Here is a 72,089-nt window from a genome sequence, read left to right as displayed (position 1 = left end):
TCCAGTGAATAGAGCACTAGCCTATGACTTGAGAGATCTGGGTTCAATTTCCTACTCCACTCTAGGCTTCCTGTTTGACCTTGGGCAACTCAGTTAGCTTCCTTGTGCCTCAGTGTCCCCATCTGTAATAACAGGGATCATAATGCCTATCTCACATGGGATATTGTGGGGCTAAATACATTAAGCGCTTTAAGATCTGCTGACAAAAAGCTAGAAGTTATTATCATGTGATCTGGGATACTTTATATCCAGAATAGTTTTCTATCAAGAACATCCTCCATAAAGAAAAACAGCAGGCTTGTATTATGTAGCTCTTACTTTTTCATAGAGGGAAAATGGATATTGAGGAGTAAGTATCTATTTCAGCAGGTACCCTAGCAAAAGTATCAGGACAAAAGAACAGCTGGAAGATATTTAGGGCCTTGCTCAAGAACATACTTGGGTCAGTGTCATTGGCCTGCTCTGTCCCCTTTGCAAAACTCCTGTGGTATAAAAGGTACAGAACCTGGCTTTAATCCCTACTGGGGATCCCCTTGGTGGGTTGGAATCCCCCGTGGGAGCAGAACTGACACAGCTTCTTTCACTTGTACCAAGTGTGAACTGAGTGCGGCAGAGAATCTGGCCCATTCCTATCCATCAAAGCTTCCAGTATTTTTAACACTTATACTCTTTCCTTCATTGCTATCCTCAGACGTGGGGTGTCTCCTCCACGTACTCCCCAAGAGACTCACCTGGTATGAACTCTTCTCCTCCCAGCCTACAGAATAAAAAACGTACTGAGAGGAACCTCACTGAGCTTTTCCCCGCCCTTTCATCCCCTCTCTATCTGTCTCTTACCAGGATCCGTGAGCTGGGCTTCTATTCTTTAATCATGTTGCTGTCAGTGATGAGCTGCCAAAATCTTAACAACCAGTTCCCTCCTCACCCCATGAGGAGGTCGTGGCCCACCACGGCCCCCAGGGACTCCTACCCCATCCAACCCCCCGCGTTCCTTGACGCCCCCCCGGACTCCTGCCCCATCCACCCCCCTCCCCTGTTCCCTGACTGCCTCAAGAACTGGGCAGGAGGGTCTTGTGGGCCACCGCAGCAGGTGCCCACCCCGCCCCTAAGAACCAGAGGGACCTGCCAGGGGGCGAGGTGGAGGAGTCCTGGCGGTGCTTACCTGGGGCAGCTCCCAGGAAGCATCCAGCAGGTCCCTCTGGCTCGTAGGGGCAGGGGAGCATAGCTAGGGGAGGAGCAGGGGGAGCGGCCGCTCCCCGCACTGATCACATCAAAAGTGGCGCCTTAGGCGCCGACTCTGTGGGTGCTCCAGGGTTGGAGCACCCATGGGGAAAATTTGGTGGGTGCAGAGCCCCCACTGGAAGCTCCCTGCCCTGCGCCCGGCCCCAGCTCACCTCACCTCCGCTCCGCCTCCTCCCCTGAACGTGCCGCCCCGCTCTGCTTCTCCGCCCCCTCCCCCGGCTTCCTGCGAATCCGCTGTTTGCGCAGGAAGCCAGGGAGGGCTGAGAAGCAGGTGGTGACTTCGCGCTCAGGCCCAGGGAGGCGGAGGTGAGCTGGGCCGGGGAGCGGTTCCCCTGTGCGCTGCCCCCCCTGCCCCGGGTTACCTGCTGCAGAGCGGGCGGCCCTCCTCGCGCCCTCGTACAGTAAAATGTAGTTCCAGGTATTTGAAAGGTAACTGTCTGGTAATTCCAGAGCCCCACCTACTCCTTTGTAAAGGCCTGATTCTGCTAACGGTTACCTTAGTGTAAATCAGGAACAATTCCATTGGCTTCCTTTTCTTTTCTTTATTTTACCCCTGAGAGCAAAGCAGACTTGAATAGTCGGTAGCTGCCACCAATTAAAATAGCTCACGAAAGCTTATGCTCAAATAAATTGGTTAGTCTCTAAGGTGCAACAAATACTCCTTTTCTTTTTCCTAAATACCTAGTGATTTATATTCTCTTGTTCTGCCTTGTGGCCATTGGGTAATGTAACAATGCCTTTCTAATACTACCCCCTTTCCCCAATATTTTTACTAAATAACATAATGTAACTTTTGTTACCTTAAACCATTTAAATTCCTCAAAAAGCTTTCCCCTTTCTTTATCAAAGCCATTACTTACCCAGAAAAGGTGACCAGTTGTTTCTTCTACCATACAGCATGCACATCTTTGTTTATTCAAAAAAGATTTTTGTTTTAACCACAATTAGTACTGTATTGTGTACTCCCATTAGTACTCTAAACAAAACACTTCATTTTTCCTATCCAGGCCCTGTCATTAGCCTCAATACCAGGGCAAAATTCTCTCTTTTTTTCATTGGCCCAATTTTTTTGCCATTTCTCTTTTTAAATATTTCTGTACTAGGCCATTGGCTTCAGTGGGGCTGCTCCTGATTTATAGTAGCACACTGGAGCTCAGACTCTGCCCCTAACTGCAGAAAGAAAGTGTGTGGTAGAAACAAAAGATAGGCAGCCAGGACCAGCTGCAGCCTGATTAAATTCAACAGTCCCGAAGTGCTAACATGAGAACACTGACTCTCAGTTACCTTAACAAATTGACTTTTTGAAGAACACCTGGAGCCTACTTCTCTTGTTTACTTGGCTTTTACATCCGGTAAGACCAGTGATTTAAGTGGAATTACTCATGATTTGCATTGGTGAACCTAAAAGCAGAATCTGGCCTCTAAGCTTTAAGGGTATGTCTACAAAGCAAAGAAAAACCCGCAGCTAGCCCATTCCAGCCAACTTGGGTTCACAGGACTTGGGCTACAGGGCTGTTTAATTGCTGTGCAGGCTTCAGCCTGTGCTCTGGGACCCTCCCACCTCGCAGGGCCCTAGAGCCTGGGCTCCAGACCGAACCTGGAAGTCTACACAGCAGTGAAACAGCCCTGCAGCCCAAGTCGGCTGTCACTGGCCGGCCACAGGTTTTTCTTTGTTATATAGACATACTCTAAGATACAAGTCTCTTTAGAGCTCTTCAGTAAGTGGAGTGTTTTCTTCTTACATCTCACTAGCATTAATGCCAGCTCTCCCCATCTGCCAACAATCTAGTGCTAGCTGCATAGTTAGTTAAACAGTTTTGAGATGCACCCTTCCTAAGGCTTGATTCTAGGCTTGTTGAAGTCGATTATAAAGCTATCGTTGACTTGAATGATGCAGAATCAGGGCCTTAAAAAGCAAATTAAGAAACATTCCTTTTAATGATAAAACAATCTCATATTTACATAACTACTCTTATCCCAAAGCACCTTACCAACCTTGAGGTTGAATTTCATCTCTCTTCCCATCTGTTTAACCACCAATGTGACTTCTATGAAGTGACTCGCAATTTACACAAGGGTAAGTGACAGCAGAATCTGACTCTTTATAAATAAGCAGGAATCACCTCATTCACCACTGAAATGCAGCCATTTGGACTGGCACAAACAGCACTATACACAAGAATTTAGGACAGGAAGTAAAGAAATACAGCTTATCCAACTAAAACAACATAAGGGGATTTAGGCAAGCAGAAATATCATTTGGCCATGACAGAGAAGCTAACATTTCAGACTAGATGACCTAAGTCTTTTTCTAACTAATAATGTGATCCTCTGACTTCAATTCTTACAAAAGTGTCATGGACTTTCCAGTTTTTATGTTTTCCCTGTCAGATGAGAAATAGATCAGGTCTGGGATTTTCAAAGAGGCCTAACGGAATGAAGTGCCCAACTCCCTCAACTTTTTAAATCTGTTCCCAGATTACTTGCCTTAACTCTGTGTTTTATTTCATTGTAATTATCCTTTTCCTCATATAAAAAAAAATTAATCATATAGGTCTAAATTCACATTTTCTAAAGTGGAGCAAAAGTCTGTGTGGACACTCATTTCACCCAGAGTGGCTTATACTGAGTTCGGTTAAAATGATTGGGCACAAGTCTAAGCTAAATTGAAATTAAGCCACTCTTATACTGAAATAAGAGTATGCACACACTCTTTTTGCACTAATTTAACTATGTTGGTTTAAAAGCTGATTCAAGTCATACTGATGTAACGATAGAAAACCCTGAGTGCTCCAAAGATTTATAAAGACTCCTAAGGAGATAACTGTTTCACAGTCTTATTCCAAACCTTCTGCACTGGAAAATAATCCTTTCTTAAAGGAAGGATTTTTTTTTCCCATTTACCTGGTGGACTTCACAGTAAGCCCGTGCAAACAATTGATTTTCGGTAGGCTGCAGCTGGGGTTAATTGTGCTTAGTGAGCATGAGGACCCACTAAATAGGCTGTCTGTCCTTTTTCATTTCAGGCTCATTTTCATATATGATTTTTAACAATAGTGGCAATTCTGGACTCATTCCTGAGCAAGATGAGATGTAACTGTGCACTATATTCTGTCTTCGGAGTCATGGGGACATGCACAAAAGATAGAAGCCAGGACCACCAGCACCAAAACTTTAAGCCTCTACTACTTGCTAAAGGAGCTTTAGCTGCAAGCAAGTAGCAGGCTGTTATAGTCACTGAAGTGCACAGTCAATGACAGAAGATGGCCCTCAGAATGTAATGGTGAAGGAACATCCAAAACAATAGTGGTCATAACAATCTTAGGGGCCAGATTCTGCTCTCAGGTACATTTGAAAGCGGTGGAGTTGCACATATGTAACTGAAAAGTTTGTAAGTAAGATGAAGATGAGGGGCACAAAGAGGCTGTCAAGGTTCCTCCCCCACTCTGAACTCTAGGGTACAGATGTGGGGACCTACATGAAAACCTCCTTTTACCAGCTTAGGTTAAAACTTCCCCAAGGTACAAATTAATTTTATCCTTTGTCCTTGGAATATCCACTGCCACCACCAAACTCTAACTGGGTTCACTGGGAAACGTAGTTTGGACACGTCTTTCCCCCAAAATCCTCCCAACTCTTGCACCCCACTTCCTAGGAAAGGTTTGGTAAAAATCCTCACCAATTTGCATAGGTGACCACAGACCCAAACCCTTGGATCTGAGAACAATGAAAAAGCATTCAGTTTTCTTACAAGAAGACTTTTAATAGAAATAGAAGTAAATAGAAGTAAAGGAATCACCTCTGTAAAATCAGGATGGTAGATACCTTACAGGGTAATTAGATTCAAAACACAGAGAATCCCTCTAGGCAAAACTTTAAGTTACAAAAAAGACACACAGACAGAAATAGTCATTCTATTCAGCACAATTCTTTTCTCAGCCATTTAAAGAAATCATAATCTAACACATACCTAGCTAGATTACTAACTAAAAGTTCTAAGACTCCATTCCTGGTCTATCCCCAGCAAAAGCAGCATATAGACAGACACAGACCCTTTGTTTCTCTCCCTCCTCCCAGCTTTTGAAAGTATCTTGTCTCCTCATTGGTCATTTTGGTCAGGTGCCAGCGAGGTTACCTTTAGCTTCTTAACCCTTTACAGGTGAGAGGATTTTTCCTCTGGCCAGGAGGGATTTTAAAGGGGTTTACCCTTCCCTTTATATTTATGACAGAGGCTAAACACACAATTATGTACCCAGTAGACTTGAAGAGATTATTTTCTGTTTGTCACTTGACTATAGTTGCTTTCCACTATATCCTATCATTGGATCATTTGATCCTCCGTGTACTTTGATCAGAACCACAGAAATGTATTAAAATAATATATCTTCCATCCTTTATTTTGATCAACTTTGATCACTTCAGACAGCTGTTATTGAAAAACTATAGGAAGTTGAGATGGAATTAACAAGAGAAAGGCCAACATTCTGAATACGTAAGATTTTAAAAAGAACCTAAGGACAACATATGATAATGGAAAAAAAAGATTACAACTTAAGGTCTTCAGGACCAACTGCTTCTTATTAGGTGTATGTACATTGACCAGTGCAGTAGGGCCCCGATCTTAGTTAAAGATGCTACTATAATATAAATAATAACAAAGTAGTGTGACTCTGTCACTGTTTTTGGGGTGGGCATTTGGGTTCTGCAAGAACTTGAATAAACCTGAATAACATGGAGTGTGAATAAACCTGAATATGTCAGTAATTGAGTGTGTTTGTCACTGGGGTTCTTTTGGTCTCCAAGCCCTTCAGTGGAATTGAAATCACACTAGATCTGATCTTCTCCTGATGTTTACCATGGAGGAACTGAAATTGTGAGAGAAGGCCACCTTTTGCATTTTTTGGCACATAATCGGCTCCCCAAAACATTAAAAAATGTGAAAAATGTACACGCAAAGAAACACCAATACAAGAACTCCACATGCACCCCTAATTGTTACTGGTATTATAAGTATTTGTCATGTAAAATGCAATGATATGAACAACAGATCAAGCATTTTAGATGAGTGATAGGAACAGACTTGAATGAAGTAGAAAGTAAGTACTGGGAATAGACATGCATTTTTAGCAACTATTTTGTTTCCCTTTGATAACAGTCTTGGGGCACAGAGGATATTAAGACTTCTTGAAAATTTCAAGAGTACTTTAGAACTCATAACCTTGTCAAGTCCTCCTGGCCTCAGCTTGTACACCTATTAGTATTATTTGTACTGCAGTAATGCATAGAGGTCCCAGCTGAGAACAGAGCCCCATTGTACCGGTCACTGTACATATACCTAGTAAAAGACAGTCCCTGCCATGAAGATCTAATAGTCTAAATAGACAAGATAGACAAAGTGTGGGACAGGAAACAGAAGCACAGGGAGGTCATACAGCAGGTCCATGGCCAACCTGGGGCTAGGACCCAGGGGTGAAATCCATGCCCTGTTGAAGTCAATAGCAAAACTTCCTTGACTTCATTGAGACCACGATTTCACCCCAAATTCTCTGACTTCCAGTCTAGTGTCTCAACTACTAACCACACGAGTATCCCTTGCTTTTGTGGGAAGCCTGTTTCTATGATGTTAAAACCTTGTTCAAAATGAAAAAGATATATATGCAAACACCCCAGGAAACATTACTAACAAACTAGAGGTGTAATCTGCTGAAGAAGAATGCACATGAAAACGGCCCAGGAGAACGTATTGCTATCAGCCACTAATCTGGTCATGTTCCAGTTCTGAGTCAGATAAGATTCACCGCAAATGGGTTGCAGATCTTTGGCTATAATTAGACCAACAGAGATGAACACCTCTGTTAAGAGTTTGCTCAGGAGAAAGGGAGAGGTGATCTGGAATGCTTTGCTTGCTTTTCACAGATTGGGAGTCAGCATTAACAAGATTGTTCTGTAGATGAATAGTGCCCTAGTGACACTGCATGGAGGAACAGCAGCAGTAAAAGTAGTGGTATAAGCTCTCCTTTCTCACTTAGATTTAGTTGATCCATCAGCTGAACCTGCAGAGCTGGGAACCAGGAGAGTCATTGGCACCAACTTCCTGTTTATTTTCCCTCGTTATCTTTCACCCTTTTGAGGGTGGGCTTTCTTGTGGGCATGTTGCGTATAGCAGACTGACCTGAAATTCTGAACATGCAGCCATTAATAGCACAACATTTTTATCAGTAGCTGGCTGGTATCTTGCCCTTGCTAAAGGAAGAATACTGTGAAATTGGAGTAATTCAGACATAACTTTAATTGAATAAAATTTTTTAAAAAAATCTTTCTTCCATAAAAATCTTAGGTTCCCATGCTCCTTTCTGGGGTGTGATGTATCCTGCTCCCCCTGGGGATCCAGCATTATCATACAGAATAGGTCAAGTAACATAATTCTGCTCAAAGTCATATAACAACTTTCTCTTGTGAAAAAATTCCTCCCTGATGTAGCAATACTGGAGGCCTCATCAAAGACTTGCTCAGCTTGATTACACTTAAGAGGAGCCAAAGCCATTCTTAGAACACAAGAGCTGCCATACGACCATGGTCCATCTTTCCCAGGATCCTGTCTGCAACAGTGGCCCATAACAGAACTTCAGGGTGAGTGTACAGAACCGGATAATTATGGAGCAATCCATCCAGCTTCTGGTAGTCAGAGGTTTAGGGTTGCCCTAAGCATGGAGTTGCGTCCCTGACCATCTTGCCTAATAGGCATTGATGGACCTATCCTCCATGAATTTATCTAGTTCTTTTTCAAATTAAGTTATATTTTTGGCCATCATAGCATCCCATGGCACTGAGTTCCACAAGTTAGGTGTGCATTGTGTGAAAAAGTACTTCCTCTGGTTTGTGTTAAACCTGCTGCCTATTAATTTCATTGGGAGACCTCTGGTTTTTGTATTGTGTGAGAATAAATAACCCTTCTCTAGTCACTTTTTCCATACCATTCGTCACTTTTCCCACACTATTCATGGTTTTATAGACCTCTGTCTTTTCCCCCTTAGTTGTCTCTTTTCTGAGCTGAACACCCACAATACTTTTAGTTTCTCTTTGTATGGAAGCCATTCTATCCCCCAATCATCTTTGTTGCCCTTCTCTGAACCTTTTCCAGTTCCATTATATCCCTTTTGAAATGGGGTGACCAGAACTAGACACAATATTGAAGGTGTGGGTGCTCAATGGGTTTATATGGTGGCATAATGATATTTTCTGTCTAATCTTCTATCCCTTTTTGAATAGTTCTTAACATATTATTAGCTTTTTTGACCACCGCTGCACACTGAGTGGAGGTTTTCAGAGAATTATCCACGGTGGCTCCCAGATCTCTTTCTCAAGTGGTAATGGCTGATTTAGAATCTAACATTGTACATGTATAGTTGGGATTATCTTTTCCAGTGTTGCATAACTTTGCACTTATCAATGTTGAATTTCATCTGCTATTTTGTTTCCCATTCACCAGTTTTGTGAGATGCCTCTGTAACACCTTACAGTCCAGTTTGGATTTAACTCCTTTGAATAATTTTGTATTGTCTGCAAATTGGCAACTTCACTGTTCACCATCTTTTCTAGATCATTAATGAATATGTTGAACAGCACAGGTCCCAGTAACAGATCCTTAGGGGACTCCGCTGTTCAGTTCTCTCCATTGTGAAAATAGCCTATTTATTCCCACTCTTTGTTTCCTATCTTTCAACCAATTACTGATCCATGAAAGGACCTTCCCTCTTATCCCATAGCTACTTGGTTTCCTCAAAAGCCTTCAAGCCACCATAGGCCCCCCCCCCCTCCTTGGGCCTAGAGTTTTGTGCTCCTCTTAGAGGCATAGCACAGAATCCCTTTGTCTAAGACTTCACACAAACAAATAGTAGTTTGAACTAAAATTGCTAGCCTAGCTTGTTCTCTATCAAGGAACCAAATCACAAAGGGGTACATTGAAATCAATGGAGATGCACATGGGGGAATTCTGTTCTGTTCCATGGCCTTGAGCTATGCTGACCTTGAGGAAATGTACCGCTGAGACAAAAGAAAAGAATCTGAGCTCCATTTAAGTAGCAATAACTAGACATTGTTAGCAGGTGCAAAACCGCACAGTCTTGGGCTCAGAGCTACAGGACACCTCATTTGTCATCTCAAAAAAAGAGTATTTAATATTAAACTAGAAAGATGCAGGTGTTTGTGCTTCTGAAACTCTGCCTGATCTTATCTGGTCTGTCTGGCGTAGAGACAGAGAATTTCATGTCAACAGACAACTGTGCTAAGAATAACCCTCGCACACCTACTCTTCCTGACCTACTTCTTGTGTAGATCTTTAGAGAGCTATAGGTCTGGTGAAGTAATTCTATTACTAATGGGCCAGATTCTGCCCTCAAATGCATATATGAGGTTCCCACTGATTTTGATAGGAGTTCTTCATGCACATCTAGGGCAGAATTTGATCCAATGAACTTAATACTTCTTAATGTAAATCAACTAGTAGTTTACATCATAAAGCTAATGGAGACCAAGAATGAAATCCATGCCTAAAGTTTTGTAATAAGTTGTCATAATCTTTCACTGAAACACACACATACCCATTCTCCATCAAGCTTTAGAAATTGTTTCTCCATGCAGTGAGTCAGTGTTAGTGCATTGATAGAAATTAGGAGTCCCTGGATCCTTCTCCCATGCTCAGTGCAGTGTTTCTCAATGACTGGTCTGTGGACCGGCAGAGGACCCTGAGATCACCCTGACACAGTTTAGGAAGGCAGGAGGCTGGCCCCTGTTATCAGAAAGGTTGAGAAACACTGTGCTAGGCCTCTCTGCTGGAATGGAAGAGGGGTTTGATTGGGTAGATTGAGAAGATCTAATTTGTAGCCTTAGGAGCTTGTTTTATTTTTCCTTTTTGCTGCCCAGACTTTGCCTCCTATAATTTTTGTTAGTTTCATTTGGGTGCCAACTTTGAGACAGATAAATATGCAGGGTATCTCAGTCATGATGCAACTTTATACTGGTACAGCACTTACCAATGCTCTAATCTTTTTGTGAGTTATGATCATAGTGTAAAAACAAACAAATTTTAAAATATTGGATTTCTTTTTTCTGAGCAGCAGAGAGAAAGAAAAAGAAGTGGTGTACTCAACACACACACAAAAATACACCTGCCAATAGAGTTTAATTCCTACCATCCTGCTGCTGTCTCTTTTCTGCTAGGAAAGCCGCTGCACAAGATGTGCTAATTGTGGCTTTCTCCACTGAAAAATGCATTCATGTTGTTCTTGGGTTTTGCCAGGGAGCTGGCATTTAATCACTAAGATGTGTCATGCTGCTCCCCAAAGAAAACTTAAACTGTTTATATTGTACACTTTTTTCAGTTAAGAAAGCCACAATTGGTTCCTATGCAGGCTTTCCTTTTTCCAGCGAAATTTCCATTGTACTTACTCTATTAAGTATGTCTGCATTGTTCCTCCATCACCAAAGACCAATGGTACATCCCTATAATAATTCTTATTTCATCCTACAATTTTTCTTTGGGGTCACTTTTTAAAATACTATTTTTCTCCATGAAAAGACTTGTGAATTATATCATCTAAAAAACCATTTCTGCTCCCAGCTCTTTGTAACAGCATGAGTTCTAGCACAGCTGCTACAGAAAGAATGACTGTCAAGTTTGCCAGCTGTACGCCTTGCGATTTCTGAAGTAGAATACACATGGTATGGCAGATGTCAGGCAGCAAGAGGAATCTGCTGATGCCAGAAACTACAGTCATTGCTTAGGGCCAGATTTTCAAAGGTAGTTAGAGGCCTAACATGTTTTGGTGATTCTGAAAATCTCACTAGGCACTTGTCTGCACATTTAGGTGCCTAGATATCTTTGAAAATCTGGACCTTTAGAAAATGGTAATGGTCACATAGGAAATACAATAGAGTAATAGACAGATGGATAGTAGATGAACAGACTATAATTTTCACCTGCAATTTTGCACCTCTATTTGATTGGGAGTACAAAAATAATGGTTGTTAAAGATCTGGCCCAAATCTCATGCTCAGATAAATGGCTGATTCTAATTGATTTCAGTGGTTGGCATGTGCACACAATCCCACAGAAAGATCAGGGGTGGGGGAATGAGTACACTTACATTTTAACAGAGCCATCCAAACACTTTACAGATATTAATCTGAATCTTCACTGATTTACTCATTAAGCCAGAGGCAGAGCCAAGAATAGAAGGCAAGATACTGACTCTCAAGGGTTACCGGGAGTTAAAAAAAAGTCAAATTATACACAATGAAAATCTCTGAGCAATGTCCAAATCTACTCAGGGGTGAAAGTAACACTCAACACCTACCGGCATGGGGGCCAGCTCCGGGCCCTGGAAGGCACGGGGCTGTGGGTGGAAGGGGCGAGGCTGGGGATCAGCATCCCCCAGCCAGTCCATGCTCGCTGCCTGGCCTGCACCGCCTGGGGCTCCAGCAGTGATTTAAAGGGCCCAGGGCTCCGGCCACCACTGCTGTGGTAGCGGCAGTGGCGGCCGAAGCCGCAAGCTCGTTAAAATCGCTGGCCCCGGGGCAGCTGCTCCTTTTGCCCCCCTGTTGGCGGCCTGATGGGGACAAAAGGGGCAACGATGTTTAAGCGCTGCCATTGCAGCACTTTAAGCAGGGTCCTTTGCTGCAGCAGCACTTAAGCTCCCGCCCCCTGTCAGCGGCCCTGCCAGTAGGGACCCAGCAGGGCCGCCGTCGGGAGGCGCAAAAGGGGCAGCAAGGTTAAAGCACTGCCTTAAAGTGTTGCTGTGGCAAAGGACCCTGCTTAAAGTGATGCCGCAGCAGCGCTTTAACGTCAGCTGCTACGGGCCGGTACCGGGGGCCACTTTTTACTGGTGCGCCATACCGGCCCACTTTTATCCCTGAAGCTCCTTTAAGTTAACAGAAAGACATATAACACATTCTGAATATATTCATTGCCAATTTAGCTCTTTTCCTGCCTTCTAGTTTACTTGTGAACCAACCCTGCTTTCCTGGAATTGATTTCTTATTCAGAAGCGTTCACAAGATAGTTTAAGTAACAAATAATAAATATCAGTGAATTAATAATGCATTTGTGGTTTACATTTGAGATGAATTATTATTCATGCAACTTCTGGGATTCAAAGACCTTTTCACAAATATGTAGCTGCTGTCTGAGTTCACAAATTACTATTAATATGATTCCTTTGTGGTAACAGCGTGACAAACAGAAATGCTGGGAAGAAAGACTAATTTTTATTTACTAGCCCCAGTCACAGAACATGGGAATGTGTTACCAAAGGTAATACCCCAATTACATGCCAGGGGTTCACTAACTCCAGCGGCTGCTCTTATACCCACAAGTAACAGTGACATGAGCTTGCCACTTTTATTTACAAAAATAGTTTTGTGTCACTGTATTTTCCAGCTAGCTCTAATAGTTATTATAAAGTAATTTGACAGGTTTCAGAGTAACAGCCGTGTTAGTCTGTATTCGCAAAAAGAAAAGGAGTACTTGTGGCACCTTAGAGACTAACCAATTTATTTGAGCATAAGCTTTCTTGAGCTACAGGTGCCACAAGGTGCCACAAGTACTCCTTTTCTTTTTATAAAGTAATTTGGCGCCATGTAAGTCAGTTCAGCCCATTGACTTCAATGGGAATTTCACCCATTTATGCCACGGCTGAATGTGGTCCATTAAAATCTTAAAAAATACACACAACATGGCCCATTTAAAAAAATGCTTGCTAGGGGCAAATACTGTGGGGACCACTAATCAGTAGTTAACAGTTGCCAAAAGTGTTCTTTGGCTAATTAACCTTAATCTTTATCTAGAGAATATTATTGAAACAAGTCTTGTTTTTTAAATTGTGCTCCTAAGTGTTACTTTAAGATAATTTTAAGTAGCAACACAACTTAACAAAACAAGTGAAGAGGTTGCTAATTACTTTGGGGCAATGGGTACACTTCTGCTTCATTGACTGTTCAATGGTTACTTTGTTCTATTTGCTCTTTAGTAACTATTTATTGTGCACATTGCACAAGTGGTGGGTTAGAATTACTGATTCATACATGAAAAGAAACAGGTTGTTTCACCAGAGATGAGAGAACTGCAACAAATCTGAAGTCGTTTAGAAATTTCTTTTAAGCCTTTCAGATAGGTCACTGAACGATTCAGAACTTTTTCAAATGTTTTACAATCAGTGTTTCTGGTAAAGGAATTTTACAGCAGATGCCATTCAAAATGGCATACTCCCACAGAAGTAAAACGGGACTAGTTATGTGCTTAAATTTAAGCATATATGTGTAACTGTTTGCAGGATTGCCATCTTAAACAGATTAGTTTACTAATATATCCAGAGACATGAAAAAATTAGTATAAGAATGAAATTATAACCTTCTTGGGTAAACAGTAAACGGATCTCCCAAGGCTGGATCATTTGGTGATGTTTGATTAAGGTAATGTCAGAATTCAAACCTGATGGAACTAGGTACAGCCTGGAGAAAACTAGGTTTGAATTTGGCCATTTCCTTGTCTCTTAAGGAGGGCTTCAGTTTTTTCCCTATGCTTCCAATGTCTCAGCCCTCTTTCTCTCCCTGACATAAAACATCAGCAGATGTCTCTGTCCAAGGAGGCACTCCAAAGAGAAACCATCACTTACTCTCAGCTCAGCTGTGATGTTCAGAGGTAACTAACCTCCTTTCTAACGTACCATATCTGATAATATGATCTAAACGTATTTGTTAACATTCTTCTCAGAAGTGGCCTTCATTTCTATTCACAAAAATTTTTCCTTTTATAAAACTTGAAAAGACCATAATTATTCTGTAGGTAGGTTTGCTTTACAGATGTATTTCTGCTGATATGACAATCTGGAGGCCATAACATAATTAATATACTAATCATCATGTCTCCTCTGAACTGAAACATAAGATCATTTATTTTTAGCCACTCACTGTACTTTTTTATTTTTTTCTATGTGTGGCTGTGTATTGGATTGGAAAATTGCTTACATAAGCAAAGAGTTTGTACTTCAAACAACTTTTTGCTGTCTTGTTTTATTTGCTAAACCCACAAACTCATACTTCCTCCAATACTTCCCCTCCAAATAAAACTGTCATCATCCAGTAAAGTGCAAAAATATTCACAACATTTCCTTGGGAAAACAGTTCAATAGACAAAAGCTTCAATCCTATATCTGGATTTGTGAAGGTGCATGGAGTCTGCTGATGTGGATTGGGGCCTAACAAATCTTACTGTCTGGAAATTTCCCGTTTTTCAAGTCCACGTTTCTTTTCTGAATTCATTATTCCTAATTACATGTCAGGGTTTAAGTGTGTCACCATGGGAAAACAGAAGACTAAGTCCTATGTTCCTGGTTATTGGAAGCTCCTGACTCAAAGCAATGAGACAATAATGTGATAAATAATTCTAAAATAATTCTAAGCTTTACTGATTTGTCTTCTGTTTACCCTTTCTCATAATACTAAAACAAAGGGAGACACACATTAAAATGCAAATTTTCCCTTCCCAGCCCTCCCTGACCCCTTTCGCAGCAGTGATGCCATTGCCTGAAGGGGATCTCTTTGGTCTGACCTTTTGAAACCATCCAACCCCCCAGCATCGTCTTTACCTTTAAGTCTATCCTTACCCTATTAGTGACGCCACTTCCGGAAAGGTACTTGGGACTGACCTTCTGAGTATCAGCATTCTTGGTTTTTTTCTATTCTTTGTTTGTGTTCAGGTTGGGTGTGACGTTATGGTGTTCGTGATGGTAATTTTTTATATCACTCCAGAGACAAATTAATAGGGATTTCAGGGTTGGGCAACTATGTGTTTCTAGAGAGAGAGAGAGAGAGAGAGAGAGAGAGCGCTACCTGTATTTTACTTGTTTAAACTTTTCAAATGTAAACACTGGATTTTCTTTTCTTAAACTGACTAGATACTTTTCCTTAGTAAAACTGTTTTATTTGCATAATATATTGATTCAGATGGTCAGTGATGATCATTTATCACAACTTTAGGGATGAAAACATTGTTTATAAATTTTAAAGGGCATCAATAGTAAAGTGAGTTAGAAGTTGGGTGCCTAACTCACATGGTTTTTGAAAATCCCACCTTAGTTTTTCCTACTAGCTTAATTCCTTGTTTTCAGTTTTCTAAATTTATGATGAGGTGTCTGGGGGAGGGGGGGAACCCCTTAAATTATAAGGCCTTGCAAGTATTCAGTTTCAATATGAAGGGGAAAAAATCCAAAAAATTGTTCCAGCTAAGCTCAGGCTGTGGATTTTGTAATATTCTGTCAACTATTTACCTCACCACATTTCAACTCATAAACATTATTAGCATAGGAACTGACTGTATGAGAACAAATCAAGGTATGTTTTGACTTCTGGAAGTGGAGTGCTTCTGCAGTGCAATAAGTCATTTTTTATAACTCCTGATAGCAAATATGCTTCCATTATCAGTAGGGCCCTACCAAATTTCATGGTCCATTTTGGTCAATTTCATGGGCATAGGATTTTAAAAATCGTCAATTTCATGATTTCAGCTATTTAAATGTGAAATTTCAGGGTGTTGTAATTGTAGGGGTCCTGACTCAGAAAAGACTTGGCGGGGATCACAAGGTTATTTTAGGGTGGGTTGCGGTACTACTACCCATATTTCTGCACTGCTGCTGACGGCAGCGCGGCCTTCAGAGCTGGCAGTCCGAGAGTGGCAGCTGCTGGCTGGGAGCCCAGCTCTGAAGGCAGAGCCATCGCCAGCACCAGTACAGAAATAAGGATGGGATGGGATGGGATGTTATTGTTACCCTTACTTCTGTGCTGATGCTGGCGGGGCGCTGCCTTCATAGCTGGGCACCTGGCCAATAGCTGCTGCTGCTCTGGCTGCCCAGCTCTGAAGTCAGTGTAGAAGTAAAGGTGGCAATACTGCAACCCCCCTAAAAAAACCTTGTGATCCCCCTGCAACTCCCTTTTGCGTCAGGACCACCAAGTTGAGAAACACTGGTCTCCTCCATGAAATCTGTACAGGATAGGGTAAAAGCACACAAAAGACCAGATTTCACGGGGGAGACCAGATTTCACGGTCCATGAAATGTTTTTCATGGCTGTGAATTTGGTAGGGCCCTACTTATCAGCATTTGGAAAAAAAAGTAATGGTATTTTGCATTAAGTTTAGGTACTACACAGTCTCGGTTCTCAGTAAATTATCAAGCAAACAATGGATTTCCCTTTTTAAAAAACATGTACAGCTCAATCGAGTCCTGATACAGCCCCCTTGCAGTACTGGAGATCTTTCTGGTGCAGGAGAAGCCCCAAATGACATAAGGTTGGTTTAGCTGGCCCTATGCTATGTTCTAGCCCCCCAACTTGGTGGGGGAGGGGCCTGGGTGGGAGGAGCATGGGTGGGACACAATATGCTCTAGCAATCCCTGGTGGGCAGAAAGGTTCTTGCAGGTCATTGCTGCTGAGGTATATGCAACTTTTGTGAGTAGACAAGATGCTTTTGAGGTTTGGATGCCCAATTCCAAAGGAAAATTAATGAGAATTGTGCATTCATATTCTCTACACTGACTTAAATCTCAGCCATAAGTATAATTAGATCTAGTTTATGAATGGGTAAACCAAGGGATGGAGAGGATAAGTAATTTGACTAAAGTAAGTCAGCAAGTGAATTAGGAAGGGATCCCAGGACTTCTGACTCTCAGCCTCCTCTTTGAAACACTAGATTGTACTCACACTCCTTGTCAGAATCCAATTTTCATTATTAGGGGCCATGCTCTACCTTGGACTATTTTATCCTGTTCATGTAGTTAGAGCAGAGGAAAGGAAACGCAGTGCCCTGATCCTGCAAGATATTCTGCCCATGCAGGGCCCATTAAAGTCAATAAGACTGTCCAAGGGCAGAGATCTGCTTGCCTGGAGCAGTTTGCAGGATTGGCATCTTAGTTCTAATCCGTGAAGTCACCAATTCATTGTTTGTAACCTTAGCAAGTCATTGATGTCCTCGGATCTGAGTTAGCTAGTTTTATGGGAAAAGTGGATGCAGAAGCAGCACCTCAGTAAAAAAAACAGATTCTACATGGGAGTCATGTAATTCTGGGAGGATAAATTTCAAAAACACAGGGTTTTTTGTACACACTTCTTTAAAGGGGAAAGACTAGTCACTGTGGTCTTATAGCATCCTCTAGTGAACTATCCTCAGCAACTTCCTTTTCAAGGAAATTGAATGCCATTCTGTTAGGAGGAAAGATGATATGATGGGCTAGAAAGCAAGGGAGGTAGGGAGGAGGGATACCAAATTGTCTTGATAAAAAGTGCTAATAGCAAGTGATGAGCAAGAGAGAACCCAGACTGTTAGGCCAGTGGTTTTGAAATACATAACACAAATAAAAGCATGATCATTTCGTAAAGTAATGTGGGAGTATGATGTGCTAATGACAAGGCACGTTACTGTGTGATAAAGCATGCATCAAAGGTGCTGGGAAATTTGTTGCCTTCAATAACTCAAATAATTGTTTATCTCACAGTTACACATTGCAGATAGATGACCTATATTAACTGTATTTTAGGATATTTTAGCTTTTTAAGTCTGCTCTCCTAAGAGCACTTAATATATTAAAATAGTAATAATTGCTTAATGTATATTTGCTTTTATTATAGGCAAGACATTTTCATTTTTGGAGATACGACAATATTTTGAAAGCAATTCTCATGGTGTTCACTAGAGTATGAACTAGTATGTAAATGACATAAGTATTATAAATTAGGTCAGTTTAAAGCTAAGATAGCATAACCTCCACACAAAGTAAAACAAAAGTGTCCATTTGTAAAGATTTTGCTTATCTATCTTTATAGATAAGATCTGTTAGACCACTGATGTGCTATAACAGCTATTTATTATGCTAATAGTTAACTGTTGCCTTCTGCTCCTCATCTGTTGGAACTTGGACAAACCTGTTATCTCATATATTTAGGCCCTGAAACTGTCCATATGCATGTAATTAAAGATAAGCATGTGTGTCTGAATTTCTGCCTGCTCTGGGTCTGAGACTGTGACCAACTTTGTTTCATGTGTAGGGCCCTACCAAATTCATGGCTGCAAAAACTGTGTCATGGACCGTGAAAGCTGGTCTTTTGGGTACTTTTACCCTATACTATATAGATTTCTTGGGGGGTGGGGGGGGGAGGACCAGCATTTCTCAAACTGAGGGTCCTGACACAAAAAAGGGTTGCTGGGTGCCCCCCCAGCCAGTGCACTGTGTGTTTCATGGTAAATCCGCCCCTGACTAAAATCATGAAATTTACTATTCTAAAAGTCCTAAAACCGTGAAATTAACCAAAATGGAGCTTAGGGCCCTACTTATATGCACAGGGACCCTCATCGGGTCCGACGAATCTCACCACAAGCAACAATAAGTCACGTATCTAGTTGATCAGGGTGTAAAACACAGAATAAAGTCATGGGGCTTCCACTGCACTAATCCCAGCGACTACGGGCGCCCACCGAGCAGGGCTGCTGGAGCGGGAAATGTAATCTCCGGCCAGACTCCCGCTTCCAGCGCGGCCAGCGAGCGGCAGCGCAGGCGGGCGGGCGGGCTGAAGCCTCACAACGGGCTCAGCTCTTGCCCCCTTTGCTTTCCCGGCAACGCCAGCCCTGCAGCGCCCGGGCCCGGCGGAGAACAGCTGGGAGCGTGACCCCCGCTCACGCCCGAGCTCCCGCAGGCGCCCTCCCGCGCGCTGGTGCGACGCTGCAGCTGGTGTCACGAGGGGCTGGCGATACCCCCCCGCCCCCGCCGCGGCTGGCCCGCACGAGACGTGCGTCCTTAACCCCGCCCCCGCTCTGGGCGGGGCCCAGCTACCGGAGACGGGCGGGCTGAGGGAGCCCGTACCCCGCCTTGCCAGCGCCCCCTCGCGCCGGGCTGAGCAAAGGGAGGGGGGCACAGGAACGGAGCTTTTCTTGTTCCGTCCCGTCACTCGGCCTCTCTCGCCCCGCCCCCTCACAGCTCCCGCCCTCCCGCCGTACGCATGCGCGAGAGCGGGGCCGGTTTTTTGCGGGCTCCCGTTGTAACCCCGCCCCTTTCCCCTTCCGGGGAGGGGGAAGACGAGGGCGGGTTCTACTTCCGGGTTGCTCCTCTGAAGCTTCCGGTGGCTGCGCGGTGGGAGGGGGGAGTCGCCGCGGTGGGGATGGAGCGGGACCTGCTCCGCCAGGCGCTGAGTTTCCATGGCCCCACGCTGCTCTCCCTGCTCCGCACCGAGCAGCACGATAACCCCGACTTCCGGGGCCTCCTGCCCCCGGCCGGGCCCAGCCTGGAGCCGCCCCGGGAAGCCCAGCATCAGCCGCCAGCCAGGTAAGGAGCCGGACCGGGGAGGGGAGGGGAGGGAGCTGCTGATACGCCCCAGCCGGCTCTGAGGAGCCCCCCCCTCCGCCCCTGTATCGGCTTTAATGCGGCTCCACGACCCCCGCCGAGGGTTTGCTCGGTCGGTGACCCCCGGGGTCAGAGGGACCCGCACTCCCCTCCCCTGACAACCGGGGATCCGCTGCCCTGGACTTCGTCCCTCTAAGCCTCGGGCAGAGTCTCCCCTAGCCTGGGCGCTGACGCCAGCTCCCTCGCCCCTGAGCAGCTCCCTGGTAGTGGTAGCCACAGGCATTTACAAATGAGTCAGCGCCCCCCCCCCCCCGTTTTCTCTCTTCTTCCCCCGCCCCCCCCCAATAAAAACAACAAAAAAACCCACCGATGACTGGCTTAAAAATCAGAGGTGGTTAAAAATGAATGTTTGGTTCTTTGCCTTTTGGTTCCTGCGTCCTGTTTCCAAGCTTTCCTCTGGAACCGTGAGGGCTAGAATCTCATTCTTTTTAAATGAAAGCTGACATTTTTCACTTGACTCCAGGAACAGGGCCGCATTGCACTAATACCCTCTTCCTGAATAGTGTTTTTCATTGCTCGAGTTGAAAGGCTTCGTATTGAGGATGGATTTCTTTCTTGTGGTTGAAAGGGAAATGGCAGGAGGAGCTTTTTGTGTCCTACTTCCTAGTAGTATCTGTACACTCAATGCAAAAGCTGATGCAAAGGCACCTGGCAGCATACTGTGAAATCTGCTAGGCTTAGTTTGACAGAGAAAATCCAAACGCCATTGTTCTGGAAGCTTCGCTATTCAGCACCATTCGTGTTCTTGGTGCTGTACACAAATGTTGTCTCTACCACCATGCTCTACATTAGATATAGAAAAACTTGGGCAAAGCATTTTGTACTAAACATGTCATCAGTAGTATAAATTGGGGCACATTTAATTAAATGGTTATGCAAAGCCCTGGACAGTGATTTATTTATTTATTTATTTTTATGTAGCAGGTGTAGCATGCTATGTGAACGAAGTGGGGAGGACTAGATTTTTCTTTCCTTTTCTTAGGAAAGAGAAGAGAATTGATAACATTGAGATACAACACTTCATTGCAAAGAAAGCTGATTTACTTTTTGCTCTTTCATGGAAACCAAGTGCATCAACAGATTCAGAATCAAATGAAGAGAATGAAGGTAAATCCTGTAATCACAGGTGAAAACGGATTCTCTAAGAGACAAATTAGCTGTGAGGAATTCAGTAAAAGTCTTGTGTATACAATAAATTTTAAAAATAAATGGTATTTATAAAAAGAGTGTTATTTTATTTCAAGTTTTTTGAAGTTTAGAAATGCATGGAGTCGATAAATCATTTAAATCTTCACACTCTGAATACATCTGTCAGATTTTAAAAATAATTCTCATTTTAGTCAACCATGATTAAGGCCTATACTGTGGAATGTGGTGGGGAAAGGTAACGTTTGCATTTTTGGCTTAAATAAGTATGTTTTCAGTTTATCTAATATGAAAATGTAAACACCTCGAGTGACACTCTGAACACTGTAGTACTGATGTGAAAATGGAGTTGTGGAAGCAGAAGGCATCCTTGATCTTCCAGTTCTCAAAACAGCTTCCGCTTTTTAAAAAACAGATGTACAAAAAAAAAAGGCCATGGATTCCTCACACACTTAGGCATATGAGTAGTCCCATAAATTAGTGGAACTATTTGCATGCATAAAGTTACCCAGGTGCATATTTGCAGAACTGAGACCTAAATCAGTCTTGGACTGGGGTTCTGACCACCTCAAATATAACTTGTGGTAAGGGACCTTGAGAGGTCATCTAGTCCAGTCCCCTGCACTCATGACAGCACTAGTATTATCTAGATCATTCCTGACAAGTGTTTGTCTAACCTGTTCTTAAAAATCCTTTAATCATTTTTGTTGCTCTTCTCTGGCATTTTCCAATTTGTCCACATATTTCCTAAAATGTGGTGCCAGAACTGGACACAATACTCCAGTTGAGGCATAATCAGCACAGAGTAGAGCGGAAGAATTACTTCTTGTGTCTTGGTTACAACACTCCTGCTAATACATCCCAGAATTATGGTTGTGCTTTTTTTTTATTTAGCTTGTGATCCTCTCTTAACCCCAGATCCCTTTCCACAGTTTTCCTTCCTAGGCAGTCATTTCCCATTTTGTATGTGTGCAACTGATTGTTCTTTCCTAAGTGGAGTACTTTGAATTCGTCCTTATTGAATTTCATCCTATTTACTTCAGACCACTTCTCCAGTTTGTGGAGATCATTTTGAATTTTAATCTTATCCTCCAAAGCACGTGCAACCCCTCCCAGTTTGGTATCATCCGCAAACTTTTTAAGTGTATTCTATGCCATTATCTAAAGCGCTGATGTCATTAGTCATAGATCAGACTAAATCATGTCAGCCTTGTAAAATTATTTCTCACACTTCCTTACTCTTTCCTGAGCTGGTGAGAAAATTATTTGTATTAAGTGAATGGATGAGCATAATTTTACAAGACTGATTTATGTAATACACTGGACCCTCGCTAGAACCCAGGGTTCAGGATCCATGCGCGGTACCGCGTTAATGCGGGGACCGTGTTATAGCAGGGGCCACGTTACCATGGATCCCTATTTAAATTTGGGATCCATCGCCGCGACCGTGCTATATGCGAATCCGCACTATAGCAACACGCGCTCTAGCGAGGGTCTGCTGCACCTGTATTCCTGGAAGACCCCAATTTTAATTACACACCCAGGTGGACACAAACTTGCTTTGCTGAAACGTAACAGTCTTTTGGGAGGAACGTGACTGCTGTTCAGAAGGTCACAGCACGCTTTTTAAGGGCTTGATTAAACAGGAAATTATTCCTGATTAACTTCATGTGTGGATGCTCTTATTCTGGAAGCAGATTAAACTAATTCAGAATAGTGTGCCCTTATTCTGGAATACACAATGAGTTATTCAGAAATAACTGCTTTAATCTGCTTTAAATTTATACCCAACCCTATTCTGGATAAATTTTCTTGTGTGAACAAACCCAAAGTGTTAACTTAGGAATTGAGGAGAATATTTAATCTTATTAACACTAAAATTCAAGCATTAAGTGTTAATTGATAAATTATTGCAAGAAATATGTTCATACAATATTTTGTATGAAGAGCCTTCTTTCAGAGAATTTGTTAAATATTTACTGTCCAAAGGATCCATCAATATTGCAACATTATCTTCAGGAACAAAGTGTAAAAGTAAGCACACATTGCTAAGCATCTGAGGGGAATGCAGCTATTACGGTGTTGTATTATGAGTCTGGGATTTTGAAGACATGGGTTCTATCCCATACTTTGACTTTGGTCTTTCAGTGCCTCAATATCCCTATTTATACAACTAGATTACTACCTGCTACACAGGTTTGTTAGGGTGTACTTATATGTAAAACATTCTAAACTCCTCTGATGCTCACCAAGTAAATGCAGGGAGGCGTTATTACTAACACTGATCCTTCATGCAAAAGAAATGGGAATTCTACCATTCTGTTGTACAGACTTGCTGGGGATGTTCCAAGGTGCCTTTTTTCTTCTCGGCAAACTATTTTGTTAGAACAGCAGCTCTGTTAAGATTGAAAGTTTCCTGCTGTTTAAAAAACAATTGTTGTTGGAAAAATGTGGTGACACATTGTGAAAGAAGCAAAATATGTGGGCGTTTTGGTTACTTACGTGGGCGTCAGGTGAAGCTTCCCCTGTGGGAGGCTAGCTCCCTGTTCTACCTCTTCCGCCCGCAGCTCCACCCCCACTCTGCCCCAGACCCGGTACCTTTGCTGTGTCCCTCCTCTCCTTCCTCCCCCCGCGAGGCCCCTGCCACATCCCTCCTCTCCGATGCCCCTGCCACTCATGCTTTCCTCCTTGGGGAAAGGGCAGAGCAGAGAGGGGAAGAGGCAGAGCACAGGTGGGGTCACCATGCCACCCATGGTTACTTAATGGATATCTGTGTTTAGCATTTTGGAAAAATATTCAAATTAAACAGTCAGTAAAAAGTACTCATTGTTATGTGAAGTCTAGTACTAAAATTGCTGTCACTCCACCGTATTAACTAGAGGGTTATACACTTTGTTGTTCGAGTAGGCCAAATGCTGTGTTCAATCCAACTTTTTAAGTGCAAATGGGCTTTCAGGTTTAAGGACCATCTGAAAAGGTATCTGGGAATAGACTCTTATGTGGCTGTCCGAAGTAACTGAGAATGTAGCTGTGGAAACTGAGGCTGGAAGAGTTGTGATGGTATGAATTCTCCATTGGAACAGAATGGGTGAAGTTTGTCTCAGCAAACAGGCTCTGCAGAAACAATAGGTCCTTTGAAAGTGGGCCCCCCTAGCTGGCTGAAGATAAATTGGGTAGAGAGAGGAAAGCTCCTAGGAGATTTTTTGCTGGAAGCAAAATTGTGATGTGAAAATGCACACTTCATAACTTCTGTAGGACAAGATCATTGCTTACAGCAGGCCTTCTTGGCTTCCTGTGTTTCCCCTGCTTTCCTCCTACAAGCTCTCTGTGTGCCACCTTTCCGTCCCCTTCAATTTCAGGGATTTTGTACATCCACCCGTGCCAGTCCCTGTGTGCCCCCAATCACCCCACCATTTCTTTCTGTCTTTGAGTTAAGGTGTCAACGTATTAAACTCTATTGGGAGAATGGGCAGAGCTTAGATAGGGGTATTACTATGCTGAAAGTTGTTAATAGCTGCCAATAGATGCAATAGCAAACCAGTTCTTTGATCTGTAGAAAATTACAGAGCTAGCTGAAGCTGTTAGACAAGAGAGAAGTCAGGTTGGATCCAGGATCTTGCTTCCCTCTGCCAATAACTCAAAATGCAATAGATGTGAACTGGCGGCTAGCAGATGCTGGGTGCCGCAGAGTTTGTAGTGGATATATGAAGCATGTGTTGACCTTGTGTTGATCAAAAATTACTGTTTCTGGCTGACTAAAAAAATGATATTGACAGACTCTAAAAAGCAAATGTTAGCCAATCCTTTTTGAGCAGAAAATTAAAGTATAGATATGGGGAGGAGGGAATGAGATCTCTGGGGACTTGGACATGGGCATGGAGGACCTTGTTGGCCAGGGCAGGGGTGAGAAAGGAAAGAGTGCTCTTAGTTTCCTCAGGTCAAGAAGGAACAAGAGTTCCTATTGCAACGTTGTGTATGTTGGGATGTGTTGCCTATACATAATGCCTAATAAAGGAATATAAAGTGCTTTATTAAAAATCACATTGATTTTCTGATACTATAGTGAACTGTAATTAGATTTCAGAAGGCAGAGCAGTTATTTCATAACTTTTTCTCCCCATTAATTGCAGATTGTTATGCTGTTATGCCACCCCTGGAGCAGTTCATGGAGGTGCCAAGTGAGGACAGGAGGGAGCTGTTTTTCCGAGACATTGAGCGTGGCGATGTTGTGATCGGAAGAATTAGTTCTATTCGTGAATTTGGCTTTTTCATGGTGTTAATCTGTCTGGGCAGTGGTGTCATCAGAGAGATCTCACAGTTAGAAATCACCGTAAGACTTGAGTATGATCAGTAACAAGTAAACTGATGCAGGGCAGTCCTGGCTTTCTAATGTGTTGGCTCCATCTTGTGCTAGGGACCTGAATTATGAGGGGTAAACCTGAGTTCTGGGATGGTTAATAGTTCAAAGCCTTAATGCATTCTGGCTTTGATTAAGGTGGAAGCTGCCTTGCTTTCTTAGCAAGATATTTTCTTTCTTTACCACTCAAATATTTTAGCTGTAGGTTGAAAAGTTAGTGTATATTTTGATGCATTGACCTCGATCTGAATTGAATCATACTAATATCACTCTGCTTTAATGCTCAATTTTGGACAGATTTAGGCTTTGTCTACACTAGCACTTTCATTGGCAAAACTTTTGTCGGTCAGGGGTGTGAAAAAAACACCCCCTGGACCGATATAAGATTTACTGACAAAAGCGACAATGTGGACAGCGCTATGTTGTATGTTCTCCTGTCGGCATAGAGCGGCTACATAGGCGATCTTACAGCGATGCAGCTGCAGCGATATAGCTGTGCCGCTGTGAGGTCCGTAGTGTAGACATAACCTAAGACTAGTTTCCATCTAGTTTAATATTCACAAAATGGACTTTTTTGATTACAGATAAGAAGTTCATTTTTCAACATTTGTTTAAGGGTTAAAGCTGGGTGGAAACTGGATTACTCACATTAGTCTTCAATATCACAGTATCACAAATGAGTTCTCTTCAGCAGGATAACTGCCATTGTAATTAAAACCTAGATTTTTTTTGAAACATAATTTAATATTTGCTCATGGGACAAATCTTCATTGTGCAAGCTGATACTTCTGGGCTGAGGGAAGTTGTCTTCTAATGCAACACATTTTATTATTATTTGCTTTATTAAGATCAGAGTTCCTGGTCACATTTTTGGTCTCTTCCATTGCAGGCTCTTTGTCCGTTGAGAGATGTGCCTTCTCATAGCAGCCATGGTGATCCTTTATCATATTATCAAACTGGAGACCTTATACAAGGTGAATGCATATTAAAACTGTTCTGGAAGCTGTTTCTTTGCAGTTTTGTTGACTTTGTTCTCAACTTTAAGATGTTGTTTAGTGGGGTTTTTTGTTGTTTTTTTTATAGCTGCAATCAAGGACATTGATCGTTACCATGAAAAGCTCACGATATCACTGCACAGCTCTGCTCTTCCACCCAGTCTATCTAGTACTAAACTGGGGGTAATTAGTTCTGAAGACTTGCCTTTACATTATAGGTAAGACCTTGCATTCTCTTGTACTCTGCTGATCGACATATATTCTTCAATTTTATACTATTGACTTGTTTTCCTAAATAAAAGCATCACTGTTCATATATGGATGTAGTTCGTTTCAGAATTTTTCACAAAAAGATTAAGAATGAAGTAAACTTAGCCGAGAGAGAGAGACTTAAAATATATATTGCAGGAAATGATCATTACGTGGGAGAATACAGGATTAATAAACTAATGACTTAAAGGGCTGAGATATGAAACTCTTAAAATCTGTCTTCAGCAAGAAGTACAGGAGTGCTTGTAGGGCTTGTCTCAAGGCCCAGAAGGAGCTATGGTACTGCAAGAGAAGAGAGCCAAAATGAGGTTTTCAAGTACTGCTTCTCATTAGTCAGGAGGGCAAAGGGTGGGATAAAACAGGAGGAGGAAGGGCAAGAAAACTGACCACAGAATTCTGCAGCTAGTGGATGAGGAGGAACAGCAGCAAAGGCCAAGGAGTTGTGTTGTATTTCCACTTGAGGGAAGGGAAGCTATGTAATTTGCTTGTGAACCAGTGTTGGTAAAAGTATCAATGTATGTTGACTTTACATATGTCAACATTACTAAAGAAATGAGTGGTCATATTTGTGTATGTTCATATTTTCTTTAAGGAGAAGTGTTGAAGTAGCCAGTACTTCGGAGACATATGAAAAAGTCTTACATCATTCCTTGGGATTTGCTAATCCAGCAGTAGTTGAATGTTTATTAGGAAAACTAGGACTAAGTGAATCCAGCCCACCATCGTTAATGAGAGGCCTGCAAAGGTACAGTGACATTGCACCGTCTCCATTGCTTTCTAGAGAAAATGCCACTATCTGAAATGTCTCTTTATTTGTAGTTTCTATGTAAAAATTTCTGTGACAACTGTTACTTCAACCTTGGGTTGATCCTCTCTTGCGTGAGCTCAGCAATTAAATATAAAAGACACTCCAGAACAACAAAATTACTCTTAAAATTCTGCCACTTTTTTAAAAAAGTGACAGAATTCTAAGCCACTTCATCCACTAGTAATCTGCTTGGTACTGTTTAACTGGTTAAACTGTTCATTGTATATTGGTGGGAACATTAGATTAAAATCACAGGTTACTTTACATCCTAATAATATTTATCCCCAACACTTCTTAGTAATAGCTTGCTTTACTAATGGACCTGATCCTTCTGAGCAGTACAGTTTCAGAAAATTTTCTTTCTCAAATGCAGAAAATTAACATGTAGATTATTTCCCATTTGATGTGTAGCTCAAAATTTAATCTATATTAATGCAACTGGCATGGGACAGTATACTTGACTGCAATAGACAAATACATTTAGGGGGGCTATGACTTTGGAAATCGGAAATGCTATTGCTGATTGAGGGGAGAGTAATATAATATTGTTTCAGCCATGCTGAAATTTTATTTAAACCTTGGTATAAATTTTTGATAATGTAGACTCAGAAGGAAACTTGGGCAGTTAATAATTTTATTCCCTTGATTGTTTTTTTGTTTTGTTTTTTGTTTTTAAACAGCAAAAACTTCAATGAAGAAGACTTTGCCTTTGCATTGAGGAAAAAGCAATCTGCATCTTGGGCCTTGAAATGGTACAGCGTATTTAATTTTCTTGTCAAGCAATTTAGGTGGCATCTACTTTAGAATCAATGATCATAGTTCATCATATTTCTTTGTACCAGTGTTCACAATGAATAACCTCCTGAATATCACCAGGGAGCAACTTACTGAGTGGCTGTGGTCAGTTGATAGGTTATGGGAGTGGGGGAATGCTCTCTGTTTGTAGAGTAAAAAAAAAAAAATCAAATTTTAAGGAAAAGCCTTTAGTTTAGTTCCCAAAGGTTAAGGTCACTTATAACTTGTGCTGGCTCCTGAAATTAGACCTGAGCACTGCTCTGTCTTGTCTCCTCAGCTTTCCCAAAGGACCCTAGCCCTAGTACCCAGCTCAGCCTTTTATAAATAGCAATCAGATGACCTTGAGTTCCCTTGTCTTGACACCTGAGCCCAAACCTGGACTTGTGAGCAATTCCCTTGTGGCCTGAGCTGGCGTCAGTCACTGTGTATCAACACTGAACTCACTGAGAGCATTTGAAGAGGCTGCTTTGGGCAGCTGCCGTTTCTTTTCGGCTGTGCCTGGGATGAAGCTGCAGAGTGCACTCTGCTCTTCCATAGCCCAGCAGGCACCCAGGAGATGGGGCTTGTCAGGAATTTTCCAACGAGATGGCTTTTTCACTGGAAAATGCTGTTTCACAGAAAGCGTTCACAGGAAAGAGTTGGTTTTGACGAATATCCTGATTTTTCTTTTTCTTTTTAATTAGAAATGTTCAAAATTGTCAAAACCTCTTGTTTCAACATTGCTGAAGCAACTTCATTTTTTGCTTTGAAATGACTTTTTGTTTTGAAATTGTAGTTAATTTATGCTTTTAAATGTAAAAAGGTCAAAATCTAAACAAAACGTTTTGGTAGACCCAAACTAAATTTTTTTTATGGTTTGAAAGTGTGCAGAAACTATTAAGACTTTGACTTTTTGTCGCTATTCAGGATGGGAAAACTTTTTTTGACATCTCAAAATTCTTTCAGGGTGGGAAACAAAGTTCCTTCCCAGCTCTACCAGGAAAAGCACAGAGTTGGAAAGGGAATAGACAAAGTGGTTTACCAATCTCCCTTAGTCCAACGTGGAGAAGAGGGTGAATAGGGGGAGGTTTATCATCTTTCAGCTCAGCAGCCTCTGCCCATAACCCAGTCAAGCTGGGAATTGCCCCTTGCCATTCTGGTCTCATCTCCTGTCCATGGAAATTCTTGAGATGAGTAGGCAGGTCCACAGAAGCAATATTTAGTTGGGAAGTAGTCCCAGACATAAAAATGATACAGCTGGAAGGGGAATGAGATGGAATTAGTGGTGGTAGAGATAATGCCAGTTATCTGTTATCAGTTATCAATTGGAAACTGTCTTTAATTTTAATATAGTACATCATTTATTTCATTAGTTAAACCCTACTTAATTTGCCATATTGTGAATCCCGCAATATTAGGCCTCCACTGCAATTTCAACAGTGGGAGCCTTGGCCGGCTGCCCCCAGGGCCCCCACTCTAAGCTTTTCCAAATTACTGCAAATAATAAAGGTCCATTATTACTTTTCTGCAATTTTCCACGTGTTGTCTGCAACTCAGCTGCAATTATTTGACAATCATCCCGCAATTCAATAAGGTCTTATTCATTGGAGATTAAGTACAACCATTTTCTATAATCTGTGGCCATATATTGCTGTATTAAATCATGAATCTTGATTGCTGTAGTGAAGTCTCATGATAAATCTGATATGAAATTCGGAGCCCCAACTGTTAACTCATTGGAAGATAATTTATCTTTAGACAAATGTGTGAGAGAAGCTTCAGTTTGTAAGATATGAAATATAAGTCTTAAAGCATCTTACATGGGGCAAAATTGACTTCAGTGTCATTGTGCCCCCTTACTATAGCGTTGAATCTGTCCCTGTACATTATAAAGCCATGTCTACACTAGCACTTATGTCGGCAAAACTTTTGTCGCTCAGTGGTGTGAAAAAAATACACCCCTGGATGACATAAATTTTGCTTGCATAAGTGCTTGTGTGCGCCGCACCATGTCAGCGGGAGAGCTACTACTGCTTGTTGAGCTGGTTTTATTATGTCAATGGGAGAGCGCTCTCCCATCCATATTACACGGCTACACGATCTTACGCCAGCACAGCTGTATCAGTACAGCTGTGCTGCTTTAAGCTTGTAAGCATAGACATGGCCTAAAACTCTCCCCCCATTAGGGGGTAATATGACAAGTCTTAGAAAAACACTAAAGTACTGTAAGCCTACCATTTGTAAATGGAGAATACAGTGTAGCATGTATGTGTGCTTTCTAAACTTTCAGATAAAAGAATTTACACTTTGGTGTGATGTAAATATGGCATTAATCTAAAGAGCAATTCTTGAAACTGTATCTTGCTAAAATGCTCCAATTCTGTTACTCTTATGGCAGGATGATGTACTACAAGTTGCACGGCTTCTCAAACTGATTTTAAGTATATTTATTTAGCTTGATGACTCTGTGTAATGCTTCTTTTTTTTACTATTTGTTCTAGTGTGAAGATAGGGGTTGATTATTTTAAGGTTGGTCGCCATGTGGAGGCTATGAATGAATACAACAAGGCCTTGGAAATAGATGCACAAAATGTTGAAGCCTTGGTAGCTCGTGGGGCACTGTAAGTCTTTTCTTTATTTTTCCCCTTCGTTGTTAAAGATGGATTCCAATAATCTATTTAAAGATCAATTGTGATGTTTATTCACAATTCCTGTATCGCTTTTCCATTTTTATAGTTATGCAACAAAAGGAAGCTTAAACAAAGCCATAGATGATTTTGAAGTTGCGTTAAAAAACTGTCCAACCCATAGAAATGCAAGGAAATATCTCTGTCAGACACTTGTGGAAAGAGGAGGCCAGTAAGTGTTGAATTCTATTCTTTATGCAGTTATGGGCAATTCAGTTTTTTCATTCTTTTTTTATATTGGGCTAACTAAGTATATAAAAAAGGGAGTGTTTTATCTCTTTCCTGCCTGTGTGCCAACAATAAGAAGTCTGCTGTGAAAGCAGTTCAGGGTGTATAATCTGTTTATATTCTCCCATGTCGCCCCACCCTACCACGCATCAGTTTAAATCTCTCCTCCTCACTGTTTTTTTTCTTAATACAGTTTAGCTGATGGAACATTAAACCTGTATAACATTCAATGAAATTTTGTGATGAATATTTAACAAGGCATTTTTACAACATTTAAAATTTTTACACATTTTTTTATACCATGACTTGTGTGTTGTTTTATTAAACTTCTGAATTAATTGCATATAAATACTCTACTCAGAAAAACAGTAAGAATTCCAGAATTAATATTCAGGAAAAAAAGGTTTATCAATCTGAGTAAACTGGAGACTCATTCAGAAGTAACAGAACATTTTATTCATCAAAAACTGGAATCAAAGTTTGAAAGTACAGTACTACTGATGTTCAGAAAGTAATGACTTGTCAGGGATGTAAACATCTGCATTTTAGTGAGCTTTTTAATACGTATCGGTCTGAGAATTAAGACAGTAAGCATTATAATCAAAAACAAATTCTGTTTGTTGTAAACATTTGTCATATGAATGTTAGGTTGGAAGAGGAAGATAACCTATTAAATGCTCAGAATTATTATAAGAAAGCTTTAATTTTGGATGAGACTTTTAAAGAAGCAGAGGATGCCTTACTGAAACTCCGTAAACATATGCAGGTGATTCTTTATTTTCTCTTAACTTTATCTGCTACAATCAAAACTCCTATTAAAAACATTGGGAAGGGGGAAATGATTTACTGGTTACTGTGTCTTATTCTCCTCTTTCCCCTCTTTACAACACATCTGTCACAGTAAGTATTATGGCTGTATCTACAAAAAGCAAGGTGCCTGTGGATGGCTTGATCATTTCAGATGGGCTGGGGAAGCAACAGCACAGCAGTCGGATGCAGGGAAAGACCAGAACTCAGTAACTGTTTCTGGTGAAGGGGAGGAGGGAACAACCTGTTCACATGGGTGGGACTGCTGATACAGAATTAAGACTTTGTGTAGGGTGAAATCCCGAAACAGACAGGTCAGTTTTAGACATATGCCAGAGGGTTGTAATTGGGAATATTCAAAGAGGAGCAGGGTAAGACTAATCAGGGCTAGCTCAAAAGGAAGACTTTGTGTATCTTCATGTGGCACAAAAAGGATCTTAATTAAAGGCCTGGAGAGAGCTGAGGACACTGTGTCACTGTTATGGTCAGCTGATAATCCAGAATTCTGCCAAACTTGTGAGGTGCAAATTAAAAAGCCAATTATTTAAAACGGAGAAAAAAATAACAATTAAACCAGGGTGCAAGCTTTGGAGGAAATAATGGGGGAAGCAAGTTCCAGGGTCCCTTTTTTTTCTTTTCTCTGCCGCCCACAACATGTTTCCTTAGTGAGCCCCTATGGGTCTCCATGTCAAGCTCCTTTGTCTGTGGCCTTCTCTTTGGCTTTTTCATTGGTCTCCTTTACTTACATTGTTTTCCAGATAGGATCAAAAAGAGTGAATTAAAGCTAGAGAACTGGGGCACTGGGTTGCTGTACTCAATGCTGCTGTGCTGAAGGAAGTAAATAGACTGGGGTAGAAGTGTGCAGGCTGGTTTCTTTATGCAGGGCTTGATTGACACTGCTTTAGCAGGTCAGGGAAGCCATAAGTGAAAAGGTTTTGTTGAAGGATGGGGAAGAGGAGATTTATGGTAACCTTTATTAAAGCTAAATTATACTGCAGAAATCTCCACTTGCAGTATGTGAGCACTGCCAACATATTTGGCATTATCCTGAGAAAAAGTATTGTTGCTGTAACAAGGAGTCTTACAACCTAAGTCACAAATAAGTGATGAAACAAGTCAAAGAAATGGTTTTACTCTCATTCCAAGTTATACTGATGGTGATGGTCATTGATGCAGCTGAGGAACATAAGGCTCGCTGTTGTTCAGCAGTTTGTGTAAGTTTGCCCACGATAAATTAAGGGTTTCCCTTATATCCTAAGGCAGTATCTCTTATATGACCATTGCCAAGCCTTGAGAATTGGTATCCAGAGACTTGCTGCTCACCCTGGATACGAATTCAACTGTTTCAAACCATTTCAAACAGTACCATGTTAAAGCACATCAGGGAGCTTTTAGTGCACGCCAGCAGGGTCTACATGGACCAGTTAGCACGTTAGCGTTTTTAGAAATTGCCTCCCCGCCATAGTACATATTGTTGCACAATGTAGACAAGCCCTTAGAGAGCTATGGGGTACAGGAGCCTGTCCAGCTAATGGGCTTAGCTAGCATGCCTTTAATGATTGATTGTTTAGTAACTGAAGGCTCTGTTACCTCTAAGTAAACCTTGGTTTACGTGTCTCTCTGTTTTTAGCTGCCCTACTAGAATGATACAATTTACAGTTCAAACGTGAAATACTCTTTTCCTGTAATACTGATGATATGTTTTTTTTTCAATGCATTTTCTTCTGAACTGGACCGTTGCTGCTGTGTCTGACATCTGGTGCTGCTCATCAACAACAACCCACTGGAATATGATTTCTTATGTAAACATGCATCAAACTGGGCTGTGGTACAATTACAAAATGGTTTGTATCCGAACATGGCCACTTCCAACAACATTTTAAAATTGGATTTGTCATCACGTTTTATATACAAACTGTAATACCACCTTCCCCAATACGTATCTCCCTGTTTCAATCTTTATTCACGTAACTAACTTTGCTGTATTTTTCCTGCCTCTTTTGGCCTGGGTCATGGGTACCAATGCAATGGCTGGTCATGTCTTTTTTTAATGTGGTATTTACTGCAATATGGTCCTTAATACCATACTGATCATCTCAACGATTAATGCCAAACTTCTGCACAATCAACTTTTATTTGATTAACGTAACATCTTCATCTGGGAATCTTGGTATGGTATTTGTTGGTGTGTGTGTGTTTATATATCTTGTGGTGGTGGTGGGGGGTGGGATTTGGGGAAATATTGGGTTACCATACTGTTACTTTTAATATGATTTTTTGATGTCTGGGTTCAAAAAAGAAATCTTTGGAAATGAGGGAGAAGCAAGCTGCAAAAGAAGAGAGACAGAAGGAAAAGAAAATAGAAACAAGTGCACAAAAACTGCGTAAGCTCTTAAAAGAAGAAAAAAGGTAACCCTATTATATTCAATATACTACATCTTAAAGAATCTACTGCTGATTAAAACCAGAGCATTAGCATCACTAATATAAAACATAAGTAAGTAAACAGCAGTTAGCATCCAGTCACTGAAATGGGTGATATTTCTGTTCCTGTTATTGCTAAGCTTCCTTTTTACATTAGTGATTCATACTTAGACCCCATTTTCTTAACAGGTAACAGAGGTCAGGCAATAGTGAATAAAGCAATGTGTTTGTTTTTTTAAATAAAGCCACTAAACAGCCACTGATACCTCATGGATAATCTTCTATATGCTGTTTTCTTTCCCACCCTGTTAGCTGGGTTAACGGCATAAAATAACCTCTGATTTCAGTAGTTCACTAGCTCCCACTGCTCAGAATATAATATAAAGTCCCCATATAAAGTTGTAATCCCATCTGTTTGTGACATTGTAATTGCTTCCACAGCAACAAATAGTGAGGTTATTAAAGCAGGATTATGCCTAAAAGAGCGAATGAACAGATAAGCCCGTGAAGAATCCATTTTCCTACAGATTTCATTAGTTAAAAAAGAAAATTTTAGTTAGGTAGAACTAACAAGTTGTTTCCCCCAAACTTTCCTGTGAGGTGTTCTTTACTACTACACCTGGATTTTTGCAGGGGGAATATATGGAAATAATACTTATCTGCCTAAATGGGTATTTAGGAAGTACGATGGGATACCCAACCAGAAGAACCCTTCTTGTAATACCAAGGCCCCAAAGAGCCTGTTTGTTAAAGTCCTCCCTACGCAGGAATGTCACTTGAAATCATGGCAATTCTACACGTGCAAGGCTTGCCAGATTGGGCCTAGTATACCTTCTTGTCACTAGTGGTTTGTGAATATTACTCAGATCTGACCGCAGTCCAGGATCTCACCTAAACTCGTCTAAAGATCGCCCTCTTTTGAGTCACATTGGTTGTTTGAAACAACCTAAAGTAATATTTAAAGTTCAAAGTTTTTTTTGTTGCAATAGCATATCTGAAGCTTGCTAAATAAGCTACTTCAAGAGTATGATCCACACAGGACTCTCTACAATCCTGTGTCCTTCCCAGCTGATCCGCTGCACTTCAAGTAGCTGAAATGTACACAAGAAAATAAATATTTTTTTAAAGTACTGTGTGGCTAAAAGATTCTCTCCATGTCCCAATGAGGCTTTTATTAAATATTTTCGTCTTGGAGCTGTTCTGAGTTAAAGGCTGTGTTCCAGGGACCTTGAAAAGGACAGAGCTTTGCCAGAAACTTGCAGTCTATGGATGATTCTGGTGATGCCTCATAGGTTAATTACATTTTTAGGCTGAAGAAGAAAAGGAGAAGATCAACTTCTTCCTCTTCCTCCTCCTCAAGTGATTCCTCATCTGATGTATCAGTTTCATCCTCTTCCTCCTCCTCTTCTGATCACAAAAGGCACAAGAAAAGGAGTAGAAATCGGTCAGTGTCCTCTCGCAGCTCCAAAAAACATTCATCTAGGGTTTCTTCACATCAGCGAGATCAGAGTAGGAAAGATGAATGGTACTCGCCCCCAGCTGATACCTCTGCTTCCTTCCTTAACCAAAAATATGAAATGGAAAAACTACTGGAGCGGCAGGACAGATTAGTGTATCAAAAGACAGAGGTGAGAGAGAGAGACAGACAGTGTTCTCTATCAAGGACTTCTGCTGATGATGAAGACACTTTTGGAGGTAGGTCTGAAGATTCAAGGGATTCTTATTGTAGCTCCAAGACTCAGTCAACCAGCAGCAAAAATGAAAAACAGGGTAAAGCAGACAGATCCTCCTCTAATAGGAGGGGTTCCTCAGGTTCATATCACTGGAAGTCAGATGATAAAACCAAGACACATGATTCTAGAAAGTTAGAAAAGGAAGTAGAGGGGAGAAAAGAACAGTTTAGAAAGTGTGGTTCAAGTCAGAGCATGTATTCCACTTCTCCAGCAGGGTCAGATTTCTCAGGCAAATCAGTAGAAAAGAATAAACAGTACAGCAGCACTTGGTTATATGAGTACAGTGGAAATGATGATGGTAGCAGACGTGAGTTAACGCAGAGTACAAATGAAAGGAGAGACTATAAAAATAGGGAAAGTAGTCCTGGGGAAACTACTAAAGCAAAGGAGCTAGATGAGGAAACTACACTCAATGGTAAAGGGCAATCAGAAAGTGGTGTTAAAAAGAGCCTGCCCCAGAATTTACTCAACATATTCAATCAAATTGCTGAATTTGAGAGACAAAAAGGAAGTAAGCAGAAAAACCAGTGAAGTACCTAAGAAAATAATGTGATGATGCTGGATACAGTTAAAGGATTTTCTTTAATCTTTAATTGCTATTGAGCTTGTGCCCTTAAAATCTGTATGAAAAATGGTCAGAACAGAGTCTGTTTTTGTGTCTTGCAAAGTGTTTGTTTAAAGGTTGGTATTAGTCAAGTTACAGGAGATCCTTTTGAAAGACAGGTATATGCAAGAGTATCATGTTATATATCAGATAACTTTTAAGAGCATAGGATCTGAGATTTAAAAAAAAAATTAGGATACTCCTATATAATTAACGTTGTTTATAATTGTGTCATTGGATGAAAACTTTATTTTTTGCTACCCTTAAAATACAGCTTACTGGCATCAAGTTTGCACTTTAAACACACCGGTATCTTTTCTAAGGTACAAAAATGGTAACACAATAGTATCATTAAACCTAATTTTTAGCTGTTGAAAGGGATTATTTGACTGAACGATGCAATGTGCCAGCAATGTATATAACTTTTGTTTAATGATTTAATCATTAAATTTTATTAAAATTTGCTCGTTTTGTTTAATGCCACGTTTTGTCTGACTTTGCTGAATTTCTGGTCTCTTTGGTTTTGTGTACATGATAGTACATCCCATCCACAGATCTCATGGTGCCTTACAGCCATGAACGAATGAAGTCGCCCTGGGACGCAAGGGATTATATCCATTTTACAGATGAGGAAAGTGAGGCAGAGGTGCATGCCTTATTCTGGTGCTTGTATCCTAAAATTGTCTTCAAAGGTGTTTTTTGAGAATAGTTTCAGGAAAATGGTGGTGTTGGGCTACTACTGCCTTGTGGTGGATGAGGTATAACATCCACCTAACATCACAAATTCTCAGTCTGTAGTTGGCAGAACACTTGATCACATGATTCTAGCTCTCCTTGTGTCCAGGAACAAGTCAACTACATGTATTTTAAAATATTTGCTGTAGTTACCATATGGGTATAGTGTGGTCCTGTGTGGGAAAGAGGGTGGATGATTATGAATAGAAAAAGAGGTGGCACACAGGACAGTCTTTCTACTCAGATGTGATCTGCAATATAAAAACTTGAGAATGTTTCAAACTGTTCTTGGAAACCAAGCGTACAAATGTTGTCTGGCTATTAAAACTGTTCCCTGAAATGTCTTAAAACCTTATATTTAAAAAATACTCTTTAGGAGATGGGGATTCTTGTAGTGTAGATGTAGCTCTTACACAAACAAACAATGGGAAACTTACTTAATAAAACTTCAAAAAATGGTTTACACCTAAAAATGATGAATTTATATCTACAGTATAGCTTTCTTCAAGTAAATCAGTCAGAACTCTGCTACCAACACCTTAATTACTATTACCTCCCCCAGCATTATTTATATGGAGCCAGAGGAGTACATGGCACTTAAAAACATGACTTGTTATGGAAGTGGGCAGCAAAGATTATCTAGGGAAAAGCGGAGATGTCTTGTTACATAAGTAATACTGGTTTATAATAAAAATGAGAATCTCCACCCTGAAGGCTGGGCTTGCCCTCTATGGATACTTAACTGAATACAACTTTAAAACACTTGAGTGGGATGTTTAATGGAATTTATAAAGAATGTGGTAGTTATGGTGCTATCTTGATGGGAGCATAAGTTACTCTTACCATGAATATTGAAACTCATTTGTAAATCTTTGCATTCAAAAAATATGCTGCAGATAGTCTGGTTCAGTGCATGAAAGTGTAAATGATTATCCTGTCAAACTTGTTTTGCTGATATTAGAAATGTAGAAGAGGGTGAATAGGGAAGGTTTATCATCTTTCAGCTCAGCAGCCTCTGTCCATAATCCAGTCAAGCTGGGAATTGCCCCTTGCCATTCTGCTCTCACCTCCTGTCCATGGAAATTCTTGAGATGAGTAGGCAGGTCCACAGAAGCAATATTTAGTTGGGAAGTACTAGTATTTTTTTTGGTTGCTTTTCTGTAAGTGGGATAGTTTTTCCAAAATGGAATGTCACAGGCTCGGCCAGTGGTTCTCAACTCTGGTCCTCTGCTTGTTCAGGGAAAGCCCCTGGAGAGCTGGGCTGGTTTGTTTACCTGCCACATCCACAGGTTTGGCCAATCACAGCCTCCACTGGCTGTGGTTCACTGCTCCAGACCAGTGGGGGCTGCAGAAAGTGGCATGGGCCAAGGGATGTACTGGCTGCCCTTCCCACAGCCCCCATTGGCCTGAAGCGATGAACCATGGCCAGTTGGAGTCGTGATCGGCCAAACCTGCAGATGCAGCAGGTAAACTGGCCTGGTGTTCCAGGGACTTTCCCTGAACAAGCAGTGGACCAGAGTTGAGAATCACTGGGTTAGGCAAACCTGATCAACATGTAATCTTGGGCTATACTCTGCTATAGAAATGTCATTAGGCATACTCACTTCAGTTATAACAACAAAGAAGTTCAGTACCTTTCCTCCCATAGCAACTCTAATTTCAATGCTACAGCATTTAATAGGCATGGCAGAGTGGAAAAGGAGTGACTGAGGGAGAAATGGTGCTCTTAAAGTAAATAGCTACTCTATCTCAGCTTTGGAAGTCCTACCACACCTACCTGCTCCAGCTTTGTCAGTGAAAAGTCTCACCCCTATACCTGCACAAAATGTGGTAGCAGGAGTCTGTAAAGGTAATCAAGCTCAAGGACATGAGCACGAAAGAATTCATTGTTAAAAGGCTGAAGGCACATGCTTAACTTCAGGCTTTTTTCCTGGCCATTCTGTTTTTAAAAGCTCACCTCCAACACTGCTTTAAAATGTTAACATCCAGTATAAATCTTGCTGTAGCTGGACATAATTTGAAAAGCTCTGAAACCTTGGAAATGGTTCTATAGATAAAAAGTAGTGAACAGAATGTGCCAATCATTTTGGGAAAACATGAGAAGCTAAAGTTAGGCACTGGGCTATAAAGAATTGATATTCTTAGCTGTGGGCTGCAACATGCTAATAGTCTTATGATTATCGTATGCAGTGTTGTAGCCATGTTGTTCCCAGGCCATTAGACATTACCTCACCCACCTTGTCTTTTATTGGACCAACTTCCACAGAACTCTACTTCTGGTCACCCTGTGTAAGCTCAAAAGCTTGTGTCTCTCACCCACAGAAACTGATCCAGTAAAAGATATTACCTCACCCACCTTGTTTGTCATGATTATAGTGTCATTTGGGGGAAGAAAAATGGTAAACTTATTCCAGAGTTAACAGTTTCAAATATAACCCTCTTATTTGTGTGACAGATTATATTTAATGAAATAGTGGAAATGGAAGCTTTGAAAGTTGGCTTTATTTACAAACTCATTCTTCCCCCCCTTCCTTCCAAATTTTGCAAGAAGAAGAAATGTAGTCTGCTTGTCATTATCTAACATTGATATAATGCTTCCTTGAAGACTTTTCTTTGACCATGAGATGATCATAAATCAACATTGCAGAGAGTGTTCACACTCAATGTAATCAGTGATGTGTTAGAGGGGAACGTAGGAAGACTAGTTAAGTGTCCCTAGAAATGTATAGGTTTCAGAGTAGCAGCTGTGTTAGTCTGTATTCTGCTGAAGTGAGCTGTAGCTCATGAAAGCTTATGCTCAAATAAATTTGTTAGTCTCTAAGGTGCCACAAGTACTCCTTTTCTTTTTAGAAATATATACTGACCTTGTGCCAACTAAGAATTTGAATCACTGACATTGAGGATTTCCCAAAAGTCATTTAGTCATAACAGCAGGAATGAACACAGACACAATTTAATTTAAAGTTTTATTTGTTAAACAGTCTCTGCCAAATTGATCATTTAATGCATTGTGTACAACATACATTTTCCCAGCCACTAAAATATGGACTTCAGTCTAGTAAACATTTCTAATAAGATATTTCTAAATAAGGAAATATGCATTAAATCAATTTTACCAATTCAGAAGTACTAGTGTGATGTGAGTCAGCTGTAGTGGAGTTTGAAATATTATTTCAAGCTCTTTCTGCTATGAAGACTACTAGAGCTGCTACCTGCACTGGAAGGCCGTGAACCAGCACTTCCTGTTGCTGCCGGCGAACTGAATGATAAACTCAGATCTATAATTTTAAGTGAGGATGCTTGGCCAGAAGTTGAACCCACGGTGCTCCTAGTTGATCTAAAAGGCAAAACAAAGTTATTGTAAAGTTAGAATGTAGACAAAACCCTCTTGATTAATAGGGGAAAAAAGTGTAGTTGATAGTACAAGTGATCATCTGAGCACTTTGTAAGACTAATGCACCTCATCTGAATGTGTTAGCAGCATATGCATTGATGATCTTGAAAGTTTGGATTCTGCTCTCCAGTAACAGTGATTGGGGGGAGGGAGAAACTGAGCAAGGAAGGAACTAGCTTCAAATTATGTGGGCAACATGTTTAACGTTTGCCCCGATACTCTAGAAATCCTCATCTAGGCTCTTGTACTACTGTTTGAAGACACCTACAAGAAATGTGTCTGGTCATAGCTGAAGACTTCACTCAAGCCACCATATTTGTAACACTGAAGGTAGAGTACATGTCCTTTGTAACAGAAGAGAAGGTACTTTGGTTTGTTAATCAGCCACCAGAACAAGCTTTTTTAAAATAAAAAAGATTTTTATATGTAATGGGAAAGGGAACTGAGTTTAAGACTAATAGTCCAGAAGACTGCAAGTGCAAAAATTGCAGCTGTAAGGAGAAGAGCTGGGTCCTCAATCAATTTGAAAATCATCTAAAAGTGAACTGTGCTCCAGTGAAAGAGCAAAGTAGGAATGGGAAAAATGAATAAGCAATTTCAGAGCACTGCTACCAAGAAAGTCTGAAATTATTGTCCTGATTTGAAGTGAAATGGACTAGGCTAGACAGAGGCACAGGACTTGTCCACACATCTAAAGTGACATAGATTCTTCTAGCAAACCCACCTAACAGAAAACTTGAGGAGAATCTATAGTGAAGCTTTTACTAGCCAACAGACATGAACAAGAAGGGACAAAATGAGAAATCAGGGCGTGGGAGTACAAGGAATAACCAAGTACAGTATTAACTTTAACACTCACCTGACAGAGGCCACTGAGCTTTGTGAAGAAGATCTAGAACTGTAATAACTACCTATGGAAGCAGCTGTAGGAAGTTCTAAACAGGACTAGAAGAGAAGAGAGATCTACTATTGGTCTTTGCAAGTGGGAGATATGACACATACACTACTGATTTTCTATGATACCATGTGTGATAAGCTACTTTCAGTATATTCCCTTATTTTCAGTGCTAACAGCATGACCCCTGTGTTTTACAATGGCCATATTGTATTTTATGAAATTGAGGCACAATGCCTTTGAATCACTGAAATAAATCCATTAATAGTTCTTTACTATCTATAACTGTGTCAGCATTTTCAATAACAGTTCAAGTCAACTAGAGATGCTACCTGTTGAAAGTATGTTTGAAAGGGTAGAGTTAAATCAGGGTTTGCTTCTAATACATCAACCAACAATTTGTCAATGGTTCTGCTGTAGTCTTTCAGCTCACGGAGGTCAATGTCTTCTTCCTCCTGTGTTTTAGTTTTACTTTTCTTTAAAGATCGAACTTCTTTGGACAGTCTGGAACACTTTTGGCATAAAGTAACAGGTAAATGCAATTTAACAAAGTTATATTAAGAAAACAATTTAAATACCAATTTAAATGGCCAAACATTGTTAGTAACAGACTTAAAATTTAAGTTTATGCTGCATTTTTACTATACCCCAACTATAACTCAAACCAATAAAATAAGAGTTGTCATTTATGAAACCAACCTGTGCCATGACTCTTTCTAACTTTGGCTTCTGTTGATCTATTTCTTTGTTCAGCTGCAAAATATGAGCTTGCTTCTCATTTGTTTTTTCTTGGTAGACAGCCTCCTCTTTTATCATGATGTCTAAAGTGTTTTCCATACTCTGCAAGAATAGAATCATAGAATATCAGGGTTGGAAGGGACCTCAGGAGGTCATCTAGTCCAACCTCCTGCTCAAAGCAGGATCAAATAGTACAGATCAAACCTGAACATCAAAGAACAATGTTATTAGTTTAAAAATTATGTGAATGTTAAACAGCAAATACAGTGATTAATACCTTTTAAATAGTTTACTGCACTTAACGTTTTGTATTAGGCTCTTGATCACAATTTAGTTTTTTACTCTTGTTGCTTTTGGCCCCAACTTTTGAAGGTGTTTAAGGGTTTCACCTCTGTGTTATGATACCTGATTTAGGAGCCAAAATCCCATCCACTGTCAATTTTAAAAATCTGAACCTCTAACTAGAGCCTCCATCCTTAAAGTGTGTTAGAACTATGATCAGACAACCCCTACCATCCGTTGTCTGTCTTGTATGATCCATTAATCAACTGTACATAACATGCTTAACACAAGCTCAAAGGGATGGAGTCCTTGGCCAGCTGGTTAGAAGAAAGGAGGTTACTGTCTCTTTTTAAGGGCTCCCCTATAACGGGGCAGAGGGATAAGTGGGGAGAAAGCTTACAGGGACGAGCAGGAAGCAGTTGGATCACGTGTGGGTATGGGAGGTATTGCTCTTCCTGCTGACTGGAAGAGGTGGGGAGTGGGGTATTTATAGCCCATGTAGCCTCAGAGATGCTTTTTTACACGGATGAGGCTCACAGCAGCAAAAGTAAGTAGGCTGCAGCATCAGATGAGGCCTTCAGTCGACATGGCTTGGAAGCAAAGATGCCCCAAACCACATGGGAAAGAGTGCAGGGATAGCATACTCCCAGCAGTGTGGTAGAGGGGGTGCAGAGGCAGGGGAGAAAGGAGGAAACACCCTTGGGCAATAAGGAGGGGACACCAGGCTCTCAATCAATCACCCAGCAGCAGCTACTGTAACTGCAGCAAACTTCTCTGCCTCCTAATTACATAGGACTGCTGGGCCCCACCATGTGACACTGGAGGTCTCCAGGAGCTTCCATGACCAATGGGACCCTGTGAGGATGAGTCAGAAGGGGCAGCAGCAGCAGCAACCCAAAGCCATGTGGCTGTTTCCCCCTTGTCGGAGGGTGAGTTAATGACCCTCTAAGGGACCTAGCCGAAATCTCTCCCTCCCATTCATATGTGGGAATGGGTGTGGAGGGAGGGATAACTCCCCACAAGCAGCAACAGCCTGAGCCAGAAGAGGAAAAAGAAATGGCTCCTTGTAGGGACAGGGCAGGGTTGACTGCTTCCTACACTATGCCATAGTGAGTGGTTGACCCCTTGTAGGAATGGGGGGGATGTAGGGGGAGGTTACTCGGGCTTCTCCATACTGCATAGTAGTCAGTGGGTGTTGGTTGTACTTTCATGCCCCACAACGTGGGAGCACTTGTGATTAGGAGTGGGGGACAGTACAGCAGGGCAGCTAGTCTGGTACCTTGGCATATAAGGGCTTTCGAGTCGGGATGTAAATATCAGTTAAAAAGGTTAACTGGTTAAACAATTAAAATTATATCAGTTAACCGAGCTCGTTCAGGCAGAACGGCCAGGGCTGGAGTTCTGCTGGCCCGGCTGGGGCTGGGGTCCCGCCAAGGCTGCTGGCCTGTGGTCCCGAGGGCCCGCCGGGGCTGCTCTGCCTGGCCCGCCGCAGCCTGGGGTCCTTCTGGCTCACCAGCCCGACATGGCTCTGGCCAGCCACCGCGATAAATGGTTAAGGTCTGGTTAACTGTAAGCCTAATTCTTACCAGTTAACCTTTTACATCCCTACTCACGAGGTGGTACAAATATCAGCAGTGCTGCAAACATTTAGGGTTTAAGAGCACAGATTTAACAATTTTGAGCAATTTCATAGGACGCTGGCCCTATCTATGATATGGCCAATTCCAGAGGCCCAAATATTGCAGTACATGGTGTTGGTGGCAACCCATGGGCCAGCGTCATATTTGTCCACTAGTTGCCTTTCTTGTCTTACGTTTGCCAGCAGGTTGCGAGGTTACATGGATCCTTGCAGCAGGGTCTTTGTCCAAAAGTTTTTAGTTGGGTAGTCTTAAGAAAGGTCCTTTTGAGAATCCCCGTTACTGTTCAGAAACTTACGGATTTGTGGCACATTCTCAACCAACTATGCAGAAGCAAATAGGAGGCAGCCTTATTCAAGGCAGCATTCCTGGTCACTTTTTTGTGTGGAGTTTTTAGGGTCAGTGAACTAGTGACTGGTCAGTGAGGGATACTTTGGGAAGAGCTTTGGCATGGAGGAGTGATCTGTCCTCTTCACCCTGAGACTGGGGGAAAAGGGAGTCCATAATGCTATAGGATGGTGGTAAGATTGGGATTTGCCCAGCAGGGGCAATAAGGACTCATTCATGGGGATGATAGGCCCCTCACAACATACCAATTTATTACAGTTTTCAGAATGGGACTTACAAAGTGGGAGCTACTGGAACATGAAGTGTGTTCCCACTCATTCTGGATCGGAATCACAACAGCTGCGGCCTAACTAGTGCTAGGAGGTCACAGCAATTCAGGCAATTAGGCAGTGGCACTCAAATGCATACAAGATATACATAAGACCCCATGTAGGGAATCAGAGCTAATTTTCCTGTGTTTCCAATTTTAGAACCAAGCAAATGGGCCAAGTGACTAATGCTGTGTATCTGGTTACAGTGTTGTATACTGGGAACATAAACAGGCTTTCCAGTCATCTGGAGGTTCACAGCTGTGCCTAGATTCTGAGGCAATCTTGCACCAGTATAGAAGGTGGAGTGTGCTGTGGGACCAGCTGATGGCCTGGGAGTAGGCACCATGTGCAATTACTGTTCATGCTGGTAAACAATTTGGGAAGATGTAAGGTGGGTGGGGGGGGCGGTGAGGACATATTTTTGTCCAATATTAATGAAGGACTCTGTAAATATGTGAGAATGCACTGGGAAATGGGAAGCAGCCAAACTAAATTGCTGGCACCTCTTTGTGGCAGATGTCCTGTGCAGAAGGCATTCGCCTTCCCCACATCAGGCCTGGGAACTGGTGGGGTAGGGCAGGGGAGATAGGTTATAATATCGTAACTTAGTACAAATAACTCATGGGAGATGTCCAGTGCAGGTACTGATTATGGAAGGAATATGGTTATCAGATAAAATGGATTGGAAGAGGATTTGAAAGAAAGCGTCTGAGGAATTGGAGTTTGGAGTGCCTACATTGCATACAGCAGGGAGCCAGCCCCCTCCTTTTAACCTCACCTAAGGGAAGGGTTGTGGGGTCCCAGCAACAGGATGGCTGGGACTAGGTTGGGAATTACATGGAAATGACTAAGGAAAGGTTGATCTTCATTATACAATCTACTGCCAGGTACTCCCAGATATTTTAAGTGAATAAAGTTGCAGCCTAATTAAAGCATACCAATTACTACCTGTCTTTCTTCCAGGGTGGCCGGCCAATGGATGAATAACTATATAAATCACTATCTGTAGTTTACGTATATGTAGATTTCATATGTAGTAAGAATGACAAATCCTGGGTAAAATTTTCAGATGTGCCTAAGTGACCTGAGAGCTTAAGTCGTGTTGAAAAAAATCAATGACACTTAAGTTTGTAAGTGCCTATGTTATTTTGAAAATGGGACTTGGGCTCCTCTGAGTTTGACACTTTTGAAAATTTTACCTATTGTCCATGAGCAGTAGGAAAGGGGGTGCAGAAAATTCACAAAGGAGAGAGAGGAAAAAATATTCCCAGAATGCTGCTTAATCCATGAGGGGGAAAAAATTGCCATTTGTATAGGTGAAAACATAGTTTTCCTTAGCCTAGGCAATCTCATGTGCCCATTACCTGAAGGTCGTCTTGAAGCTCCTTGATCTGTCTTCGCTTGTATCTGTATTTTTCATCAGCAGCTCTTTTCTCTTCTTCTAATTGCAGCTTTTCTTTGTACTCCTCACCTACAAAATCAAACACTCTGAGCTAGAGTTTAAACATCGTACAAGGTGTGCACATGTTTAGGACATTAGATTTTCATTCCAAAACCAGACTATTGCTGCATTTTAAAGTAAGTGCACCAAAATGTATTCAAGTACAATACATTGAGACATCATTTTTGGCCATATCTAGGGTAACGGAAGTCTTCTGCCAGGCAGCCTTGAGGATCTGCAACTGTGCTATACTAAACTGGGCAATATATTTAGCAACTCACGTGTCTGGTCTTGCAATGATCAATTGCTGAACAGATGTATTTGTAGATCAAAAAAGGAAGTATAGTTGGTGATAAAAGGATGAAGCACCCTATGAAACACTTTAATCTTCGTTTGATTATTTAGGTAATTGATTAAAGCATCTACCAGGGCAAGGGGGAGCCTTAAACATTCCAATGTTATCTACAGTGCTGAGAAGCCTCTAGGACTTTCCTGTAGAATTATTACCACAGGTATTTTAGGAAACTTACAATTTTGTTACTCAACTATGTAACTAAAAAATAAATACTGTACTATATTTGATGTACTATAAGATGTATACATGAAATATTAAAAGAACAACCAAAAAGGACATCTTTATAGGAAGTCTGTGTCCTAAAGCGCCCACAGTACCTGCTTTTAATTGATTATAAAATTACAGGGAACATCCTAAAAAAAAAAAAAAAATTTTTTTTAAATATAAATACTCCACAAACTAGTCACCTAAAAACAAAGAAAAAAGTGACTGGTTTGTCAAGGATAAGGATTTAAGATCCATTGTTATAAAGCCAGCAGAGGCGCAAAAGTTAAACAACAAGCCCTATCTTCACACACTTATTGATATCATTGATAACAGTGTTGCATAAACAAGACTAAACAGAGAAGACTAATTGTAAAAGCAACTTGTGAAAGCTGTAAATTTGCAATGAGCTTTCAACAAAAGGCAAACATAAAATCCCACAGGATTCCACAAACTGTACTGTGGGGATTCAACTTGTTTAAAGTTGTCTATGCAGTACACGAACAGTGGCACAATCCTCAGCTCACCTTTTTACCAGATAACAGCACTGTCCTATAACGAAAACAGGAAACAAACAATACTGTCGATAAGGGACCTGCCTTCACCGGTGCCTCACAACCACTATGCCTTGCTGTCCTGCCACTGGATTCAAGTACTTGCAGACCTACTGGCCATTCCTCCTATCACTGATGAATGGGCTTTCAGTGGAGACACTTTGTGCAGTCTCTCTACAACACTTTATGCCTCCCTACTGTGGTTCTGCTGTACTTGAGAGTTTTCACAACCCTTACTTAAGCTTAAGAATTTGCATAAAAATAAGGCAAAACTTGAACTTTAATAGCTTCTTTTTCCTGTATCTACTCTGCCCTGGTGAACTGACAGCAACATTCAAAATTATTCTCTCTTCTGCTACTATCAGTGTGTTCTGTAGCTAATTTATTCAGTAAGTACAGCCCTTTAGTATCATTGTTTTGTTCCGGTGTCCCTAGTTTATGCTTTCGTCTCTAACTCACACAAGTAATAACAATGTTCATTTTACATACTTGTCTCTGTCACTGTTTTAAAAGAGTTCCGGTAATTGCTGTTGCAGTTATTAAGAACGTGCATGGTATTTTGCAAGGCTATGACTTCTTTTTCAGCTTTGCGGATCTTTGCATCCAAATCATCACCTTCACGTTGAAGGTCCTCCTTTTCTTGGGCAGCCTAAAAATAAAAACAGATCTGAGAGAGAGAAAGAAAGAATCCAACAGACATATTGTGATGGCTGTCTCTGGGCTGCATGGGTCTAACTGAAACAGGTTAAGAAGAAAACCTTTTTCTATACTCTTACAAGAAATTAATCTTAGAGCCTGATCTTGTCAGGAGCATCTATGCAGAGCTGATTTCCCTGGAGTTTTATGTGGGCACAGGGGTTCACATGTGTGCTCACAGTAGAAGTCTTAGCTACTAAGCAGCCAGAAAGTTCTGCTTTTTCTAGGTTTGAAAACCACATGGTGAGATAAGTTGTCCAAAGCACTCCCTAACTATAAGGCTGTTCTTGGATTATACAAATTTAAGACTAAAAGAGAACTCTATGATTAAGCCTTTCCTTTTGTACATGGATTTCAATAGAGTGGCTATAACATCTTCTGTGACCTATAAAACAGATTGACCAGACAAGTTAGTTCATTTCAGATTTCTGAAGCAAATAAAAATTAAGTCAGCGGTGCACTGTGTGAGCACCTGATTGCATCCACATAGAGCAACTTGCAGGATTGGGGCCTAAACTAGAGTTTTTCTGAAATCTAGCTCTGTGGTACAGATTTCTACTTCACAGTACTCTGTGGTACTGAATACTACTTCAGTTATTTTTTTTTTTTAAATCCTATTCCAAATTGAGTATAGCTGAAGGAGCACAAGAGTAAACTGCAGGATGTCCTGCAAGGCATTTTGGGCCGAGGTCCCGATATGCCACATGCCATTCAGAAGAGCAGACTAGTTAGAATAGGGGTACTGCACTCTGGGAATAGGGGTAAAGAGCCATGTTCCCAAGACAGCAGGAAAGAATGCAGCTAGGACCTTTCTCCAAGAGAGGCAACTGGTGGGAGGTCAAGGTGGTTGTCTTAGAGGTACAGGAGTTGAAACCAGAGTAGAATAGGGGAAGCTATAGTTTAAATCAACACTTATGATGGAAGAGTTTTTAGTCGATTAAAAGCATTCCAACAGTAAAGTAACTCAACTACCTTAATGACATAGTAGGTCTGAGTTTTCTCCTCTTCTCCTTCAGGAGGCATCATGACGATGGTAAGAATTTCATATCTGCATCTTAGTTTTTCAATTTTACTTAGACGGTCTTGAAATTCAGCACTGATTGATGGAAGAAAGTGAACACACATTGATTGAGATGTTTAAGAAAATATACGTTTCTGTCTTGTACCATTTTATAGGCTATTTTTTGTATTACAGCAGCACTTGCTACTACCCCAGTAGTCTGAACATGCACAGGGAGCCAGCCATGAAAGCATTACTGCTACTGCTGTTAGGTAGGTTTATTTATTCCCAGTCCTCCCCAACCGCAGACATCTGGTCCTCTTCCCACCCCCACAACTTCTCTCACACTACTGCTTAAAGTGGACAAATCTCAGATCCCTCACATCACAGAGAGCTCTGTGATACACCTCCCCCAATCTTTAAAGCTTTGGTATTTAAGTCCTACAGCTGCACAAGATGCCCCCTGCTGATCATTTCTTAATATTGCTACTGGTAAATGAGAATAAGCAACAGCAGGCAACAACCCCAAATCAAATTACATGCAAGTACTAATTAGCTGTGTAACTGTCAAAGGAAAAACATACAGTCTGCACTCTGGGTGAGGAGTTAAGCTTTAGTCACACTAAATCACCCTAATTTCCTATTGCGTGGGGTGTGGTTAGCAGAGGGGTGAATAAAAGCCTGCCAGCTCAGCTATTGAGTGTTTACTAGCTTCCTAGTTAGATTTAACTACTTACTACAAGACAGATATTAGGTGGTCAGAACTAAAGATTATAGTAAATATTTTGAATTAATTCTCTTATTATGAAGGCAACAAAGAAGTCTGTGCTTTCTTGTAACTTTCTAATATCACTTTACCACAGTATAATCAACTAAGTGGTATATGTGTACCATTTCTGATCCACAGGAGATTAAAAGCTCTACTACACGGGACTGTTAATGGAGATTCTCCGAATGCTTGAAAGAACTGTTCACTTACTGGGTCACCAATGAAGACCAGTTTTCTCCAGTATTTTATTCCTGATGAGTAGGTCCTCTCATAAAAAAATAACTTGGCTGTTATAACTAGCTATTGTAACTAGCTCTAAATATACAGACAATGTAGTCACCAGCTATCCTGAACAAATGCAGCAGTGGAGGGTCAGACGTAGGAACTTTGCCTTCAAAAGCCAGACCTCTATTGCTTGAGCTTAAAGAGATTCTGTATGGCAGTAGGTATGCAATTACAGATTCCTTACAATACCAGATGACATATTTCCACATTGGACAAATGGTGATTTCTTGTTCAGGATAGGATGGGGGATAGCAGAGAGTAAAGAGATATTTGCCTAGTGGTTAAAGCAGGAGACTGGCATCAAGAAACTTAGGTTCTATTCCCAACCCTTCTGCTGACTAGCTGTGTGACTTTGGGCAAGTCACTTACTATCCTCAGTCTTTTTGTTTGGGAAATAAGGATAATATTTACCTCCCTTTGTAAACATTTTTAGATCCCACATGAAAGACACTATATAAAAGTGATTTAAAAAATGATGGCTGAGAAATTAATTTATTAATGCTGTACTCAAAGACAGGGAATCTACTAGCTGATTTTTGAAATGTTTAAGAGAGGAAAATTGTAAACAGACCACACAGTTCACCCAGATATTTTGAATAATATCTTAATGTATTGTGTTTCTATTTTCCATTTACTGTTAAGAACATTGAAGGTAATGTTTTGAAAATAAATGGTAACTACCTTACACTTTGCCTTTCCTGCTCCACAAATCTTATCTGTGATTCAATCATTGCCTTGTGAACCTTAATTTCTTCAGTTCTTTCTTCCATAGCTGCATTTAACTGTAGCTTTTGTTTTTCCAGTGAGAGAACTTGCTCTGCTTTGTTGTACAGCGTATCTCGAAGACGTTTCAGTTCCAATTTTAAGAGATTATCTTCAATCATCAAATCCTATCAAATGCCAAAAAAAAAGAGAGAGAAATAATACAAAATTAAAAGGTAGGTATGCTTTTCAACTTGATTTATTTTTAAACCGACACATTTTTAGAAATTCCAGTTTCCTGTAAAGCACTCTTTAAACAGTATTTCTATACCACAAAACCCAGCACTGAGCCTTAGGTTATTGTCTTACGCTGTAGTCTCAGCTGAGCCTCGACCACCCAGAGTTCTCTTGGGGACAGGGAAAAGGTGAGGGAAGCACTAGTTTCAGAGCTCCTGCTGCACCTTTTCAAGTGCTTCAGGGGCTTTTGCACCTCTTCCTTGTGTCTCACAGCAAAAGGAAGAATAGGACTTTTACAAAAATCTGTTCTAATTAAGAAGTCAAAATAAAACAAAAGGATAGCTGTGATTTACACAGAACCTACATTACCAAACTCATACTCCCAAGGTTGTGCTGATGAGCCTTGCTGGGAGGAAGAAAAAGCAAACACAAAAAAAGTCTTAGTTTCAGACTTTAGACCATAAGAAAAACAAAAGATTTTTGCAGAAAGGATGTCAGTGGAAGGGAAACCAGTTATTATATGTAGTTGGTGCATCCTATTTGTTATATGATATTTAAATTAGTGAGCCAGAACATCCCATCAGTCTCAAAGTTGGAGGGTGAACATCTGGGTTTGGGGCATGCTAGCCAAACAGTATTAGCTCCTTCTTTTCCCTGTCCATGTAAGCCCCTCTGTAAGGTCATCTTGGAGCTGTGGCTCCACAAGGCTTTGGAGACTGGGTAGAAGGAACAATTGGGGTTCATCTGCTCTCCACAACATTATCCCTTGCCAGCTCCATGGATATTCTATCCATATTCTATTGTGTTACTGATGTTTCTTTGAGAAAACTTTAATCCGAAAGTAGCATTAATTTCAAATTAATGATTTCTCAAAGAAACATTAGTAATACGCCTCTGGCAACAAAGCACCCTCCAAATGGATATTGCTTCATAAATGCAAGGGACTTAGTCAGTAATAACTGAATTCCCAATGGAGCCCTACAACTTGAGGTGGTAAGAGGCTACAGTTCCTCTGCATCAGGGGTTCCCAAACTTGGTTCACGGCTTGTTCATGGTAAGCCACTGGCGGGCCTCAAGACACTTTGTTTACCACTGCAGCTCCCAGTGGCTGTGGTTCGCCGTTCCCAGCCAATGGGAGCTGCGGGAAGTGGCGGCCCCTGCTCTACACCCTCCCCAGACACTACCAGCTAATGGGACAATAGCCATGAAACTGTCCTTCCTTTGAAGATCTGGGTATTACAGGGAGGCTGAAAGACCAAGAAACTCCAGAGGGTTTCCCTCTGGGAGGAGATGACCCTGCACAAAAGAAAGTAGAAAAGAACCCCCAATCTATTAATTAAGAGTGTTTAGATGGTTTATTCTTAAAAAACAGAACAAAATAAAAAACCTCATACTTTCCATTAGTAAAAAGCCACAAATTATCATCATACCTGCTTAAGAGCTTTGGCTTTTTTTAACTCTTTATCTGATTTGTCATTGAAAAGGTTTAGTTCATCTATTCTGATCATCAGACCAGTCATTTCTTCTCCTGTCTTATCGATTGCTCTCTTGATAAAATGGACATCGCTCTGTTAGAAAATAAATGGCTTTTAGTTCATGACCCCGGAAACAGATTACACCAATTACTGCAATTAATTAAAAATTACAGATTATAAACTCTTTAGGACAGGGGCTCTCTGTTATATTTTTGTACTGTCTGTACAGTGCCTAACACAATGGGTTCTGGTCCATGGTGCTACTGAAATATTTTAGGCGGGGTGCAAGCAACCCTTTTATGACACCAATACACAACCTTCATATTCATGCAGTCATAGATTTTAAGGCCAGAAGGGACCATTATGATCATCTAGTCTTTCCTCCTACATAACACAGGCCATACAATTTCACTGCATCTACCCCAGCATTTATGGTTGAACTTTATAGAGCATATAAAGACATCCAATTGACTCCCAAGTGATGGAGAATTTACCATATCCCTTGGATGTCTATTGCAATGTTTAATTACACTAGTTCAGAATGTGCATCTTATTTCCAGTTTGAACTTCGATGACTTCAACTTCTGGCCATTAGATCTTATTGTGTCTTTGTCTATTAGACTAAAGAGCCCTCTAGCACAGCGGTTCTCAAACTAGGGCCGCCACTTCTTCAGGGAAAGCCCCTGCTGGGCCGGGCCGGTTTGTTTCTGGGGACTGCGGGAAGTGGCACAGGCCGAGGGATGTGCTGGCCTCCCTTCCTGCAGCCCCATTGGCCTGGAGCAGCGAACCGCGGCCAGTGGGAGCCGCGATCGGCTGAACCTGCAGACGCGGCAGGTAAACAAACTGGCCCAGCCCGCCAGGGGCTTTCCGTGAACAAGTGGCGGCCCTAGTTTGAGAACCACTGCTCTAGCATCAAATATCTTCTCCCTATGTAGGTAATTATAGACCATGATCAAGTTATCTCTTAAGCGTCTCGTTGATAAACTACTCACGATATGCTCCAATGCTTCATTTAAAATTAGACTTTTTTTACTTAAAGGAGCAAGTGTTCATAGTTTGAAAATTGTTTAAAAAGAAACAAAATAAAGGCGCAAATTTGGGGGATAACCTGAGGGTCAGAGGAGAAGTTATATGTATATACACACAAAACAAAAATATTGGTGTGTCAAACTCATGATGGGCTGATGTAGAAACAAGTTAGGTGCATTTATACATTTCACTGTAACTGTGCTTGCAAGTAAAGTAACTTGCATATGCATATTGGGTGACTTGTGATATACAAGATCTCCTAGAGCAACATTTTAAAAACAGAAAAAAGTTGTTTGTACAAGTACTGGATCAGCTTTGGGCTTGTGAACGTGAACATTTTTTCCTTTAAACAATTAAAAACTTAAATCCTAATTGGACAAAAACAATGCAATTATATTGTAATACATAAGAGCTAGTGTCAATGGAGCACAATATTATCATAGAATAATGGTCTCTTACTGATGCCTTATTGTGAAGACAAATCTGAAAAGTTTCATTTTTAGCTCTGATTGCTTGAAGATCAAGTAGATGTAAAGTAAGTTAAGTTTGTGCTCAACACAACCCAAAATCCTCCTTCATGCCATAAGAACATAAGACTGGCCATTCTGGGTCAGACCAAAAGGTCCATCTAGCCCAGTATATGCCAAGAATCTTCAGTCGTCCAGTAGCTATACATTTCCCACAAGGTACATCAGAGGAGTGTGGTGTGAGGTTACCTGTGTAACTTACATGAAGTTCACACATCCTAGTACCAGATTAATGAATAAAGAAAAAATCTCCCTAAACTAATTTGTTAGGATTTCCAGAATTTATATCAGCAAAGATGATCTTGTAAGTAAGTTACCTGAAGTTTCTTGTGCTGGGCATGTAAAAGATTATATGCATCTTTCTTTTCTTCTAAGGTCTTTGTAAGTTCGGCAACTTTTGCTTCCAGAACTTGCCTTTCATCTGTATTAACATCCCCTTTTAACCGTGACAATCGTCGTTCCACTTGCTGAATATAAAAATCCTGTTAAAATTATATGTAAAAAATAAATTGAGAGACTGAGATAAATAATTGTAGCTCTTTCTATAATGCTAAATCATTGCATATAAACTTTGGAACTAAATTTTGGCTTTAGGACAGTTGCCTAATTAAGCTATTGTTATTTTACAATAATATGCGGCCTATAGCCTTCTCATTTTAATGTGAAACATTAACAAAATGCTCTTAAATGATTGGTGTGTGATGATGGATCATAAGTAATCTCCTAAAAGTGTAACAAAGCACACACTGCACAGATAGGGAGTCAGCTATAGGGAGGCTTACAGCAGTGTTGCAATCTTGCCGTACCAGTGGAAATTGATATAAAGGGGCAAATTTTCAAAGTAGTGCATAGGAGATATACACATAAATCCCATTAGCAAATAACAGAATTTGGGCATGTACCTCTCTTGTATCGCTTCGAAAATTTATCCTGAAGCATCAGTAGTTCAGAGGAATCAAAGTGAAGAATTGATTTGGGAAATTAAAGTGGAGAACAGAAGATACAAAAAATAATACACACACACACACACACAAAATTTCATTCATGCACCTGGGGAGATGGAACTGTAGAACTCATCACAAGCACTGATCATTTCAGAAACTGCATTTTCTAAGCAGTTAAAGACAGAAAAAACCCAAACAAGCTATTCATATGTTAGCCCCAAAGAACGATCACAAATGAAACTGAGGGCTTGTTAACACTTTTACCTGATTATACATGATTTCCTGTTGCTTTAAGGTGTCTGCATCAAGTATACGTAAACGACTGTTAAGGTTTTTAAGTGATACTCGGGTTCCCTCGATTTCTGCAATAATAGATTTCTCCTTCTCCCCCTGTATCTGTAACTCCTGAGTTTTCTTGAAATGGAGTTCTTTCAACTTGTTCATTTGTGTTTCTTTTTCCTGATGACAAATTACTCATTAAACACAAAAAGTCAGTTTTGGGTAATGCCTTGCAGGGACACACATTTGTCTTTATCATTCACAGAAAAAAAAATGATACATATAAAATATTCTACATATGAGGTATTGGAAGCATGAAATTTTAGTATCAGAAGTTTTAGAAACTGTTTGCTGGTTTGAAAAGTCTTTGACTTTGGAGGATAAAAATGTGTTCTTAAAATTTTGTCCTTGCAAAAGTACTGGAGTGCACTTTTGAGAGACTTTTGTCCCTTTTAGTCTGTACTCCATTTCAGCAAACTATAAATTGTTGCCTCTTTCCAGTCTTACCCCTCACTGCCCTCCAATATACACCTGTAAAATAGGGTTGCTTTTTTGTATTGATTTCTTACAAATGACTTACAATATGTTTTTTCAAGATTGTTTAACAATCAAAATGTATAACAGAATATGTATATATAATATAGTTTTGTTTTAAAATATATTCAGACATTTTAAAATCACTTCATTCTTTTCATACCTGCCAGGACCTAAGATGAGGTTTCTATGCTGCAGTTGATACCATTAACACCTGAAGCAAAGTAGGAAATTCAGTTCCTTGCTCTGTTTTAGGTGTTAGAGATGTCATCAACTGTAGTGGGACAGAATCTTGAACTCTGATTGTGAAAGGTAAAAAACATTAATGTGACCTGAAATGTATTAGAAACATATATGAACCAAAATGCTAAGATTTTTCAATCATTTACAAAATAATATGCTTAACTGTTAAAAAACAAACAAACAAAAAAAAACCACCAAAGAATTTCTACTTGCTAAGACCTGAATTCAAAGTTTTGCGTTTCTCTCACCATCTTTAATAACATTGAGAGATGACTTGAAGGCAGGAGGGTTGAAAGAGAGTTTTATTTTTGGATAAGTGTTGAAGGAGAATTATTGAACCCTGAACTCAGTAACTTGGGGGCAAGTATGGACTTGATCCAAAGCCTACTGAAGTGAATGGGAAATGGCTTTTGGATCAGGCCCTAACTGAGGAAATGATTTTTTTAAGATTTGTTTTTAAAACATATTTATTTTTAATTTCTATGACCACCTATGTGTCCAGTTAGGGCCAATTTTTTTGAACTAATGAAAAAAAAAAAAAGGCAAAACTATCATCTCAAATAGGATCAGAATTTGGTCCTTAGTCATTAAGGTCTTAAGCAGTTTTTGTATTTTTAAATGTATTTAAAAAAAATTTTCTTCCTTTTAAAAAGAGGTCCCCCCAAAATAGATATGGGCATTAGATAAGAATCAGTCCCTACAACACTGCTTTGCTACAGAGTCCAGGAGACGTCAGGAAACTCAAGCACAAGTGACGAATGGGATTTTGTCTGTATTGTTCTCAGTAAATATCTTTTCACAGTAAATTAATAGATGCGGGAAATAGACATGCATGCCTAATGTTGATGGAAAGCATGCTTCTGACTAATAAATTACAGACATTGTTCAAGAACAGTTCATCTTATTTAAAATATTACCCCAAGGCTGTAGAGCTGCCAAGCTCAGTGTCAGCTTGGGTTATCTGCCACATATGTAAGTAAAGAAACCCTGCTAATGGCTTAGCCACCCTAGGAGCAGATTTACGAGGAAGCAAATGCAGTTTTCAATTTACAGAAATGTTATATAATTCCAGCTAGTTTTCAGATTTTCTGCAGTATTTAATCTTTTTTAATAGCAAACCCTATTTTTTTAATCTATGTATATAGCTAAGGTTCATTTTCTCTAAACTGTGTATTAATATTCAAAGTGCAATTTAATGTACATAGTAACTTTATAACACAAGAGCAAAGTTCATGAAATAAGTCCCAAATGCTATCATGAGAGCAGCATTTCACACAGCTATTGCTTGAAAAATAAGACAGGGTTTGGGAAAACGAAGTGGCAGAAACAAAATATGAGATGGTGTGCATGACTGTAGTTTTTCTTGTCACTTGTTTGAGAACACCTGTTCTGCCACTTGTGTAATGAGGTCATCTGACAACTTTAGAGCATCCAATACCCTATCATCAAGCAAAATGTCAAAGGTTTATATCAGATATGTCAGAGGCTAAACATATTTATAAAGAATTATTAACAAATTGGGAAACAGGGAGTTTGGTGTTTTTTTAATTTATTTTTTAAATAAAGTATAGGAAAGCTCATCTGTCAGGCTGATGGGGAGCCAAGGACCTGAAAATCCTAGACTCCCAGAGCATCCAGACTCACAGTTCCTAAGCAGCCCAAGCTCACAGAGCTTCCTGAGTCCATGGCTCCCAGTAGAGGTGGATAGAGAATGGTAATTCCATTTTGTGTAGAAATGTGAATTTTTTGGTTTTCATTCTGACGCTGAACCAAATCAAATTTCAAAATCTTAAAATCCTCCATGAAATGGAATTAATATTCTCTGCCCATTTCTAGTGATAGCTCCTTAAAATTTAGCCACAAATCTGGGATTAAATGACCTTTGTCTAGAAATTCTACTGGATGTTTAATAACCACAAGTGATCAAGATCTAGGTTTTATCTGATCTGAAAGATGGCAGTTCTACTTCACAGTGCCCCCTCAATACCATGCCTTGATTCAGTACCAATTCGGAGGGAAGAATGCCACCTATCAAATCCACATACCACTTTGCACAACACCAAGGCTTTCCCTAGGGATCTCCTGTCCAAGTCCTGACCCAACTGAATATTGCGTACTTTAACGTTTGAGGGGGAATGGCTGCAGGCCATATTAATTAATAAATAAATTCAATTTTAATCCATACATAAATGCTTGTCCGAAACACAACCTGTAAAGTCCACATTAATCCTAAGTGGCAGATATTGTCTAAAAGGTTTTACTTTAACAATTTTCTCCTCTTCTTTTAGTATTTCTTCCATCCTGAAAGCTTTTTCTTCTAAACTCAATGTCTTCTCAGTCACAAACTTCAGTTTATTTGAAAGATGCACATTCTGATCTTTAACATGGCTTAGCCTGAACAAAATTATAAGGCACAATGAGTTAAAATGAAGGGTACACACAAAACACTAAAATGTTTAGAACAGTTGCTTGACATTTAAGAATGTCTAAAAATGTTTAGAACAGAACAGTTGCTTGAGAAGTGAATCTAATAAAGCAATTCATTATATTCATCGAAAGGCATGTAAGTGTGTAGAGTGCTTAGGTCTGTCTCAGACAACTGTTATGGACACTATTACCACAATTTTATAAACTAAACAAAAAATAAGATGACAGCCAGGGCCCACACAGATTCCCGCGCCCCCCCCCCCCCCCCCCACTGAGATGAGACTCACAGAGTATTTCAAGGCTATTTAGTCCAAAGAGTAACTAGGACAGTCTAGCTGTGTCACAAAATATCCTGCTAGTTGACTACTTAAGTGTCCAACATTGTTTAAGGTTCCTTGGTATGAATAACTTGATCAAAGATCTGATTGTTACAGAATGTTATAAACTTTTTCTAAGAGTTTATCTTTCTTACCTGATGTGTTTTTCCTGGATTTCTTTCTTCAGATTGGCCATTTCTGTTCTCAGAGATTCTAAATCAGAAGCAGTTCTGTCCACAGTGGCTTTTAAAGTATCCAGCTAATAAATAAATAAAGTAAAAAGGATCATTTACTCTATTTTGTAGTGTGGAACATTTTAGTACATTTATAAACAATTAATTTTCAGAAAGCTCACTTACTGTTAAGCATTACCAACACTGAAACGGGATAATACTTTCTTTTATAAGTATATAAATATTAACAATCTGCCTTCGGTGCCCCATCAAAAATGTCAAAACATTTGCTAGTGTTGCTAACAAACCTGTATTTCTACAAAGCGAAGATTATTCTAGATAGTTTTAAAGTGTTTTCTCTAAATGGAAAAAAAAAAAAAAAGGTCCAGATTCTCAACTTGTGTAAATTGGCAAAACCCATGAAATCAGACTGATTTACAGCAGGTGAGAATCTGACCCTATATATTTTTAATTAATTAATTATCAAGAAGAAAGAATGGGACCAGATACTAAAACTGCATCTGTGTGAGTAAACCCTTGTGCTTATGTGGCGTTCCAATGACTTCAATGAGGCTCCATATGGGCACTAGCGATGGTGTGAATCCAACAATTTGTGCTGGCCCAAACTCTGCTGATTGCACAACATTACTTTGGTTAAACTAAGGGAGGATTCTGAGGTACGAGGACACACAGACACTTCATAAAAATTAAACAATAAGTTTTATGATCATAATGGTACCTTCTGACCTCAAAGTCTATGATGCTATAAAGGGAAATATTTTTATGCCACACAAAATTAACCTGTGGAACTTTTTTCAGCAAGATATAATTGAAGTAAATAGTTCAGCAAGAGAACAATACTTAGCATTTTATACATTCCAACGTCTTTACAAACGTTAGCTGTTTAATCTTCAAAATACACCTTTGAAGGCGGGATGCAGGTATTGTTCCCATTCTTACAGATGTAGCAACCCACTACCCCATATTGCCTCTTTATTGGGTAGCTTTATGAAAATGAAAAGCCTCTACAGTTATTTTAATTAGGACAAAATTACAAGGGCTGTCAGCCCTCATTCTTCAGAGCATAAAATGGTGATCATCTGGAGAAGTGAAGACATTTTTTTTTCACCATGTTACAGTACTACAAAATTAGATGCATGATATGTGTGGTAAAGATGGGGCATTATACTCTGAAGCATCTAGTAGTCACTGTCACAGGCTGGATACTATTTAAGGGAAACATTTGAACCAGCCATTGGAAGGCAACGCAGTAATACAAGGCACTTCCTTTCTCAATGGCTACATGCTTCCTCCTCTGCAGCATTACCAGCCAAAGACCAAGCTCAGGATTCAAACTCCAATACCCCGCACTGCATTGGCAATTGCAGACATTTTGTTACAACATAAAGGCTGTATCAGAAAATGAGAGAGGTCACCATATATTTCTGCATTTTTGCTGTCGCATTTGTTTCATTAATTAAAAGTTATGGTTTTTTTTTTTTTTTATTTTTTACTTTTCCCTGAAGCATTTAGTCGCTATTACCTCATCCTGGAGTTGAACTCTATAAGCATCTTGGTTTTGGTAATCTAATCGGAGTTTGGCAGCTTGTCGGTCAGCAACAGAAATTCTCTTTTCATACTCCACGTTATTCCCAGTCTCGTTTGCCAAAAAACGAATCTTCTCTTTAATCACATCTTCTTTCTTTCGGATCTCCTGTCTTACCTGAGCTAATAACTAGCAGAATAAAAAACATTTCAAGTGTTTTAAATAATGCAACAAGCATTGCCGTAAGACTGTTACTCTTTGTTTTTGGCTATTGCTTTACCTCAAGAATGATTAATAGTAAAAAGAAACAAATCAAAATATACTTTAATGCAATAGTATGTGGTAACCTAGGTATTGCAGCACCATGAAATAATTTCCTTTGATATGTGACTCATTGAACTCATATATAGCAACATAAAATACTGAAAATATTTTGGATAGGCAACTTCTATTCCAGTTCTCTCTCTCAGTATTAAAAATCACTGTAAACTTACATAGAACAGTGACACGCTCAGAGTGACAGGAAAGGAAGAGGTTATAGGCATAAACAGCATTTTAATAGACCAGAACAGGGGAGAGGGCATAGAGGAGGTTACAATAATAGTAATAATTCATAGCCATGACAAATGATGACCAAGGTGTGCGTGAGGGTTTTAGCACAACAGATTTTAGGAAATGGTGGATTTTGTTGTTCTTAAAGAATAAGTAAAATGGCTCAGCAAGAACTTAGATATTGGTGAAACAACAGTGTACAACAATTAATTTCATGTTCTTTGAAAAGTGACGGCAAAAAAATGGCACCATCTCTCTTAGCTGATCCGGTCCCTATATTAAGAATCATAACTGCTTATTTTAATCAAAAAATAAATCAACAGGACTAATTGCAGAGTATGTGAGAAAAGGTAGCAGAATCTGGCCACTAGCAATTATATGGCCTACAGTACTAAAGAGCTCAAGTTATTCCAGCTAAGTTTCTACATTAACTCACATTCTAAATGATTCCTCCTGATTTTTTTCTCTTTATTATATTGTTTACAGTTGTATAATAATAGGTTTCAGAGTAACAGCCGTGTTAGTCTGTATTCGCAAAAAGAAAAGGAGTACTTGTGGCACCTTAGAGACTAACCAATTTATTTGAGCATGAGCTTTCGTGAGCTACAGCTCACTTCATCAGATGAAGTGAGCTGTAGCTCACGAAAGCTCATGCTCAAATAAATTGGTTAGTCTCTAAGGTGCCACAAGTACTCCTTTTCTTTTTGTATAATAATAATAATTCAAAACACTTTTTCCCACAGAGCTTCCTAACCCAAATGTGAACAACATGCAAAGCTGAAGTTCCCCTGTTTTTCAGGGCAATTTCATACTAGCCAAAGCTGAGATTGAGTGCAGAATCTTCTTTCAGACATATGACACCTTTTCCAAAATCTGAAGCTATCATATGAGGCTTCTGAAACTTTATAAAAATTCCACTTTGATACCCATGTTTATTTCTACACACATTTCAAATTCAATACATATAAAACAAAAGAGAATGTGCGTTATTTAACCCCCTTTCATTATAGCTTTTTTTTCTAGGACAGAAACATAAATCTCGAGGCTCTAAGAGAATGAGAAAGGTGACAAATAACAGAAGCAAGCATTAACTTGTAAAATGTAATCAAAACAACACTTTTTGAAAGGCTTTTTAAAAAGTGCTAATGTTGATTCATGTTTGTAGCAAGCTCTTAGGGCTAAATTCTGACCTTAGAAAGCACTAACTCCAACTGACCTTTATAGGGGCCACACATGCACATGACGGCAGAAATCATATCTGTCAGAAATCTAAAAATTAATTCCCCTATTTTCCCTTTGAGTCATGTCCCAGACCTGTAATTTCCCCCTCCCCCCTCTTTTGCAGCCCACTATCCTTTTCTAAGAGGAATGGGTAGAAGTCTACCTGCTCTTAGTGCTGATAAGACAAGACAGAGGGAACATTATCAGAAGTTGCAAGGCACTCTAGCTCCTGATGGAACAGGGAACGTCAGACTGGAACTGAAAATTAAACCTGAGACTCCTGTATGGTAGTGCAGAAGAGTATCGCTTAAGTTGAGAGGGACTTTACTTAGCTTTACAGACACCCCTTTAAGACTAAGAATATTTATCAAAATGATGCAATGCAATGCAACTGTGTAGGTAATCTTCTGTAATATATCTTAAATTTGAAACAGCTGAGTGAAATGTAAAGAAGACCAATGCAGAAAGGAATAGGATACGGCCCATTATGTTTTTAATGTTCTTCTATTTGAGACAATAGCACCATTTTCATTATTGGTGCAAGGTTAGGCCCACTATTTATATAAAGCAAACTCTGAATACATGGTTTACCAAAGCACAGTGATCTATTTCTTGATCTCTTTTCTGCATCTGCTCTATTGTACTTTCCCACTGTCTGATCAGCTCTTGCCTTTCATGGTGAACTCTGCGAAAATCTTCAGCTGCCTTATCCAGCTCCATCTGTAAAGAAGTGAAGCCCTATTAGCAATGGTTTCTAATTTTAAGAAGTACTTCAAATACGGAAAATAATCTTCATTTGCTTCATACACAAACCTGAGCACTTATGGTTTCTGTAAGCTCATTGTCAAGAATTTTGTGTTTCTGATTAGCTTCCATAGTCATCTTTTCTATCTGTTGGGTCAGCACCTGAAATGAAATGATTTAAGGACTAACATAGTTAATTAATTATAAATAAATACAAAGCTCTGCTACAGTTAAGTTGGGAGTTAATGAGACGACATCTATGTCATGCGTTTGAAATGCATAAAAAGCTGAGAGTCCGATCTTGTAAACCTTTGCTCATGCAAGCAGCCCTAACTCATAGAAATAGTCCCTTTAACATCAATGGGACTATTTGGGTAAGCTATGGTATCTGAATTGTCTGTTCATTCAATAAACATGACAGTAAAATTAGCTTTAATTTGAACTGTGTGCAAAGAACACTTACATTTATCAACAAAAATACTCTTTTCCTAAGTGATAAGCTACTTGAGAACCATCTATGAATTTTGAACTAGTTGCTTGATGCGTCTACTTTATATTTAATATCAGTCTTTCATTTCTCTGGTCAATTTTATTCAAATAGCCTTATTTTATCCTCATTGATATTAAGCAGTTCAGTTCTAGTTTAAACAGGAACATCTAAATTACTTGCACTTGTTTTTTCAGAGGGTCATATGTCCTAGATTTCTAGGATGAACTTCCTATTGAATTCAGCATGAAGTTCTGTTTAAAATTTTATCTACTACTGGCCATAATTAAATATTTATGTACTTTCAGGGTAAACTTCAGCCTTATCTAGCAGAACAAACAAATTCTAATAAGTATTAAATTGTGCATTTTAGCCCTTTATAAAAACAGTCACCTATATAACCTTTAAAAAAGAATTTAAATGAAATTTCATTGATGTACTAAATGGAAAACCATCACAGATTAAAAGTGCTGTTGAACAAAATGTCTTGCCTCTCGCTCTGTCTCAGTCTACCTAACTTGATGACATGACAAATCCTTAGATGCTAAAATTAGCCTTATGTTCCTGTTGAAAATATACATATTATAATGTTTTTTTTTTTAAATGGTATATCTACATACTCTTAATTTCCCATCATCCTCTTGAGCATACTTCTGGATTGTGACTGCATCATTGTCTTTATGAGCTGATTCCTCTAACCAGGCCTCCAGAGCTTGCTGATCCCAGTTCATCTGGCATCTTAAGGCTTCCAGCTTCTGCGTGGCTTTGAATATATTATTCTGGAAAAGTTTGAGAGAAATTAAATTTTAAGTTATGTATTATCTTTCTAAGCACAAAATCAAAACAGACAATGTAAGTGGATACGGACTAGTCTTGGGAATTTAGTGGTGTCTGAAGACCAGACTGTTAAGTGGATGAGTCTTTTTCTATGGCAAATGTCTTCAGTTTGAATAATGCCAGTATATGGTCCTGGCATTAAAAAGAACCAAGGCAATTAAGTTTCCATAAACCTAAAAAAGAAAAAAATTGTCTTAACCTGAGGTGAGTGAACCTTTGGCACAAGATGCCTATTCTATTATCTGGAGTTAATACACGCTTGGTGAGAAATTGATCCAACTCATCATTTAATGCAGTTTACGCCCCCTCACCCCCACCCCAACCAAAGAGCCAAATTCGGATACTCTTACTCCAAGAGTGGTGCCAAGTGACTGAGAGGGGACTTCCCAATGTGAGAGGGAATGGCAGAATCCGGCCTTGTACAGCCAGGAGGAGGATCTGGCCATTTTGAGCACCAAAGAGAGTCAACAAAAAGGAAGAGAGCCAACCTGAAGGAATAAAAGTTAGCCTAATGGTTTGAAAAGAAGAAAAGACATGGTAAGTGATTGTTCTCCAGTTCTTACTAACACAAAACTCTTAACATGTTCCTGAGCAAGGGCTGAAGGACTGGGTCATAAATATTTGTGGGACGTCACAGGCATTCGTGCTCCATCAGCAAGTACTATTGTTAAAATTGTTGTCTTATGACCTCTTTGTCCAAGGAAAAAACACTACTCATTGCAAGAAGAATAGTGATAAACAGAACAGGTTACATTTTACAATATTTTTGAATCTTACTTCTTGACTATTTTTTTTTTCCCTTAAGGAAACCATCTGATTTTCCAGCCGTTGAATCTCTTTTTTGAGACGTCCAAGCTCTCTCTCAGCAAGGGCTTTAAAGTGCTCTTCGGTTTCAATTTCATTCTCTCTGGCTCTGTAAAGAGACTATAGAATAATATAGTTCATTATTTTGCATGGAATCGTTAACAGGCATTTAACACGCAATACCATTTTTATTATTTCACCAGAATCAGAACTCTAATAAAGGTAACACTGATATAAAACTATGAAATTTACATCTAGGGATTTTACAGAACTAAAATAAAAATGCGTATGGAGGCTTTTGAAATTCAGAGTCTGATTTGCATTGGTGTAAATTCAGAGCAACTCCACATACCGGTGTTTGGACTTTTAGATATGGAATTAATATTAAAAAATCAATGACCTTTATCAAATGTTCTCAGATTAGCCTTCCCTATCTAGCTAAGTGATTCAAAAATATTTCATGCAAGATTCAGAATCCATTATTTCACTGTTCTATAGTTCAGAACCAAACAACAGTACAGATAATCATATTCAAACTAGTCTCTCCATCATTATGTAGCTTTCTGTCTGAATCAGGAGGCAAAGCAGCAAAGAGTATTCTATTGTTTTGAGCTGGGATGGATTAGCTGACATAGATATTACCACATGCCAGCTGGGTGCCTCTTTTTGTCTCGCAAAATTGCTTTAATATATTTTCCCCTATACAATACCCAATCTTTTACCTACTGGAAGTCCTTCTCTTACAGAAGAAGGAGCACATGGTGTTCTTCATCTCAATTGCTAATTAAAACTTGCATCTAGCACATTAAAACTAAGAGGCTGTTCAGCTGCAAGGAAGCCATCTATCAGTCTCTCAGTGCCCTTTCACATGGGTTGTATCAGTAGATTCATTATCCGAGTTTCTTCTCAGACATCCATTTGAAATCATAGGCTGTGATTTAGTGATTTGGGGGGGGTCCAGCCTGAGACTCCTTAAAGGGGTTCATTTTCAGAAAGTTCTGAGCACCCACCTGTGTAAATTGGGCTCCTTTAAAGTATGTGAAGTTGGGTATCCAAAAACAGAGGCACCCTAAACCACTAATCATTTGAAAATTTGAGCCTTAACTCTTAGCCACATAACTAATCACAGAGTTTAAGGCCTGAAGGGACCACCAACTCATCTAGTCTAGTATATCACAGGCCACCAACACCACCTCACACCTGCACACTAACCCAAACAAATCAGGCTCTCTGCAACTCCGGAGGATTTTCCAGCAGTAGGGAATAGAAAATAATTTTTTGCCTCCTGAATGAGAAGTAATCTTCACAGTGGATGACAAAGTGAAATCTCTGTGGAGACTCCATGAGGTAAGTCATATTTTTTATCAGATGAAACTCTAAAGAACTGATATAGTCAAAGTTATGAAGCTGCTAAAAGCCTATCAGGAGGTCCCAGTAAAATATAGTCTGCATTTGGTAACTTTCAACAGATGTTCTTCAAATGCTTTAAGAAAGTGGTTAAATAGTACTCATTTTCACAGATGGGGAAATGGAGGCACTGAAGGGTAATGTCTTTCTACAGATCACATAGCAAATTGGTGCCAGATTAGGGAACAAAGTCCAGAAATCTGATTTTGAACCATCAAGGTATGTTTACGCTAGAATTACACATCTGTGTCTGGCCCATGTCAGCTGAGCTGGGCTTGCAGAGCTTGGGCTGTGGGTCTGGAAAATTGCAGTACAGACACTTAGGCTCAGGCTGGAGTTAAGAGCTTTGGGATTCTGTGAGTGGGACGGGTCCCAGAACTCATGCTGGAACATTTACACTGCAATTTTACAGCTCTGCAGCCTGAGCCCAACTCGGCTGACAGGGCCAGCCGTGGGTAGACATTGCAGAGTAGACATACCCTCATACTGGTGTGAAACCAGAAACTCCATTGATCTGAGTGGAGTTGTTCCTAATTTATAGTGGTTTAAGTAAGGTGAGAGGCAGGCCTCAGGTCTCCTGAGTCCCAGTTCCATGCTATAAACAATAGAAAGTTACAGCATTCATTTATGCACCTTTTTAGAAAAACAACTTTTTTATATCATTAATGGTATCTCATACCAAGGTCTACGCTGGATCCCAATTTGGTCCGAGTGCAATTCAAGCTGTTAATACTGATCTATAAAATCCTATAGGGTTTGGGTTCTAGATACTCAGAGACAGCCTCATTTGCTAACATGTGCAGTCACAACAGCTGAGATCCCTAGATTAGATGTATGAGGACATGCATTTATCTGAAAATTTGGGCCCATATGTCCTAGTCATATGTCTCTCAGAGTGTAAAGCAGAGTTGTCTCTCCCCTTATAGTCTTGTTTCACTTTTCAAGAATTAAGTCCCCATTAGCATTTGGCAATTAACCATCTTCTGATCAATAAAAACATTCTCCTTTTACAATTTTTTTTTTCCAGATTGAAACAGGTTTTTTTTTTTCCCTGGGTCAGACTTATCTATCTATTACTTCTGTAAGTACCCATTGCCAAACTATCCTAAAATCTGTACCTTCATTCCATGCACAATAATTATTCATTTTTCATTAATTTAATAATATTTTTGAGACATGCCTTCATTTATTTCCTAGGCAAGTACTGGAAGGCTCTGAGGTCTCTCATCAGTAGTAAAATGTATTCAGACAAGTAGATGTGTGTACAAATTAGAGAAAAATATCAGGCAGAATTCTAAACTGGATAAGGAGGATCTACTAGTTACAAAAATTTACCTGTGTAAAGTTGAACTCCTGTCTGACGTTTTTCAAATGTGATGTCATTGCCTCAATACGCTCTTCAAAATCAGTCAACTGATTTTTTAGGTTTGCTTTTTCTTTCTGCAACTTTTGCAGCTGTAAACAAACAAAATCTACTAGTTTATTGAATATATCTTCAGAAAGCAATATATACTATTTAACAAGCAATACTTGCCTGTTTACAATATATAAACTGTATAATGTAAACCACACAAATATAGACAATAGACTTCATTTCTTTAAAAATGAAGGAAGAGAAAAATAAATATAGTTGGTCTAGATAATAAAAATGTTTAAAAAGTAATGTTACTTATGCCTTAAAAGATAACCCAATGTGACATGGAATTATGTTTATCATTTATTTATATAGCATCTTTTATCCAAATGCATCCTAAGTAACTGATTATACGAAGTATAGCTCTGTTCTTGCAAGTGGATCTTCCAGTGTTTAACAGTAAGTGCATAACAATATTACGCAGTTTACGGCAGGAACCGAAGAATACCGCATCCAACTGAAATTACCAGGGACCAGAATGTAGTTATGTATTCTGTTGTTCAGTCATTGTATATAACAGGTGTATATTAATTTTACAAATTAAAGAGCCTCATCATCCTTCTCTTGCACCTGGCACAGTCATTTTAACCAGTGCAAAGTGGGTGTGAAACTGTTATTTTTCTAATTCTGTAGCACATTACTTCTGCTGTGCACTGGTGTAAATAACTGCATGAAGTGTAGGGTAATGGTGAATCAAGCCCATGTCCTGAGAGATCAGGAGATCTGTGCAGGAAGACTAATAGGACATTGAGGTTATAAGAATGTCCCTACATGGATCAGGACCTCAGTAAAGAACAGCTGAAGATGACAAACACAGGACCAGCCTAGAAGGAGAGGGAAGGATGAAGAGTTTGTCTCGGACATACTTTAACCCTACTCCTCTTGTGAAAAATGCCATGGTAGCTTTATGTGTGGGTAGCCCTTGGGATTTATAACTCAGCTGTCAACAGGTGCCCCCAGTAGCACAGCACCATGCTGCTGGGCCATTGGGTCAGTGCATAAACTGAAGAGTAGCATTAGCTACATGAGCCCCCGCGGGGGAGGGCCCTGGCCTGGGATAGATTCTTCCCTAGGGAACCCCAGGTGGGGTGTTTTGCGGGGTGTTTCCCATGTAGTCCTAATGGGGGCCCTAGCCTAGGACCCGTGGAGGGGTTCGAACCCCAGTGAGCAGGCAAGGGGATGCTTCATGTCCCCCCACTTCCCGGGGGCGGGGGGGGGAAGGGTTCGTATTCCGCCCCGACCGCCGTTAGGGGCAGGGGCCGGGTCCATTCATGTCTCCCTCCCGCTGGAGGGGAGGGGGATCCGTGTCCCTCCCTCGCTGGCGAGTCGGGGAGGCGTCAGTCCTCTGGCGGGGGGTCGGGTTCATGCCCCGTTCCTGGTGAGCCGAGGGGGGGGAGTGTTCGTGTCCCCCTGTCGGGCTGCAGCCTTCCCACTCACTTCCTCTTCCAGCGCCTTGTTCTCCGCGTTGGCCACGGGGATGGCGAACCCATCGTCCCAGTCCAGCTCGGCCAGGACCGAGGCGGAGGAGCCGCTGTCGGCGTCGCCACTGCTCATGTTGGGGCGTTGGGGTCCCTGCAGCTCCCTCGGCTCCGGCTCCCTGGCAGAGGCTCCGCCGCCAGCTCCCTTAGCAACGGGAAGTCCTTGGTTACGGACCAAACAGGAAGTCAGCCGCGGAAGGGAACCCGACTTCCGGTCACACATTCCCCCCCCCGCCCCTCCTCGCACGCGTCCACATCCCCCCCCACCCGATCACCCCAGCCCCCATGCCCACGACAGGTGTCTCAATTCACCCCACCCTCTTCTCCCGGGCGCTGCCTTGTCCCCCCGTCGCAGGGAGTTCCGTGTCCCCCGGGCTGAGGCGGTAGGGATTTGTTACCTCAGCGTGGGGCCGGGAAGGTTGCTGTGGACCTCCCCGCCCCTAAAGGTAGGGGAGGGGTTGTGTCCCCCTCTCCCCCGCCACACACACTGCGGATTTCATGCTGGAAAGTTGGGGGAGGCATGCCTCCCCGCCCCATAGTGAGACGGGTTTGGTGCTGGGGCATCTGAGGGGTTCATGCCCCCCACGCACCTCCTGAGTGTTGTGTTCTGTCTCCTCTCGCGGCCCCAGGACCATTTAGAGATTAATGAGTCTGCTCTACATCCTTAGCTAGGGTCCAGCTGGCTGTTAGCTCAGGCAGTAGAGGCTCATGCACTAAGCCAGGGGTGGGCAAACTATGGCCCACGGGCCACATCTGGCCCTCCAGACGGTTTAATCCGGCCTTCGAGCTTCTGCTGGAAGCAGGGTCTGGGGCTTGCCCTGCTCCCACACTCCAGCTGGGGAGCCAGGTCAAAAGCTGCTCCGGGAAGCAGCATGCTGCTGCTTCCAGGAGTTGCTTGAGGTAAGTGCCACCCAGAGCCTGCACCCCTGGCCTCCTCCTGTGCCCCAGCCCTGATGCCTCTCCTGCACCCTGAATTCCTCATTTCTGGCCCCACCCCGGAGCCTGCACCCCCCAGCCAGAGTCTTCACCCCCTTCTGTACCCCAACCGCAATTTCGTGAGCGTTCATGGCCCACCATTCAATTTCCATACCCAGATGTGGCCCTCGGGCCAAAAAGTTTGCCCATCCCTGCACTAAGCTGGTGAGGTCCCCAGCTCAATCCCTACGTGAGCAATCCAGGTTCAGCCCCACAACTCTTTGCCCACCAGGGCCAACAAGAGCTGGGTATCCTGCACACAGGTGGTTTTCAGTTTTGGAGATTAGACTGTCAGAGGTTGTATCACTGCCTTCTGCTAGCTGGAATATCACAGCTATATGTGAATCTACACGTATATGAGAGTCTTCCACGCAACTAACTGGCCAGCAAAGATGCTATAAATCCCACTGATGGAACAGGTAACAGCAATTATTCTTGTTCTCAAATGGCAAAGGCTTATATTGTATTATCATAAATGTGCCCAAAAGTTTGTTAGGTGCTTCCCTTGGCAGAAAGAAGAAAACAGAATTAAATTAAAAGCGCCCGGACCCAAGCATCTTACAGATTACTTTTGGAAAATGATGCAATGAGAGAAATAGTGTGACCGTAGAGCAGGCGAGGGAGGAGGATGGGGCAACAGTAAGATTACATACTTACTCAGAGAGGTTAGTGCACAGCATAATAAAGCACAGAGCGTTCTTTTCATGAGATATACGAACACAGTGAATAAGAAGACTAATGGTCAACTTGTAGGAATCATGAAAGACGTGGGTCTTCAGGAGGAATTTAAAAGGAGAGGGTAGAGGCTTTGCAGACCAGCTTGGGATGGTATGCCATGCATCTGGGCATGGAAGAAAGCATGGAAAAGATGGTGGGAGAAGCAGAGAAACATGTTAAGTCTGTCATTATTCAGTGTAAAGGGGCATATCAGGGTCCTGTTTTCCCTACTTGTGCTCCACATTTTGTCAGGAGCAATGAACCAGCAGATGTGAAAGTTTACATTTTCCAAATGTGTAGCAAGGCTACAGGGAGCAAGCTTTTGGCCTCCACATGAATAATTCCACCACACCTAGCTGCACCACCTGCCCTTTATGCCATTCTGGCTCTGGAAGTCATAATTGAACCCATGAAGTCCCTGAAGTGGCAGTAAACACAGAGAACAAAAATATGCCACCCAGAGCAGTAGACATGAGCAAAACCATGCAATTAGCAATTTCATTATCGCCAACCCCAAAAGTTCAAAAATCATGACTCAGACCCCCCCAAATCATGAGATTGGCCCCAAAATCATGAGGTTTTTTTCTAAAAGATACTGTGTTTTTTGGTCTCTGTAACAGGCAGCCTGCCCTATTAAGGGCCAGTAGGCCTTGGATCAGTCTGCTCTGTTCAGTTAGCCTTGCTATGCTACACATGTATAGGACATGAAACATAAAGGAGGAATGCCCAGCATTTCAGTGCTGAGCAGCAGTGATCTATTAAATGATACATTAGTTTTGACAACAGAATTAGTAGGTAAAGGCTGACTGGAAAGAAAACAGAATTAGCAGGTAAAGGCTAATTGGGAAGAAAACAGATTGA

At 40.7% G+C, this 72,089-nt stretch overlaps 2 protein-coding genes across 2 annotated transcripts; one reads left to right on the top strand and one right to left on the bottom strand.

The window, feature by feature from the left end:
- Positions 1-19,363: 19,363 nt before the first annotated feature.
- On the top strand, positions 19,364-36,993 carry TTC14 (tetratricopeptide repeat domain 14). Its single transcript, XM_077825938.1, has 12 exons — positions 19,364-19,604; positions 20,665-20,789; positions 24,959-25,158; positions 26,075-26,159; positions 26,269-26,398; positions 27,043-27,195; positions 27,939-28,010; positions 30,534-30,653; positions 30,769-30,891; positions 31,596-31,713; positions 34,054-34,163; positions 35,488-36,993. The coding sequence occupies exons 1-12, from the start codon at positions 19,441-19,443 to the stop codon at positions 36,440-36,442; spliced, it is 2,355 nt and encodes a 784-aa protein (XP_077682064.1). The 5' UTR covers positions 19,364-19,440; the 3' UTR covers positions 36,443-36,993.
- A 3,380-nt stretch (positions 36,994-40,373) lies between these two features.
- Positions 40,374-69,612, bottom strand: CCDC39 (coiled-coil domain 39 molecular ruler complex subunit). Its single transcript, XM_077826315.1, has 20 exons — positions 69,496-69,612; positions 67,980-68,099; positions 65,211-65,357; positions 64,217-64,375; positions 63,179-63,271; positions 62,957-63,085; positions 60,590-60,781; positions 59,029-59,132; positions 58,391-58,523; positions 55,338-55,532; positions 54,447-54,611; positions 52,529-52,666; positions 50,841-51,049; positions 49,078-49,201; positions 47,899-48,058; positions 46,220-46,326; positions 42,239-42,379; positions 41,872-42,051; positions 41,504-41,589; positions 40,374-40,587 (listed from the first exon to the last, which is right to left on the bottom strand). The coding sequence occupies exons 1-20, from the start codon at positions 69,610-69,612 to the stop codon at positions 40,419-40,421; spliced, it is 2,868 nt and encodes a 955-aa protein (XP_077682441.1). The 3' UTR covers positions 40,374-40,418.
- Positions 69,613-72,089: the final 2,477 nt, after the last annotated feature.

The sequence above is a fragment of the Eretmochelys imbricata genome, chromosome 9 (assembly GCF_965152235.1).
Source record: "Eretmochelys imbricata isolate rEreImb1 chromosome 9, rEreImb1.hap1, whole genome shotgun sequence".
Lineage (NCBI taxonomy): Eukaryota > Metazoa > Chordata > Testudines > Cheloniidae > Eretmochelys > Eretmochelys imbricata.
The sequence above is the reverse complement of the archived record's forward strand: the minus strand, read 5'-3'. Positions and strand labels throughout refer to the sequence as shown.

Excerpts from the sequence above, each read along its gene's own strand:
- TTC14 (XM_077825938.1), top strand. The coding sequence starts at position 19,441 with ATGGAGCGGGACCTGCTCCGCCAGGCGCTGAGTTTCCATGGCCCCACG. Across the intron at positions 27,196-27,938 it reads TTAATGAGAGGCCTGCAAAG|CAAAAACTTCAATGAAGAAG; the intron begins GTACAGTGACAT and ends GTTTTTAAACAG. Across the intron at positions 31,714-34,053 it reads AACTCCGTAAACATATGCAG|AAATCTTTGGAAATGAGGGA; the intron begins GTGATTCTTTAT and ends GGTTCAAAAAAG.
- CCDC39 (XM_077826315.1), bottom strand. The coding sequence starts at position 69,612 with ATGAGCAGTGGCGACGCCGACAGCGGCTCCTCCGCCTCGGTCCTGGCC. Across the intron at positions 63,272-64,216 it reads AGGATGATGGGAAATTAAGA|GTGCTGACCCAACAGATAGA; the intron begins GTATGTAGATAT and ends ATTTCATTTCAG. Across the intron at positions 40,588-41,503 it reads AGCTCAGTGGCCTCTGTCAG|ATCAACTAGGAGCACCGTGG; the intron begins GTGAGTGTTAAA and ends TTTGCCTTTTAG.